The sequence below is a fragment of the Heterodontus francisci genome, chromosome 1, assembly GCF_036365525.1.
Source record: "Heterodontus francisci isolate sHetFra1 chromosome 1, sHetFra1.hap1, whole genome shotgun sequence".
NCBI lineage: Eukaryota > Metazoa > Chordata > Chondrichthyes > Heterodontiformes > Heterodontidae > Heterodontus > Heterodontus francisci.
Genome location: NC_090371.1, coordinates 19333404 through 19405492, shown reverse-complemented (window position 1 = coordinate 19405492; position 72089 = coordinate 19333404).

Here is a 72089-nt window from a genome sequence, read left to right as displayed (position 1 = left end):
ATGTGGGCGTCGCTGGCTAGGCCAGCATTTATTGCCCATCCCTAATTGCCCTGGAGAAGGTGGTGGTGAGCTGCCTTCTTGAACCACTGCAGTCCATGTGAGGTAGCTATACCCACAGTGCTGTTAGGAAGGGAGTTCCAGGATTTTGACCCAGCAACAGTGAAGGAATGGCAATTTGCTGTTGTTGTTTCCAGTGCCTAGCTCAGTGCTGGGTAGTCTGTTTGGTTTCATCCCTTATTGACTTGGTAGTGGTTAGATACAACTGAGTGACTTGCTAGGCGATATAGTTCCAAGTCAGGATGGTGTGTGATTTGGAGGGGAACTTGCACATGATGGTGTTCCCATTCAGCTGCTGCCCTTGAAATTCTAGGTGGTAGAGGTCACAGGTTTGGAAGGTGCTGTCTAAAGAGCCCTGGTGTGTTGCTGCAGTGCATCTTGTAGATGGTACACACTGCTGCCACTGTGCATCAGTGATGGAGGGAGTGAATGTTTGTGGATGGGGTGCCAATCAAGCAGGCTGCTTTGTCCTGGATGGTGTCGAGTTTCTTGAGTGTTGTTGGAGCTGCACCCATCCAGGCAAGTGGAGAGTATTCCATCACGCTCCTGACTTGTGCCTTGTAGATGGTGGACAGGCTTTGGGGAGTCAGGAGGTGGGTTACTCGTCGCAGGATTCCCAGCCTCTGACCTGCTCTTGTAGCCACTGTATTTATATGGCTACTCCAGTTCAGTTTCTAGTCAATGGTAACCTCTAGGATGTTGATAGTGGGGGATTCAGTGATGGTAATGCCATTGAATGACAAGGGGCGATGGTTAGATTCTCTCTTGTTGGAGATGATCATTGCCTGGCACTTGTGTGGCGTGAATGTTACTTGCCACGTATTAGCCCAGGCCTGGATATTGTCCAGGTCTTGCTGCATTTCTACACGGACTTCTTCAGTATCTGAAGAGTTGCGAATGTTGCTGAACATTGCGCAATCATCAGCAAATATCCCCATTTCTGACCTTATGATTGAAGCAAGGTCATTGACGAAGCAGCTGAAGATGGTTGAGCCTGGGACACTGGCATGAGGAACTCCTGCAGTGATGTCCTGGAGTAGAGATGATTGACCTCCAACAACCACAACCATCTTCCTTTGCGCTAAGTATGACTCCAACCAGCGGAGGGTTTTCCCCCTGATTCCCATTGACTTCAGTTCTGCTCGGGCTCCTTGATGCCATACTCGGTCAAATGCTGCCTTGATGTGAGGGGTTTTGATAGAGTAAATAAGGAGCAACTGTTTCCAGTAGCCGAAGGATCGGTAACCAGAAGACACGGATTCAAGATAATTGGCAAAAGAACCAGAGGGGAGATGAGTAGAATTTTTTTTTAATGTAGAATTGTTACGATCGGGAATGCACTGCCTGAAAGCAGATTCAATTGTGACTTTCAAAAAGGGATTGGATAAATACTTGAAAAGGACAGATTCCCAGGGCTATGGCGAAAGAGTGGGGGGAGGGAAACTAATTGGATAGCTCTTTCAAAGAGCCAGCATAGGTTCAATGGGCTGAGTGGCCTCCTTGTGTGCTTTATGATTCTATGGTTACTATTAATGCTCTGAAGTGGCCCAGCAAGGCAATCTGTCATCAGGACAACTGGGGATAGGCAATAAATGTGGCATTCGCAGTGTTGCACATCCTGAGCTATCAATCATCAGCACAGATATTGGTAGGCTAACAACAGCCATGGAAGCAGCATTAATCAACACACTTAGGAAAGGAAAATATTAAAAAGATGAGAGAAAGGGATTCCAGAGCATAGTATTCAAAAGTTGTTATCCAAGTGATTAAACCTTAGAGTCTTGGTACTAAATATTTTAAAACATTTTTGTTTGCTATTTTTAATAATTCTATCAAAAGAAATATTGAAGGGGGAGGCTGAAATAACTGCGTGAGCAGGCTTGGTAACCGATTGCAGGCCTCCAGACGAGGCCTGTGAGAGCGGTGTGTGCACCTGCCCTTCTTTGTGTTTCTCAGCTGCCTCCTCCCAAGGGAGTACCTGGATTGCCTGCAAACAAAGAGAACAGGCTGCTCCCTGCAGAGGGTTATCAGAAGCTTCAGATGTTAATTAGTGGGCTGGTGTTGGAAAATAATTGAACAAATTATCAAGGAACTGTGCCAGGGAGTCCTTGGAGTATTCTTGTAGGGCTCTGAGGATCAAGCGTCCCCGACCTGCTGTGGAGACAGAGAGGCCTCGGTCTCCGAACACAGACAATCTCTGTCAGGTTAATGTGTTTTTGATAGTGAGCCAGCCACCTGTGATCTTGCAGAAACAAAAACAGAGGGATTTTTCTTGTTGTGTTTGTTGCTTTCTGGCCTTGTTAAAGGAATCGTTCCCTTGCCAAGGTCTGCTTGTATTTACATCCACCCCAAAATGTGTTGTCTCTTATTTCAACTCTGGCCCATTAATGGCTACAGGTCAGGTTCTTTTTTCTCTGCAGTCACCCGATGCTTGTTTTAAATTTCCTCACCCATATTATGAAGTTCTCTCTGACCCGCTGGGTTTTTTTCCCAGTGCCGACTGTCATAGGAGCCTTAGTAACAGGAAGAGGCCATTCTGTCCCTCAAGCCTGCTCCGCCATTCATTTCGATCATGGCTGATCTGCCCTAGCTCTGCATCCATTGATAGCCTGACATAACTGAAATCAGTCGAGCTCAGACCTAAAAGCTCCAATTGACCCCCTGCCAACCATTCAAAGCCTTTTGGCAGAGAGAGTTCCAGACTTCTATCATCCTCTGTGTGATGAAATGCTTCCTGATTTCACTCTCAAATGGTCGAGCTCTAATTTTAAGATTGTGGAGATTAGTTTGGTCAAAGGGTGAAAAGAGAGGTTAAATGGATGTGTTACTGATAAGACTAGCCTGTCTAGCTTTAAATGCTTTGTGCACAAGGACAGACCCAAATCCCTTTGTTTCTCCGCAGTCTTTAGTTTCTCAATATTTGGAAAATGCTTCGATATGTCTTTCTTGAATCCAAAATGGATGACCTCACACTTGTGGCCAGCTTTTCTGATATACAGCCTTCCCTCCACCCCTCTTCATCCCATTTGTGAGCAACAGGCACACTGGCTGCAAAAGCAGTATAACCATGCAAAGTACAACAACTTGCATTTACAAAGCACCTTTAACATAGTAAAACGTCCGGAAAGCACTTCACAGGAGTGTTATCAAACAAAATTTGACACCGAGCCACATTCTGGAGCTATTAGAACAGGTAACCAAAAGCTTAGTCAAAGAGGTAGGTTTTAAGGAGCATCGTGAGGACAAGAGAAAGGTAGCGAGACAGAGAGGATTAAGGAGGGAATTCCAGAGCCTAGAGCCAAGGCAGCTAAAGGCACGATGCCAATGATGGAACAATTAAAATCCGGGAGTTATAAGAGGCCTGAGTTGGTGAAAAAGAAGTCAGTTAGTAGATGTGCTCACCCGAAGTGGCTGTTTTTCATGTGTGATCTTTGATGGGGAGAGGGGATCATTAAAAGCAAGCCTAACAGTATACTCCCTCAAGGTCTGCATCTATGCCCTTCTTGTAGGGGGTCATTGAATAGTTGGCAGTGGAGCCGCTGGCACAGATATGCCAAGGCCAATTGCTGCCCCGACCCAACCACCAGCCTGGCCAGGTTCAGTTAACTCAACACACCAGGGTTTTTACCAGTACTCTCTTGACCTGATCTGGCACAGTTGAAGAATCTTGTCTGTAAGACTTTGGGGAGGTGGGAGGGTCAGGTTTTGGGGATCACATGTGTTGTGTGATTGCCAGCTTCTCATTACAACATGGCCCTATGTCCAGGTGGGTTAGGCTCCTAATAAGGGTGCATATCTATAAATGGGAACATCTGTAAATGTCTGATGCCTATGTGGCTCACAGAAGCAAAAGAAATTGCGTGCTACTTGATCACAAGAACACAAGAACACTAGAAATAGGAGCAGAAGTAAACCATACGGCTCCTCGAACCTGCTCCACCATCAAATGCAATCATGGCTGATCTTGGGCTTCAATTCCACTTTCCTGCTTATTCCCCATATCCCTTAATTTCCTGGGAGACCAAAAATCTATCTATCTCAGTCTTAAATATATTCAAAGATGATGCATTTAGAACCCTCTGGGGTACAGAATTCCAAAGATTCACAACCCACTGACTGAAGAAATTTCTTTCCACCTCTATCCTAAATGATGAGACTGACCCTTATCATGAGACTATGCCCCAGTGTTTTAGATTCCCCGACCAGTTGAAACAATCTCTCAGCATCTACCCTATCAATCCCCTTCAGAATCTTGTATGTTTCAAAGAGATCACCTCTCATTCTTCTAAACTCCAGAGAATATAGAACCAATTTACTCAGCCTCTCATCATAGGACAACCCCCTCATCCCAGGGACCAATCTAGTGAACCTTCACTGCGCTGCCTCCCATGCAAGTATATCCTTTCTTAAATATAGAGACCAAAACTGCACACTGTATTCCAGTTGCAGAAAGCCCTGCAGGATTGTAGCAAGACTTCCTTATTCTTGTACTCCAATCCCCATGCAATAAAGGCCAACATGCCATTTGCCTTCCTATTTGCCTGCTATACCTGCATGTTAACTTACTGTGTTCCTTGTACGAGCACACCCAAGTTCCTCTGAACATCAATATTTACAAGTTTCACACCTTTCAAAAATATTCTGCTTTGCTATTCTTATGACCAAAGTGAATAACTTCACACTTCTCCACATTATTTCCATCTGCCATCTTGTTGCCCACTCACTTAACCTGGCTATATCTCTTTGTAGCCTCTCTGTATCCTCCCCACAGCTTACCTTTTCACCTACCTTTGTATCATCAGCAAAATTAGATACAAACTTAGATTACAAATTGGACGGTCTACACCTGGGCCGGACTGGAACCAATGTCCTCGGGGGTGCGTTTGCTAACGCTGTTGGGGAGGGTTTAAAATAATGTGGCAGGGGGATGGGAACCAAATGAGGAGGTCAGTGGACAGTAAGGAAGTAGTAACTAAAGCATGTAAGGAACTAGATAATGAAGTCAGCGTGACTAAGGGAAAGAGTAGACAGGGAGCAGATGATGAACGCAAAGGGACTGGTCGTCTGAGGTGCATTTGTTTTAATGCAAGAAGTGTAGTAGGTAAGGCAGATGAACTTAGGGCTTGGATTACTACCTGGGAGTATGATGTTATTGCTATTACTGAGACTTGGTTGAGGGAAGGGCATGATTGGCAACTAAATATCCCAGGATATCGATGCTTCAGGCGGGATAGAGAGGGAGGTAAAAGGGGTGGAGGAGTTGCATTACTGGTCAAAGAGGATATCACAGCCGTGCTGAAGGAGGGCACTATGGAGGACTCGAGCAGTGAGGCAATATGGGCAGAACTCAGAAATAGGAAGGGTGCGGTAACAATGTTGGGGCTGTACTACAGGCCTCCCAACAGTGAGCGTGAGATAGAGGTACAAATATGTAAACAGATTATGGAAAGATGTAGGAGCAACAGGGTGGTGGTGATAGGAGATTTTAATTTTCCCAACATTGACTGGGATTCGCTTAGTGTTAGAGGTCCAGATGGAGCAGAATTTGTAAGGAGCATCCAGGAGGGTTTTCTAGAGCAGTATGTAAATAGTCCAACTCGGGAAGGGGCCATACTGGACCTGGTGTTGGGGAATGAGCCCGGCCAGGTGGTTGAAGTTACAGTAGTGGACTACTTTGGGAATAGTGATCACAATTCCGTAAGTTTTAGAATACTCATGGACAAAGACGAGAGTGGTCCTAAAGGAAGAGTGCTAAATTGGGGGAAGGCCAACTATACCAAAATTCGGCAGGAGCTGGGGAATGTAGACTGGGAGCAGCTGTTTGAAGGTGAATCCACATTTGATATGTGGGAGGCTTTTAAAGAGAGGTTGATTAGCTTGCAGGAGAGACATGTTCCTGTAAAAATGAGGGATAGAAATGGCAAGATTAGGGAACCATGGATGACAGGTGAAATTGTGAGACTAGCTAAGAGGAAAAAGGAAGCATACATAAGGTCTAGGAGGCTGAAGAAAGACAAAGCTTTGAAAGAATATCGGGAATGTAGGACCAATCTGAAACGAGGAATTAAGAGGGCTAAAAGGGGTCATGAAATATCGTTAGCAAACAGGGTTAAGGAAAATCCCAAAGTCTTTTATTCATATATAAGGAGCAAGAGGGTAACTAGAGAAAGGATTGGCCCACTCAAGGACAAAGGAGGAAAGTTATGCGTGGACTCAGAGAAAATGGGTGAGATTCTAAACGAGTACTTTGCATCGGTATTCACCAAGGAGAGGGACATGACGGATGTTGAGGTTAGGGACAGATGTTTGATTACTCTAGGTCAAGTCGGCATAAGGAGGGAGGAAGTGTTGGGTATTCTAAAAGGCATTAAGGTGGACAAGTCCCCAGGTCCAGATGGGATCTATCCCAGGTAACTGAGGGAAGCGAGAGAGGAAATAGCTGGGGCCTTAACAGATATCTTTGCAGCATCCTTAAACACGGGTGAGGTCCCGGAGGACTGGAGAATTGCTAATGTTGTCCCCTTGTTTAAGAAGGGTAGCAGGGATGATCCAGGTAATTATAGACTGGTGAGCCTGACGTCAGTGGTAGGGAAGCTGCTGGAAAAGATACTGAGGGATAGGATCTATTCCCATTTGGAAGAAAATGGGCTTATCAGTGATAGGCAACATGGTTTTGTGCAGGGAAGGTCATGTCTTACCAACTTAATAGAATTCTTTGAGGAAGTGACAAAGTTGATTGACGAGGGAAGGGCTGTAGATGTCATATACATGGACTTCAGTAAGGCGTTTGATAAGGTTCCCCATGGTAGGCTGATGGAGAAAGTGAAGTCGCATGGGGTCCAGGGTGTACTAGCTAGATGGATAAAGAACTGGCTGGGCAACAGGAGACAGAGAGTAGCAGTGGAAGGGAGTTTCTCAAAATGGAGACGTGTGACCAGTGGTGTTCCACAGGGATCCGTGCTGGGACCACTGTTGTTTGTGATATACATAAATGATTTGGAGGAAAGTATAGGTGGTCTGATTAGCAAGTTTGCAGACAACACTAAGATTGGTGGAGTAGCAGATAGTGAAGGGGACTGTCAGAGAATACAGCAGAATATAGATAGATTGGAGAGTTGGGCAGAGAAATGGCAGATGGAGTTCAATCACGGCAAATGCGAGGTGATGCATTTTGGAAGATCCAATTCAAGAGTGAACTATACAGTAAATGGAAAAGTCCTGGGGAAAATTGATGTACAGAGAGATTTGGGTGTTCAGGTCCACTGTTCCCTGAAGGTGGCAACGCAGGTAAATAGAGTGGTCAAGAAGGCATACGGCATGCTTTCCTTCATCGGACGGGGTATTGAGTACAAGAGTTGGCAGGTCATGTTACAGTTGTATAGGACTTTGGTTCGGCCACATTTGGAATACTGCGTGCAGTTCTGGTCGCCACATTACCAAAAGGATGTAGATGCTTTGGAGAGGGTGCAGAGGAGGTTCACCAGGATGTTGCCTGGTATGGAGGGCGCTAGCTATGAAGAGAAGTTGAGTAGATTAGGATTATTTTCATTAGAAAGACGGAGGTTGAGGGGGGACCTGATTGAGGTGTACAAAATCATGAGAGGTATAGACAGGGTGGATAGCAAGAAGCTTTTTCCCAGAGTGGGGTTTCAATTACTAGGGGTCATGAGTTCAAAGTGAGAGGGGAAAAGTTTAGGGGGGATATGCGTGGAAAGTTCTTTACGCAGAGGGTGGTGGGTGCCTGGAACACGTTGCCAGCGGAGGTGGTAGACGCGGGCACGATAGCGTCTTTTAAGATGTATCTAGACAGATACATGAATGGGTAGGAAGCAAAGAGATACAGACCCTTAGAAAATAGGCGACATGTTTAGATAGAGGATCTGGATCGGCGCAGGCTTGGAGGGCCGAAGGGTCTGTTCCTGTGCTGTAATTTTCTTTGTTCTTTGTTCTTTGTTACTCTCTGTCTCTTCATCTAAGTCATTAATATAGGTTGTAAATAGCTGAGGTCCCAGCACTGAACCTTGCGGCACTCCACTCGTCATAGCCTGCCAACTTGAAAATGCCTTGTTTATTCCCTACTCTTTGCTTCCTTTCCGTTAACCAATCCTCTATTCCTTTTAATATTTTAGCCCAAACTCCATGATCTCCCTTGGCTTTGCTCTCTGGGAAGGCATGCATGGACTCAGGGGTCAAAGATTGAATTAGCAGAGGGAGAAGAGAGTGCATGGTAAAGTGACCATTATCTAAATGCTGATGTTGACCAAAAATATCTGCAAGCACAGGCTTATTGAGGTCCAAGAAAGAAAGATTGATTTGCATTTATATAGCACCTTTCAAGACCTCAGGATGTCCCAAGGTGCTTTACAGCCATTGAAGTATATTTGAAGTATAGTCACTGTTGTAATGCAGGAAAATGCGATAGCCACCAAAGCAGTGAAATAAAATGTTGATTGAGGGACAAATATTGGCCATGCCACCTTCATAAAAAGCTTGAAGTCAACTTCTTCTCAACTCAGCACTGTGTGTTGGTGAAGGGGTTAACAACAGTAGTGGAGGATTGTTTCCACTTTCAAGACTGTTATTCACACATCTGGCAAAGTAATTTTTCATAGATTTGTCGTAATTTTTTTACTACAAAACAAAATTGAAGACATGCAGAGAATAAGCACACCCGGGGTTGCCCAGGTCCATTCACTGGCCTGCAATTATTAGAGTATATAGAATGGTGTACTATTGGGGTCAACTCTCTGAATCACCCTCCCAGCACAGGGACCTGCAATTTCCTGATATGCATTCCCAACGGTGAGGCTTTGCACCAGGAGCAGATATTCAGAGCATTGCCACTCACTGCCAACTCAATACAGCTCCAAAGTAACGCCATCATGTCCTCGCCAAGACATCACTTTGATTAAAGCATTTTGCTTCAGTGACTAAGCATCAGAAACGATGCAGGAAAGGGCCTTGGAAGAAAGAACTTGTATTTAAATAACACCTTTTATGGCCTCAGGACATCCCATAGCAATTTACAGCCATTGAAGCACCTTTGAAATGTAGTTCATGTTGTACTGTAGGAAATGCAGTAGCCAATTTTCACACAGCAAGCTCCCACAAACAGCAATGACATAATGACCGGATAATCTCCTTTCATGATTGGTTGAAGGATATCTGTTGGTCAAGACAATCCTCTGCCCTTCTTTGAAATAGTGCGGTAGGAGTTTTTACATCCAGCTAATAAGGCAAATGTGTTCTCGGTTTAACATCTTAACTGAAAGGTGGCACCACCGACAGTGTAGCACTCCCACAGGACTGCACTGATATGCTAGTCATTTTGTACTCAAGTCTCTAGAATGGTGCTTAAGCCCACAACCTTTCGACTCATTGGCATTGGGCGGCACAGTGGCACAATGATTAGCACCACAGCCTCACAGCTCCAGTGACCCGGGTTCAATTCTGGGTACTGCCTGTGTGGAGTTTGCAAGCTCTCCCTGTGACTGTGTGGGTTTTCACCGGGTGCTCTGGTTTCCTCCCACAGCCAAAGACTTACAGGTTGATAGGTAAATTGGCCATTGTAAATTGCCCCTGTATAGGTAGGGGAATATAGGGAAGGTGGGGATGTGGTAGGAATATGGGATTAGTGTAGGATTAGTATAAATGGTCGGCACAGATTCGGTGGGCCGAAGGGCATGTTTCAGTGCTGTATCTCTATAAAAAAGAAGGGTGCTATTTACTTTAATCTGCACACTATGCCCCATATGCAAAATGCTGTTGGCCTTTCGTCATGGCTTTATCTACCTGCACTCACACTTTTCAGTGAATGATATATCTGAACCTCCCCAGAAATCCACACCCTTCAGTATCCTTCCACAGATTATATACTTCTATTCTAGTTTTCCCAAAAACAAGGATTATTTAAGTTCATTCTAGGGGATGTGGGTAGCACTGGCAAGGCCAGAATGTATTGCCCATCCCTAGTTTCCTTAATAAAGTAGTAGTGAGCTTGAGTTTGAAGATCTTGAACCACTGCAGTCTGTGTGGTGAAGATGTTCCCACAGCGCTGTTAGGAAGGGAGTTCCAGGATTTTGACCCAGCGACAGTGGAGGAACAGCGATATAGATCCAAGTCAGGATGGTGTGTGGCTTGGAGGGGAACCTGCAGGCGATGGTGTTCCTTGTCCTTCTAGGTGGTCGAGCTCACGGGTTTGGAGGGTGCTGTCGAAGGAGGCTTGGTGAGCTGTTGCAGTGCATCTTGTAGATGGTACATACCGCTGTCACTGTGCATCAGTGGTGGAGGGAGTTAATGTTTGAGGTGGTGGATGGGATGCCGACCAAGCAGGCTGTATACAGGAATGGGAAGCCAGTGAAGATTCACAGTGCATTCAGCAGCTGAGCCATTTGCTTTGTCCATTATTCCTTTCTACCCTTCCTCTTCCCCCCACCCCCATCTCTCTGCCAGCAACATCCTGATCCTTCCCTCTTCCCTCTTGTTTTCTTTCCTTCTAATCAATCAGCAAGTGCTAATGTAATTCAGCAGCTGGTCGGAGCTGCTAACGAGGTAACACGCTTCCATTTTCTCGACTCTAAATGGAGCATCTGATGCCTGAAGAGCTAAGCTCTGATGATCAAACACTCAATTTCATCAGTAACAGTTACAGCTCCAAACCTAACGTGTCATGTGAGGCGTTTGTAAATTCTAATTAAACTTTTAAAGTAGTAACAGATTACAGTTTGAAAAGAAAAACACACAGTCCAAAACACGGAAGCCAAAATTGAATCGTTGGCCTATAACTAAGGGAGTTTGTCAGGACCTATTTGAGGACAACTGGCTCCCCTGTGATGCTTCATGGGTACAAAAAGAATAAACTTGCATTTATATAGCACCTTTCATGACCTCAGGACATCCCAAAGTGCTCAACAGCCAATGAAGGACTATTAAAGCATAGTCACTGTTATAATGTAGAAAATGCAACAGCCACCAGCTTGCATTTATATAGAACCTTTAAAATGATAAAACATCCCAAAGCAGGAGTATAATTAGCCAAAACTGATGTTGAGCCAAAGAAGGAGACATTAGGACAGGTTGCCAAAATCTTGGTCAAAGAGTTTTTAAGCAGAATCTTGAAGGAAGAGAGAAGTAGAAGGGTAGAAAAATTTAGGGAGGGCATTCCGGACCCTAGGGCTTTGACAGCCGAAGGCACGGCCACTAATGGTGGGAGTGATGAAAATCTTTCTATCTTAAATGTCTTATATCTTTCTTGATCTCTTCTTCTCATGTTATGTCCACCATGTTAGTTTCCCTGGTAAATATCAAAGCAACGTAACTAATTAAAATTTCTGCCTTCATATATTTAGATACTTAGCTTGTATCTCTATAGCGCCTTTCATGATTCAGGATATCCCAAAGCACTTTCCACCCAATGAAGCACTTTTGAAGTGTCACTGTTGTAATGTAGAAAACACGGCAGCCAATTTGCACACAGCAAGCTCCCACAAACCACAATGTGTTAATAACCAGACAATCTGTTTTAGTGGTGTTAGTTGAGGGAGAATCATTGGCCAGTACACCCTTACCTTACAATGAATTTTGATCTCAGTGTTGAAAGCTCCAGTTGACCTCTGGCATCTAGAGCCTTTTGGGGTGTGAGCTCCAGATTTCCATTCCTTTGTGTGAAATGTGCTTCCTGATTTCACTCCTGAATATCCTAGCACTAATTTTTGCTCTAGATTCCCCAGCAGAGGAAATAATATCTCTCTATATCTATCCTATCGGATCTCTTAATCATTTATAACCCATTTTTAATTAGATCACCACACAGCCCTTTAAACTCAAGGAAATACAAGCCATGTTTATGCAATCTTGAGTGTAGGAGTTTAAGAGAAACGAGGAAGAGGGTACAGGTGTATCAGGTGAAATAGAGATGATTCAGAGGAGCATTGACTAGCTTAGTATAGAAGAAACAGAGAGAAACAAGAGCAATTGCAGAGAAGGCTGCAAAACAGAAGACCTAACAATGTAGATAATATGTACAGATCTGTTCCAACACTTAACCGAACAACTCGAAGAGGGGCTGAGTCAATGCAGCACCAAATAACTGCAAGAAACACTCACATTGCACTGTGGGTATAACAGTAAATCTATTGCCTATTTCCACAAGTTGCAGCTGTCTGTACTCAGCATAGTTCTAGTACAACAAAGCGAATAGAATATTAAATCACACTGCCAAAACAAGTAAAGAAAGAAAGACTTGCATTGATATAGCAGCTTTAACAACTTCAGGACTTTACAGTCAAATACATTTGAAGTGTAGTCACTGATATAAGGTGGAAAACGATGCAACAAAAATGCACACTGCAAATTCCCACGAACAGAATTGTGACAATAAACAGATTTTTTTAAAGCAATGTTCGTTGAGGGATATTGGCCAGGACGCAAGGGAAAACCCCCTTGCTTTTCTTTGAAATAGTGCCATGGAATCTCTTACACCCAAACTGAGAGGGCAGGTGGAGCCATGGTTTAATATGGGCATAAATGGGCAGGAAGCAAAGAGATACAGACCCTTAGAAAATAGGCGGCATGTTTAGATAGAGGATCTGGATCGGCGCAGGCTTGGAGGGTCGAAGGGCCTGTTCCTGTGCGGTAATTTTCTTTGTTCTTTGTTCTTTGTATGTTATCCTTTGATAGTGCAGCATTCCTCCAGTACAGCCTAGATTATGTGCTTGAGTCTCTGAAGTGGGATATGAACCCATGACCTTCAGATTCAGAGGTGAGAATGAGCCACAGTTGGTGCTCAGTGATTGAAATATATAGTGAACAGATCACATTGCATTGTGAATGCTGTGTCCAGTTCTAGTTGTCAAGGAACGGGAGAAACATTCAGGAACTGGAGGCAGTGAAGAGTGATGAAGCTGATCCTTAGTTTCAGGGGTCCAAGTTTCTAAGAAGGTCTGGAGAAACTTGTGCTTTTCAGCCTAGAAAGGACCAGCTATGATCATATTGAATAGCGGAGCATGCTTGAGGGGCCAAATGGTCTAACTCCAACTCCTATTTCTTTTGTTCTTCAGTCCCATGCTTTATTCTCCCTACCAGAAACGAACGCACATGTGGTCACCAAACAAAATACTAGAGATAAATAAATTGCAAAATCCTGCGCATGCTGGAAATCTGAAATAAAAACAGAAAGTGTTGAAAATACACAGCGGGTCTGGCAGCATCTGTGGAGAGAGAAACAGAGTTCATGTTTCAAGTTTGTGACCTTTCATCAGAAAATACTAGAGATGTCTGATGAAGGCGAGGTAGAGAGAATACACATGAGCTGCAGACAGGGGTGCAGTCGGGTGTTTAACCATTCACCAAAATGCTGAGACAGAGTACAGCCCCTGGCACAGTGATGCTTATCCCATGCCTACCTTTAACTAAAGGTTCAGCTCCCTCTTGTGGGCATGGGTATTATAGTCATCAAAGGACCAGATAATTTAGCCCACTGTTGAAGCAAGGGAAAAAGTTCCTCAGTGGCTAGCACCCTTGCCTCTTAGTTGATTGATTGTAGGTTTAAATCCTACTGCAGAGACTTGAAGATAAAATCCACGATGCCACTTCCAGTGCAGTACTGAGAGGGTGCTACACTTTTGGAGGTGCCATCTTTTGGATGAGACGTTGAACTGATGTCCCATCTGCCCTCACAATGAGCTGTATGATTCTCAAGCATGTAATAGATTCTTTGGCATTATTTCGAAGAAGAGCAGTGGCGTTGTCCCTTAAAGGCCTGCTCGTGTCTGCAAAAAAAATACCCGAACCGAGCCCAACAGAACCACGCCCGACCCCGCCCAAGTCGTCGGGTCCTGTCGGGTTTGGGTCGTGTAGCGGGTCTTTATTGTCCCTGGTGTCCTGGTCAATATTTATCCTTCAGTTAACATTCACTAAACTACATTATCTGGTTATTATCCCATTACTGTTTGTGGGACATTATTGTGCGCAAATTGGCTACCGTGTTTCCTACAACAGTGAATATATTTCAAAGAATATTTAATTGGCCAACGTCAAGTCCGAAAGTTCTTTGGGATGTCCTGAGGTTGTGAAGGATGCTATATAAATGCAAGTTTTTCTTTAAAACTTGCCAAATGAATAGTCTAAATCATACTGAAGTATATAGCGCTCCCATTAGGGTGCACCTTGATTAGAAATGCTGTTCCCATCACCTATCCGCCAGTAGGAGGGTCAGTAACCAGCATACACAGATTTAAGGTAATTGACAAAAGAACCAGAGAGAGGTAGATGAGGAGAATTGTGACAAGTTGTTATGATCTGGAAAGGGTGGCGGAAGCAGATTCAATAATAACTTTCAAAAGGGAATTGGAGAAATACTTAGAATTTGCTGAGCTATGGGGAAAGAGCAGTAATGGGACTAATTGGTTAGCTTTTCCAAAGAAATGGCCCAAGCTGATAGGTCAAATGGTCTCTGTGTTGTATGATTTCTTTGATTCTAAGTGGTGTAGAGACCTTGGAAGTGGTGCAGAGATGGGCTTTACAATTGACCCTTACTGCCAAATGAGGAAAGATTGGAAAAATGTGGACTCTTTAACTTTGAAAGGAGATGAATGGGAGGGCAATTTATAGAGATATGTTAATTAACAAGTGGAATGGCATAGGTTAATCCTGAACACTGTTAAACGAAGTCATGATGTAGAGAAATGGGACACAGGTGCAATGAGGTAATTGGTAAGTGTTACGACCAGGTGAGAAAGGTGTCTAGGGTTCCCTCTCAGCCTTCACCTGATCTTACCGTAACAGGGTTTTATTTTTAAACACACTGTGTTTTTAGCTCCCCCTTGGTGAATCCTTGTTCACTGCTTTCCAATTATAAGGCAAAGAAACCGGCACAAACAGGTTTTCTTAGGTTTAAAGAAGAAAAGTTTAAATTTATTAAACTTGAACTTAAACTCTAATTGGGTTGACACCTACGGATACATGACGCGCCCACGCTAACATGCATACGCGATACACACATGCAAATAGAGACAGAACAGAGCAGAAGAAAAATAAAGTGGAAATGTTTGAGGTACTATCTGAAGAGTTGTCGTTACAGTTCTTTGGCTTCCATGGATTCAGAGGCTTGTGAGAAAGAGATGGGAGCAGACAGAGAGAGATCTTCTCAGTCCAGGAGCAAAGAGTCTTTCTGAGTTCAAACTCTCTAGGGCTAGTTCAAAAGACTCTGGAGCAGCCAGTTAGTCATGTGACCAGCTGGTCTAACCAGTCCTGGATTGTATCATCTTAGCAGTCTCTGGAATGCTCCTCTTACACACAATACCTGGTGATCAAGGTCCATTGTGGGTTGAATTTGTCAGGGAATGGTGCTTTGTCCTTCCAAGCACTGTCTGTTAATATGACAAAATCTTTTTCCAGCCAAGGCTGATCTGTTTAACAAGTCATTTTCTCGCTCCAGCAACAGTTTAAAATCAATGTTCATGACAAAATTAATGTGCCTCATTCTTGGCGGGTACAGTAAGTTTTAAACTGAAGTAATGAAGCATGCCTTTACACAGGGGGTTTAGTACCTGAGTGGGGTAGTGGAGGCAGAAAGACTGGAGTCATTTAAATTGTCCTGTTCAAAATACCACCCAGGTGAGATTAGTTGGATCAGCGCAGGAAAGCTGGGATCTTCCTTAAGGCTCAGAAAGTCACTTTGAAATATGAATAGATGCAACGCACTGTAGGTTACGGTCAGCAATGGAAGGCGGAGAGAAAGACACAAAGAGAGACAGAGTTAATGAAAGAAAAAGGGAGAATAAAACAGAAAGAAAAGGAAAAAAAGGGCAGTGTGAGAAAGAAAGGGGGGAGAGAGGGAAAGAGTTAATGAAAGAGAAACAAAGGACAGCAGCAGAAAGAAACCAGCAAAGAATGAAAAGAGAGAAAATAAATGATAAAGAAAAAGAAGGGGAAATGGCAAAATAAGAGAGACAGAAAGAAGAAAAGATTGAAAAGTAAAAGCAATCGAATGAATAAAAGAGAGGGGGGGGGGGGGAGGAGAGAGAAAGGGAAAGGTGAGAATAGAAAAATATCCTGAAAGATCGAAAGAGCAAGAATAGAATGCCACAAGAAAGAAAGTAAAAAAGAGAGAGAAAATGAGAGCACAAGAGAAAAATGATAGAAAAAGAGGAAGCCTGCTCGGTTGGACTTCAAAGTACGATACAAGGAAAGGCTTAATCTCTTGTGTAGCTCTCTGAACATGTCATCTGTGAAAAAAAAAGCCCCATGAAGTTAAAATATATAAATTAATATGTGTTCAAGCACAGGCCCATCAAACATTACATCGTCTGTCAATTAATACCATTACAGGCTGCAGAAGTGACAACAGAAGTCAATTAAAACCAACAGAGTGACATGTTTCATTGGCGTAATATGCCAGATGTTAGTCAGGAAAATTACGAGGTTGGTGGGGGTGAGAGGGGCGGAGCAGAGAGCGTATCAGGAGGGTCGGCTAATGGACAACAAGCTGACAGTCTTTAATTCAAGCCCCCTCTTTTTTAAAAAAAACTCCTGCTCCAGCTTATTAATGAACTACCTGCTTTCCATATTCATTAAACAGCTGGCCTGGCAGATGTGACAAATACTCTCAAAACCCAGAGAGAGAAGCGAAAAAAAATTACTTCCCATCTGGCTCCCCTGCGCTGTAAAAGTTAAGCCCCCCCCCCCCCCCCCCCCCGCCGTCACAGTTAAGGAACGAGAGAGACCGAGTGAAGAGGAAAAAAAACTCAATGCAATGTCAACATCTGCTCGCTTTTTAAACACTGTGTAAAAGACAGTGACATTTTAAGCAAATGAGCCTTGTAACTTTTTTTTTTATCTTGCTATCTATTCCTCATTAAAGGGGACACTGCAGCCGCCTCAATGCTCATTTTAATTTATTTGTTTATGACTTAAGTCGATGTTAGATCTGCACGCCGTTTTGCATTTTTTATTAGTGACATACGGAGCGCATTTATCAACATTTTGTGACGATCGCCTTAAATGATTTTGTTAACTCGTTTTTTTTAAAATTTGAAACTTTATTTTCTTTCTCGTTGGAACATGCAGAGATGTTTTGCTCACTCTTAAAGTGGCAGGCCTCTTCTCAACTGATGATGAAAAACGATTTGCTGGGAAATGTTCTCTCTCCCAGTCATTTCCCTAACATTGCCAAGATGGATCATAGAATGGTGCACCACAGAAGGAGGCCAGTCGGCCCATCATGCCTGTGCTAGCTCTTTTGAAAGTGCTAGCCAATTAGGCCCATGCCTCCCTGCCTTTTGCCTATGGCCCTGAATGCAAGTTTTTTTTTATCTCCAATGCAGGACTGCATTAAGACGAAAAGCGTTAGACAGAAAGGCAAAGCCACAGCACAACAAGAGGTGACACCAAGTTTTGGCTTTCACGGCCTGCAGTGTAGTGAGGAAGGGAAGACCGAGTGAGGGAAGGAGTGTGCGAAATCCTGGGAAGGAATAACCTGCGGTGCCAGTTGTGGCTTTGTTCGTCGCACTCTCACCTATGAATTGGGCATCCCATTGCAGTGGCTTGAGCACCTAAGCCAGGCTGACACTCCAGTGTGCTGTCTTTTGTATGGGACATTAAACCCAAGGCCCCATCTGCCTTTGAAATGTTAGGTGGAGGTGAAAGGTACCACAGTACTATTTTGATGGTTCTCCCCAGTGTCCTGGCCTGTATTTGTCCTTTAACCAATACCTAAAAACAGATTATCCGGTCACTATCATATTGCTGTTTGTGCAAGCTTGCTGTGTGCAAATTGCAACAGTAACTACACGTCAAAAGTATTTTTATTAATTGTAAATCTTTTGACATTTTGACTTATAAATGAGCACAACACTCAGAATTCCATGAGCTTCCTTTCTGGCCTTATCCACTGGAGCTGCTCCTTTAATATCTCAGGAACCGTAAGCCCCAAATAACTGCTTTTCCACATCACCCATCTTTCCCCATTCAAAGTATAATGATTGATTGTATTTTCATAACCAGAACTGACAGCTCACACTTACTGATGTTGAGCTCCATCTGCCACTTCTGCCCATTCCACTATCATATCAATATCATAAGGTCAGAAGTGGGGATGTTCGCTGATGATTGCACAATGTTCAGCACCATTCATGACTCCTCAGATACTGAAGCAGTCCGTGTAGAAATGCAGCAAGACCTGGACAATATCCAGGCTTGGGCTGATAAGCGGCAAGTAACATTCGCGCCACACAAGTGCCAGGCAATGACCATCTCCAACAAGAGAGAATCTAACCATCTCCCCTTGACATTCAACAGCATTACCATCGCTGAATCCCCCACTATCAACATCCGAGGGGTTACCATTGACCAGAAACTGAACTGCAGTAGCCATATAAATACCATGGCTACAAGAGCAGGTCAGAGGCTAGGAATCCTGAGGTGAGTAACTCACCTCCTGACTCCCCAAAGCCTGTCCACCATCTACAAGGCACAAGTCAGGAATGTGATGGAATACTCTCCACTTGCCTGGATGGGTGCAGCTCCAACAACACTCAAGAAGCTCGACACCATCCAGGACAAAGCAGCCCGCTTGATTGGCACCCCATCTACAAACATTCACTCCCTGCACCACCGACGCACTGTGGCAGCAGTGTGTACCATCTACAAGATGCACTGCAGCAATGCACCAAGGCTCCTTAGACAGTACCTTCCAAACTCGCGACCTCTCCAAACTAGAAGGACAAGGGCAGCAGATACATGGGAACACCACCACCTACAAGTTCCCCTCTAAGTCACACACCATCCTGACTTGGAACTATATCGCCGTTCTTTCACTGTCACTGGGTCAAAATCCTGGAACTCCCTTCCTAACAGCACTGTGGGTCTACCTACCCCAAATGGACTGCAGCGGTTCAAGAAGACAGGTCACCACCACCTTCTCAAGGGCAATTAGGGATGGGCAATAAATGCTGGCCTGGCCAGTGACGCCCACATCCATGAACGAATAAAAAAAAAAAATTTTTAACTAAAAAAAATCCCCTTGCAGTTTCCTTTGATTCTCAGAATGATTCACTGTACTTCCTATTTTAGGATCAACAATGCTCTCTCCAGCCCTATATCCAAATGATGTGGGCAGCCCATCCTCAGTTGCCCTGTGAAGCTTCCTCAAAAGGTTAGCTTTACAATTGATGCTTCAGAGGACATGAGTGAACCACATAGTATAGGACTGGAGTCACATGTAGGCTACAGCAGACAGGAGTATCAGGTTTCCTTCTCTGTAGGACATAGAATCTTGGAATAATACAGCACAGAAGAAGACCAATTGAGTCTGTTCCAGCTCTTTCAAAGAGCAATCCAGTTAGTCTTGGTCTCCGTCTCTTGTCTCATATCAAGTTTTTCTCTTTCAAGAATTTATCCAATTCCCTTTTGCAGGCTACTATTGAATCTGTATCTATCACCCTATGAATCAGTTCATCCCAAATCCTAACCACTAATTGTAATAAGATTTTCCTCACATCACCTCTGGTTCTTTTGCCAATTACCTTAAATCTGTGCCATCTGGCTATCGACTCTTCAGTCATTAGAAACAGTTTCTCTTTATTTACTCTAACTTAACCCTTCATGATTGGGGCATTGTTGGCAAGGGGAGCAATTTATTGTCCATCTCTAGTTGACCTTGAGAAGGAGTTGGTGGGACGCCTTCTTGAACTGCTGTAGTCCGTGTCATGAAGGTGCTCTGACAGTGCAGTTAGATATGGATTTTCAGGAGTTTGGCCCAACGTTGATGAAGGAATGGGCGATAGATTTCCACATCAGATTGGTGTACCACTTGGAGGAAAAATTGGACCCTGCTTCCCTTTTTCCTCTAGTTGGTGGAGGAGGTTGTGGATTTGGGAGGTGCACACATTGGCTGGGTTTTGTAAGCTCGCAGCCAATCTCAAGCACGTCGGCTCATTTAAATAGTCGGGGCGGGCTGCACCCCCTTTCCCCCAGTCATGTGGAGGGGCCGGGCTGTCCATCCCTGGCAATGGCGTCAGTTGCCTGTGTGCAGGCGCTGGCGCCATTTTTAAAGGGCTGTCAGCCCTACAAGGAAATTCAAATATTTAAAGGGAAATGAAATTAATATAAATTAATGCATCTCTTTTGCCACTCCCCACCCCTCAATAACAATTAAATTATTTACCCTTACCTCCCCCCCAAAAACACTTACCTTTACCATCTGACCTTCCCCCCCCTCCCCAGAATCTGCATAAACTTTCAACTACAGCACTTCCCACCATCCCCTATACCCATGACATTAATTTGACCCCGTCCCCACGCCACACTGATAAACTGACCTCCTCCTCCCCCTTCCCCACCAGTACTGCCCCTCATTTCCCCGGACAGGGATCCAAAGGCACAGGAGTGCTGGCTGCCAGGCTGAAGATTGCAGTGGGACATCAAGAGGAGGTGTAAGTGTAATTAAATTAATTAATTTAATTGATTTAAATATTCAAATTGTGGTCCCGTCGCCCAGCTGCAGGGAAGCCGCCACGGCGCCTGGCCGCCTCCGGGAGGATTGGGCCGGGCCCTGCCAGCATTGAGGTCCGTGGCGGGCAACATATTCAGGCCTCCCCTCCGCCGCCATGGATCCCAAAGTCAAAGGCTCCTTCAAATCCACCCCATTAGTGAAGCAGTTGTAATGACCTGGAACTCACTGCCTGCGAGGGTGTTGAAGGCAGAGGCAATCAATGATTTCAAAAGTAAATTGCAGCAATAAAATATAATAGGAATGTTGTATTTTCTAATTAAGGTTTGTGTCATCAAAATTCGTATAAAAGTTGAGGCTACAATTTTTGCCATTTCACTTGCGCAAGTTAGAGAAGAAATCTCACAACCAGGTGACATTGAAGAGATCCAACGGTTCACTGTTGTTTTTCCCCTTCCTTCATTCCCTGAAGGTGTTGACTCAATCCACAACAATTGGGCAGCTTTCATGATCATTTTACATTCTCTTGCGATTAGGTATTGATTCGTATTGATGCTGCCTCATCTCCGTTGTTGAAACTTCTGCCACTCCTCCACTCCGACTAGGCTTGAGGTTCACCACCTGTAGAACGGTAATCCCAGATTACCTTCAGGGAATGAAGGAAGGGGAAATACATAAGCGAACCTGAAGAACTCTTCCATGTCACCTGGTTGTGAGATTTATCCTTTAACTTGCACATGCGAAATGGCAAAAATTGTAGCTTCAACTTTTATACGAATTTTGATGATTCAAACCTTAATTATATTTTATTACTGCAATTTACTTTTGAAATCATTAATTGCATCTGCCTTCGCCACCCTCATAGGCAGCGAGTTCCAGGTCATTACCACTCGCTACATAAAAAAGTTCGTCCTCATATTCCCTTTGCATCGCTTGCCCAAAACATTAAATCTGCGTCACCCAGTCCTTGTGCCATCAGTTAATGGAAACAGTTTTTCTTTGTCTACCTGTCATATGTCTATCAAATATCCCCGCAATCTCCTTTGCTCCAAGAACAATCCGAGCTTCTCCAACCTAACCTTGTACCGAAAATCCCTCAACCCTGGAATCCTTTTGGCAAACTTCTCTGCACCCTCTCAACGACCCTCACCTCCTTCCTAAAGTGTGGTGACTATAACTGGATGCAATACAACATCCATTGCTTTTCTTTCATCAACCATCCCTGTTACTTCATCAAAAAATTCAATTAGATTAGTCAAGCATGAACTGCCTTTTACAAATCTGTGCTGGTGATCCTTAATTAACTCAAACCTCTCCAAGCATCTGTTGATTTTTTTCCTGATTATTGTTTTGTTGTGACCAGGTGAGAAAGCTGTCTTAGGGTCTTTTACTGTCTTCACCTGGTCTTATTGTAACAAGGTTTAATTTTAAACACACTGTGTTTTGAGCTCCCCCCTTGGTGAATCCTTGATCACCACTTTCCAATTATAAGGCAAAGAAATGAGCACACCAGGTTTTCTTAGGTTTAAAGAAGAACAGTGAAATTTATTGAAACTTAAACATAAACTCTAATTCGGTTAACGCCTACGGCTATACGACGCCCCCACACTAGCATGCACTCAATACACACATGCAAAAGGAACAGAAAAGAGCAGAAGAGAAATAGAGAGGTTTGAGGCAGTCTCTGAAGGGGTTTTTTTTGTTACTGTTTCTGTGTTTCCAGCTCGTCCTAGAGTCTTTGATTGTAGACAGCTCTTACTTTTCTTGGGGCCCAGTATTCATCTTAAACCTTGTTCATGTAGGAGACTTTTCTCTCTTTGAGTTTACGTGTCTTCAATGGTTTCTGAAGCTGGTGAGAATGAGATGAGAGCAGACAGGAGAGAGGTCTTTTCCAGTCCAGGAGCAAACAGCTTTCTGACTTTTAACCCGGTGGCCAGTTCAAATTCAAAAAACTTCAACAGTCAGCCAGTCATGTGACTAAACTGGTCTGACCCCGTCTGTTTGTGTATTCGGCCATCTTATTAGTTAACCTGAAATGCTTCAACGTCTGGTAATCAAAAGTTCATTGTGGATTAAATTGGAGCAGGGAATAGCTCCTTTGTCCTTTGAAGTACAGTCTGTTGATATGCTAATGTCTCTCTCCAGCCAAAGTCTCCAATTGTTTTTTAAAGCAAGTTCTTTCTTCACCAACAACAGTGGCGAAAATAATTTTCCTCATCCTTGGCAGGTGGGGGTGGCTTTACTGACAGTTTCTAAAACCTTACTCACCACTGATGTTAAACTAACTGGTCAGTAGTTACCAGGACTGTCTTTACACCCTTTCTTGAATAACGGTATCACATTTGCCATTCTCTAATGCTCTAGCACCTCTCCCGTATCCATGGAAGACTGGAAGATTATGGTAAGCTCTTCTGCTATCTCTGGCCACCGGACCAAGTGACATCCACTTTCAGCATAGACAGCCTTTCCAGGACCTCATGCTTCTCAATTTTCATCCCATCTATTACATCTACCATTTCCACTTCTACCAATATTTTATCTGCATCCTCTTCCTTAAGAAACACCGATACAAAGTACTCATTAAGTATTCTAGCCTTGCCCTGGGCCTTTAAGCATATATCACCTTCTTTGTCCCTAATGGGCTCCACCCTGCCTCTTGCTATCTGCTTACTATTTACATGCCAGTAGAAGATTTATGGGTTCCCTTTTGTTACATGCCATTCTAGTCTCATATTCTCTCTTTGCCAGTCTTATTTTCCTCTTCACTTCCCTTCTCAACTTATTGTATTTGACCTGGTTCTCATTTGAAGAATTCACCTGATATGCATCAAATTCCTTTTTTTGTTTCATCATAATCTCTATCTCCCTCGTCAACCAATGAGTCCTGTTTTGGTTGCCCTACCTTTCACCCTTGTTGGAATGTTCCTAGCCTGTACTTGAAGCATCTCTTCCTTAAAGATAACCCATTCTTCCAATACAGTTCTTACTGTTAGTCTTTTCTCATCCCATTGCAGTTAGCTGTCTTCCAATTTAGACTTGCTATTCTCCATTACTAGTGTAAAACTTATGATATGATGATCATGCTTCCCCAAATGCTTATTTTGTTTTTTTTTAATTCGTTCATGCGATGTGGGTGCCACTGGCTAGGTCAGCATTTAGTGCCCATCCCTAATTGCCTTGAGAAGGTGGTGGTGAGCCGCCTTCTTGAACCGCTGCAGTCCATATGAGGTAGGTACATCCACAGTGCTGTTAGTAAGGGAGTTCCAGGATTTTGAATCAGTGACGGTGAAGGAACGGCAATATCGTTCCAAGTCAGAATCGAGTTTGGCTTGGAGGGGAACTTGCAGGTGGTGATGTTCCCATGCATCTGCTGCCCTGGTCCTTCTAGTTGGTAGAGGTTGCAGGTTTGGAAGGTGCTGTCTACGGAGCATTGGTGCTTTGCAACAGTGCATCTTGTAGATGGTACACACTGCTGCTACTGTGCGTTGGTGGAGGAGGGGGTGAATGTTTGTGAATGGGGTGCCAATCAAGCAGGCTGCTTTGTCCTGGATGGCTTCAAGCTTCTGGAGTTTTGTTGGAGCCGCACACTCTCCAGGCAAGTGGAGAGTATTCCATCACACTCCTGACCTGTGCCTTGTAGATGGTGGACAGGCTTTGGGGAATCAGGATGTGAGTTCCTAGCCTCTGACCTGCTCTTGTAGCCACGTTATTTATATGGCTACTCCAGTTTAGTTTCTGGTCAATGGTGATCCCCCAGGTTGTTGATAATGGGGGATTCAGCGATCGTAATTCCATTGAATGCCAAGGGGAGATGGTTAGATTCTCTTATTGGAGATGGTCATTGCCTGGCACTTGTGTGGTGCAAATGTTACTTGCCACTTATCAGCCCAAGCCTGGATATTGTCCAGGTCTTGTTGCATTTCTACACGGACTGCATCCCAACAGATACTTGGTCCACTTGGTCCACTTGGTCCACCTCATTTCTCAGCACCAGATCCAGCAATGCTGCTTTCCCACTTAGGCTGAGAATATATTCGTTAAGGAAGTTCTCCTGAACACATTTCAGAAATTCCGCCCCCTCCTTTCCCTTTGCTCTAAAAATATCCCAATCAATCTTAGTATAATTAAACTTTATAGTTTTTGCACATCTCTGTGACTTCTCTGCAGATTTGCGTGTCTATTTCTCTCTCTCTCACTATTTGGAGGCCTATAGAATACCCCCAGTAGTGTAATCATATCCTTTTTGCTTCTCAACTCTAACCAAATGGATTCTCTCCTTGCCCCCTCAACGACATCCTCCCTTTCCAACGCCACAATGTCTTCCCTATCAGTACTGACACCCCACCTCCCTTTTTTCCTTCACTTTCTTTTCTGAGCTCTATTTATCCATGAAGATTAAGTGCCCAGATTTCACCATTTCAGGCCATGTTTCTGTTATTGCCACTACATCATATTCCCATACCGCTATTTGTGTTTGTAGCTCACCAACCTTATTCACCACACTTCATGCATTTACATACATGCATTGTAGTCCTGTCTTTGTATTCCTGGAAGTCCTTCTTTGTCTGTTCCTACTGAAATATGATAACTACTCACTTCTCTAGTACTGTCCAACACTCTCACATTATGTACCTCAGTCCTATTTTCTACTATATGCTGGTGCCCATCCCGCTGCCAATTTAGTTTAATCCCTCCCCAACCACACTAGTGAATCTCCTGTTGAGGTGCAACCCGTCCCTTGTGAATAAGTGCCTTCTATCCCAGAACTAGTTCCAATGTCCCAAGAATCTGAAGCCCTTCTTCCTGCACCTTACCTCAAACCAAGCATTGATCCTCCCTATCTTTCTATTTCTACTCTCTTTTGCATGTTGCACTGGAAGTAATCCACAGATTGCAACCCTCGAGATCCTGCTCTTTAACTTCCACCTTAGCTTCTGAAAGTATGACCGCAGGATCTAAATACCTACTCTCTCTATGTCATTGGTACAGACATGTACCACAACTTCTGACTCACTCCCTTCCCCCTGCAGAATATTCTGTACCATCTCCGTAATGTCCTTTAACCTAGCACCAGGGAGGCAATACACCATGTGGGACCCACGTTGATAGTTACAGAAATGCCTGTCTGTCTCTAACTATGGAATCTCCTATAATGACTGCATTTCTACTCTTTGCTGATCCCTCCTGTCTAGTCCCTTGCCCATTGGTGCCATGGTCTGGATTGCACTCCTTCAAGGTGTAATCACTCTCAGCTGTCTCCAGAGCTGTGACTAGTTTGAGAGTGACACACACCCCGAAGACTCCTGCACTTACTGCCTCTTCCTACTCTTCCAGATGGCCATCCACCTACTATCCTGAACCCTCACTGCCTGTGGGGTGACCACCTCCTAGAATGCATGATCCAGGAAGCTCTCATGTTTCGCAGCCACAGCAGCTGTCCCTCATGCTCAGAAATCCTAAGCTCAAAGTCAAGCAGCTGGAGACACTTCCTACACACATGGTTTCCCAAGACGCATGAAGTGTCCTGAAGTTCCCTCAGGTGCAGGAATTGCAAGCAACAGGTCTCAGCTTCCCATCTATGATCTAAAAAAACTCTATTCCCTCTTTTAGAATCTGTTAGTACCTTATTTAAACTATTAATTTTAATTAATGCCTTGAGACCTGCTCTGTGCTACAACTCTTATTAATTCACTCACTGTTATACTCACCCTGAGAATGCTACCAACTGAGCCAAGCTGACACTTCCAATATTTCCCTTGCTCTCATAGACAGGAAAGCTTGCTGTTAGATGATTATTCCCTCATATCTACAATATAACCTCACAGGAATGTGCAAAACTGGACAAGTTCTTCCCATTCCATCTGGCAAATGTCAATTTGTCTCTATGTGCAATATCTCTCTATTTCAAATCTTTTTTCAATTTTTTTTCATTATTCAATATGGGATATGGGCGTCGCTGGCTAAGACGGCATTTATTGCCCATCCCTAATTGCCCTTGAGAAAGTGGTGGTGAGCTGCCTTCTTGAACTGCTGCAGTCCATGTGGGGTAAGTACATCAACAATGCTTTTAGGAAGAGAGTTCCAGGAATTTGACCCAGTGACCGTGAAGGAACGGCGATATAGTTCCAAGTCAAGATGATGTGTGCCTTGGAGGCGAACTTGCTTGTGGTGGTGTTCCCGTGCATCTGCTGCCCTTGTCCTTCTAGGCGGTAGAGATCGCAGGTTTGGAAGGTGCTGTTGAAGGAGCCTTTGTGCATTATTGCAGTACATCTTGTAGATGGTACAGACTGCTGCCACTGTGCATTGGTGGTGGAGGGAGTGAATGTATGTGGATGGGGCGCCAATCAAGCGGGCTGCTTTGTCCTTGATGGTGTTGAGCTTCATGAGTGTTGTTGGAGCTGCACCCATCCAGGCAAATGGAGAGTATTCCATCACACTCCTGACTTGTGCCTTGTAGATGGTGGACAGGCTTTGGGGAGTCAGGAGGTGAGTTACTCGTCACAGGATTCCTAGCCGCTGACCTGCTCTTGTAGCCATGGTATTTATATGGCCACTCCAGTTCAGTTTCTGGTCAATGATGACCCCTAGGATGTTAATAGTGGGGGATTCAGTGATCGTAATGCCATTGAATGTCAAGGGGAGATGGTTAAATTTTCTATGGTTGATGATGGTCATTGTCTGGCACTTGTGTGGCGCGAACGATACTTGCCACGTATCAGCCCAAGCCTGGATATTGTCCAGGTCTTGCTGCATTTCTACACGGACTGCTTCAGTATCTGAGGAGTCGCGATTGTTGCTGAACATTGTGCAATCATCAATGAACATCCCCACTTCTGACCATATTATTGAAGGCAGATCATTAATGAAGTAGCTGAAGATGGTTGGGCCTAGGACACTACCCTGAGGAACACCTGCAGTGATGTCCTGGAGCTCAGATGATTGACCTCCAACAGTCACAACCATCTTCGTATGCGCTAGGTTACAGAGAGTTTATCCCTTGATTCCCATTGACTCCAGTTTTGCTCGGGCTCCTTGATACCATACTTGGTCAAATGCTGCCTTGATGTTAAGGGCAGTCACTTTCACCTCACCTCTTGAAGTCAATTCTTTTGTCCATGTTTGAACTAAGGCTGCAATGAGGTCAGGAGCTGAGTGGCCCAAGTGGAACCCAAACTGAGCGTCACTGAGCAGGTTATTGCGAAGTAAGTGCCACTTGATAGCATTGTCGACAAACATCATTTTACTGATGATCGAGAGTAGAGTGATGGGGCGGTAATTGGCCGAGTTGAATTTGTCCTACTTTTTGTGTACAGGGCATACCTGGGCAATTTTCCACATTGCCGGATAGTTGTAGCTTTACTGGAACAGCTTAACTTGGGGCGAGGCAAATTCTGGAGCACAGGTCTTCAGTACTATTGCCGGAATGTTATCAGGGTCCATAGCCTTTGCAGTATCCAGTGCCTTCAGTTGTTTCTTGCTGTCACAAGGAGTGAATCAGATTGGCTGAAGACTGGCAATGCTGGGGATTTCAGGAGGAGGCCGAGATGGATCATCCACTCAACACTTCTGGCTGAAAATTGTTGCAAATGCTTCAGCCTTGTCCTTTGCAGTGATGTGCTGGGCTCCACCATCATTGAGGATGGGGATATTTGTTGAGCCACCACCCCTTTTCAGTTGTTTAATTGTCCACCACCATTCACGACTGGATGTAGCAAGACTGCAGAGCTTAAATCTGATCTGATGGTTGTGGGATCAATCAGCTCTGTCTATCGCATGCTGCTTATGCTGTTTGGCACACATTCTCCAACCCTGACAATACTGCATTCCTCCAACTCTGGCCTCTTGTGCATCCCTTGCCATTGGTGGCTGTGGCTTCAGCCTTCCAGGCCCTCAGCTCTGAAATCCCCTCGCTAAACTTCCACCTCTCCAGCTCTCTCTTCTCCTTTAAAATCTTCCTTAAACCTACCTCTTTGACCAAGCATTTGGTCACCCCTCTTAGTAACTTCTCCTTTGGTTCATCATCATTTATCATTTGTCAGATTACGTTTCTGCAAACCGCCTGGGGATATTTTTCTACCTTACAGGTGTCAGATAAATGCAAGTTGCTGTTGCTTATATTGATGCTGAAGGGTGACCTGACAGAGGGCTTTAAGAGTATAAATGGGTTTGATTAGATTAGATTAGATTAGAGATACAGCACTGAAACAGGCCCTTCGGCCCACTGAGTCTGTGCCGACCATCAACCACCCATTTATACTAATCCTACACTAATCCCATATTCCTACCAAACATCCCCACCTGTCCCTGTATTTCCCTACCACCTACCTATACTAGTGACAATTTATAATGGCCAATTTACCTACCAACCTGCAAGTCTTTTGGCTTGTGGGAGGAAACCGGAGCACCCGGAGAAAACCCACGCAGACACAGGGAGAACTTGCAAACTCCACACAGGCAGTACCCAGAATTGAACCCGGGTCGCTGGAGCTGTGAGGCTGCGGTGCTAACCACTGCGCCACTGTGATATTTCTACTTGTGGGGGACTCCAAAACTAGGGCCTAAAATAGTCACTAATAAATCCAATAGGGAATTCAGGAGAAACGTCTCTATCCAGAAAGCGGGAGCAGTTGAGGTAAGTAATGTAGATGCATTTAAGGGGCAGCTCGATAAACACAAGAGGGAGAAAAGAAGGACGTGCTGATAGGGTTAGATGATGGGTGGAAGGAGGCTCTTGAGAAGCACAAACGCTGTCCTAGGCCAGAGGGCCAAATGCCCTGGTTCTGCACTGTACATTCCTCCTCCTTCTTAAATCTTCTCTGTGCCAAATCTGGGTTCAGTGCACAACCTCCTACTCTAACTCATTCTTTGTTTACCTCATCATCATATTGTCCTGCAGCGTGAGATTTGGTCTTTCACCTTCTCCAGGTAAATGAAGATAGGAAAATTAAAGGCAAAGGAAGACTTGCATTTATATAGCACCTTTCACAGCCTCAGTTCATGTCAAAAGGCTCCACAGCCAATAAAGTACATTTTTAAAGTGCCGTCACTGTTGCAGTGTCAGGAACAGGCCCATTCGCGCACAGCAAGCTCTCACAAACAGAAATGCAAATATGACCAGGCAATCAGTTGTTATATAGTTATTGGCCAGGACACCATGGGAGAACTCCCATTGGTCTTCTTCGAAATAGTGGCCATGTGATATTTTATGCCCACCTGAGAGGGGCATGCAGATAGGCCTCATCCGAAAATGAACAATTAAAGGCGTTGCCACAATCAATGCTGAAATAATCAAAGGAAAAACATGAGAAGTTAGTCACTACCCCAAGAACTGACACTGCCAGCTCTTAGTAGTAACTCTCATGTCCAGATCCACTTTAAACGTCTTAAGGCAGTTGCAAGCAGCTATGGGAACAAGAGACGTCAATATCCGAGATTTGGCAGAAACTCCTTTTATTAATGAATTATTAAAGAGGGAGTCATAACAATTTGACTACATTTTAAAGCAATCATTGCTGCATTACTGTATAATATTGCCATACTCCTCAGTGAAACTAATTACTTGTCAAGGGCAGCCTATTACTCTGGATAGTCCCCAGACCATTGCCCGCTCCCCAACTGCATCATCTAATATTGAGATACCACTCAAACCCACATGTACCACTGTGCCTGTAATGAGATTTTCATGTTCACATAAGCTTATGTGCATCTCACATAAAACCAGTGTTTCATTTAGAATACTTTGTTCTTTTGCATATTCTAACGGGTGTGGCAAGAAATCTCTCTCAGTAAGAAGTTTCGTAGTGAAGCTGTGGATGTTTAATCTTGTTAGGGTAGAGTTTCCGCTTTGGGCACAATCAAAAAACTGGGCACAAATTGCACTTGAAATTGCCCTAGTTCTCCAACGTGACACAACTGTTCAAGTTTCCATCCGAACTCATTTTCATTATCACAAATCGAAAATCGCTCATGAACCAACGCAATTGAGCAACGCAGCACAATTAAAAAACGCATTAAAAAATATTCATTGACGTATTTAAGAGTAAGAACCTGGTGCAGTTTTAATACAGCTGAAAATAGACTCATCACACAAATAAGTGTTTTTAATAAGAGTGTACAGTCCTCCACCTGTGAGTAACTAGATTTTAAATCACTGAAAATGGCCTAAAAAATGCTACTGAACCAATTTACTAGGTTCATTGGTCTAAACTAGTCAATTGTTATTGGAAATTAAATATTTTTAACGAGTAAAAACTCTTTAAAAATGCCTCCAATGCCTGTGTGCATTATAAATGAGCTCAGTTTGAAGAGCCACCTTGAAAGACTGCAAATGGCTGCAATCGATGGAACACATCATTGTTACGATCAGGTGAGGAGGGGTCAAAAGGCTCTCCTCTTGTCTTTCTCCTTGTTTGACCGCAACAGAGTTTATTTCTTTTAAACAGTCGATGTGCTTACCAACTCAGTGAGCGTTTAACCCTTTTAAGTGCTTTGATCATAAAAGAACCAATCAGGTAGGTTTTCTTAAGTTTAAACAAGAAAGAGGTTAGTCTATTGCAATTGACTAAAACCCAACCTAAGTAAAAATAATAAACTATGCTCCAACATTCATACATTTACACACACACGTGCATACACGAGTATCACACACACACAAATAGGTTACAGAGTGAAGAAGAATAGTTTGGTTGGATTAGAGTCCAGAACAAATAAAACAATATACAGTCTGTGGAATCTGGTAATTCAGTTGTCTTACGGATGAATTCATGGTCCTAAAGCCTCGGTGGTAGAGGTGTCCATCTGGTTCAGTGTTTTCTTGTAGGCAGTGATATAGATGGCTTTCTCCGCAGAGTCTCTGCCTGCAGCAAAGATAGACTTGGATGTTTTGCAGTCCGCAGACAGGGATAAAAACTTGCAGTATTATCTGGAGGGAGAGAGAGAGGGAGACCAACCACTGGGGTTCTGCAGTGGTTAGAAATCAGATGCTTGACTGATGTCTCCAAAAGAAACTGCAAGTTTTCACACAGATGGAGAGACTGTCAGATGTTTAACACAGTGTATTCTCTTTTTCACTTTAATGAGATCCAAGTCTAGAAATTCCAATGTTTCTCAGGTCTTATTGTTTCAATGTTTACCCCCTGGGGGTTCATCTCCACTAGTGTTAATGTTCGAAGACAGCTTTGAATGCTTCGCTAATGAAAACGAAACCAGGTAGCTATGAGGGCTATTCAGATATGTGTCTTGTTATGAGTGTTTCCATTTTTTGTTAAATTTTGAAGATTTGTGTTTTAAAACTGAAAAGGAGTCCATGGATTTTTTTCCATAGTTCACTGGATTGTAAACAGTTACTGGAAGCACCTGTCTTCAAATAATTACCCAGCAGGGGTTGTTTTGATTTGGAGAAAGATGTTTACAAAGAGATGACAGGTCAAGATTTATATGGGTCAGGAGGCTTGATTCTTGTGACATTGTGTTTGGTTTCACTTTGAATAGTGAATTGGGATATGGACATTGGTTTGAAAAGACAGTTAGTGAAAACTTGCCAAGGGAGCAAAACCCTAGCTCAGTCTGTTCCAACTCTTTGAACGAGGCTTCCAGTTTTCCATCCCTTGAGAAGCTGAGAAGCAAATGTAAGAAACTACCTGAAACCCTTGTTACTGCATTTTCCCTGGAAAGCCTGCCCAAACTGATCTTCAACATCGCCTGACAAGAACCGTTCTAAAAAAAATCCCAGTGACAGCCATCTAAACATAATTGGGATGTCAAACCAAAAAGGACTTCTGACATATTTTCATATCTTCTCTTTTGTTCTTCAAGAATTAGCAAGTACTTTTGGCCAATATATGCTTTTTTGTTTTCTTTGTACAAGAACTCTAAAGAGTAAATCTCTCTTTTTTTGGTTAACTGGTGTGTTTGTGTGTGTGTGTGTGTGTGTGAGAGGCTAAGGTAAAAAGGGAACTTTTATGATTGAATGTATCGGTAAGTGGGGAAAACATTAAGTATATGTTGTGACCAGTGGTGAAGTGGAACGAGAATAAACAGTCCACTCCTCCTGCCTTGGCTGTAACAGGCTCCAGCTCGACACCTTGGAATGTGAGGTATTTCAGTGCAAATTGCGGTGGTCATCTTAACTGTTATCTGTTTAAAAGTTGAATCTAGGATTCCAGCTTCCCTTTCTAAGTTTAATTTAGGTTTCCAATCAATGAATTAAGAATCATCATTCAGAACAGCATGTTTTCATGACACCATGCTCGATGGTTCGCTCTGGGGGTGTGGCCAGTTTTGTGGGCGGAGCCAGCTTCCAGTGTGTTTTTTTTAAACCAGCTTTAAAGATTGCAGAGATGCAATTTCTGCTGGCCGTAACTTGTATTTAAAATACCCCAAGCGTTTTGCGCTGGTTTGGCTGATTGCAGCTGGATTGCATTGATAAAACCAACATCAACTAGCAAAGAACAAAGAACAAAGAAAATTACAGCACAGGAACAGGCCCTTCGGCCCTCCAAGCCTACACCGATCCAGATCCTCTATCTAAACCTGTCGCCTATTTTCAAGGGTCTGTATCTCTTTACTTCCTGCCCATTCATGTATCTGTCTAGATACATCTTAAAAGACGCTATCGTGCCCGCGTCTACCACCTCCGCTGGTAACGCGTTCCAGGCACCCACCACCCTCTGCGTAAAGAACTTTCCACGCATATCCCCCCTACATTTTTCCCCTTTCACTTTGAACTCATGTCCCCTAGTAATTGAATCCCCCACTCTGGGAAAAAGCTTCTTGCTATCCAACCTGTCTATGCCTCTCATGATTTTGTACACCTCAATCAGGTCCCCCCTCAACCTCCGTCTTTCTAATGAAAATAATCCTAATCTACTCAACTTCTCTTCATAGCTAGCGCCCTCCATACCAGGCAACATCCTGGTGAACCTCCTCTGCACCCTCTCCAAAGCATCCACATCCTTTTGGTAATGTGGCGACCAGAACTGCACGCAGTATTCCAAATGTGGCCGAACCAAAGTCCTATACAACTGTAACATGACCTGCCAACTCTTGTACTCAATACCCCGTCCGATGAAGGAAAGCATGCCGTATGCCTTCTTGACCACTCTATTGACCTGCGTTGCCACCTTCAGGGAACAATGGACCTGAACGGAGACTATAAGCCATTACCTCGCCATCTATGCAATGTTTCAAGACTTTCTCGTGGGTGAGGATATTTTGACAGGCAAATAGGAAGCTAACAAAATGTTTTTGTCGATATCAGTGTTTATAAATTATAAGCCCGATGAAAGATATCAAACCAGCTATTCCCTGTGTAGTGTTTGATTGTATTAGTCTGTCCAGTTATCTGTGTTCACTGTTTGATTGCTTAAGCCTATGGGTGGAACTTAAGAGTTAAAAGTGAAACTAAATGACACAACTAGGATTTTCGACAGAAAACACACTGGTATGAGAAGACATTGAACTGAGATCGTGTAAAAACTATTATATTACAGAGTGCTGTATGTAATGCCGTTATTCAAGAAAGATGGAGTTTGTATTTTAAGAAAGTGATAAAAATGGGCGGCACAGTGGCGCAGTGGTTAGCACCGCAGCCTCACAGCTCCAGCAACCCGGTTTCCTCCGGGTGCTCCGGTTTCCTCCCACATGCCAAAGACTTGCAGGTTGATAGGTAAATTGGCCATTAGAAATTGCTCCTAGTATAGGTAAGTGGTAGGGAAAATATAGGGACAGGTGGGGATGTGTTAGGAATATGGGATTAGTGTAGGATTAGTATAAGTGGGTGGTTGATGGTCGGCACAGACTCGGTGGGCCGAAGGGCCTGTTTCAGTGCTGTAACTCTAAAATAAAAAAATAAATAAAAGGTTGTTAAAAAAATTGAAGCTCATGGAATAGGAGGGTCAGTATTCAATTGAATAAAAAATTGACTTAAGGACAGAAAACAGCAGTCTTGGAAAATTGTTTTTCAGACTGGAGGATGACAGACAGTGGTGTTCCCCAAAGGTCAGTGCTGGGACCATTGCTTTTTTTGCTATATATAAATGACTTGAATCTTGGAATACAGAGTAGAATTTCAAAATTTAGCAATGATACCAAACTTGGAGGTGTGGCAAACAGTGAGGATGATACAAATTGAATGCAACAGGACATGGATAGGCAAGCAGAATGGGGAGACAAATGGCAGATGGAATTTAATACAGACAAGTGTGAGGTGATGCATTCTAGCAGAAGAAATAGGGAAAGGCAATATACTTAGTGGCACAGTTCTAAAGAGTGTGCAGGAACGGAGGGACCTGGGGGCGCATTGTGCATCAATCTTTGAAGGTGGCAGGACGTATTGAGAGAGTGATTAGCAAAGCATATGGGATCTTGGGCTTCATAAGTAGAAGCATAGCATACAAAAGCAGGGAAGTTATGCTGAACCTCTATAAAGCTCTGGTTAGGCTTCAACTAGAGTACTGAATCCAGTTCTGATCACCACAATTTAGCAAGTATGTGAGGGTCCTTGAGAGGATGCAGAGGAGATTTACCAGAAGGGTTCCAAGGTTGGGGGATTTTAGTTGGTCAGGGTCAGGTTGGAAAAGCTGTGATTATTCTTCCTGGAGCAAAAAAGATTGAAGGGAGATTTAATAGAGATGTACAAGATTATGACAGGCTTAGATAAGTTAAACGAGGAAAAACTGTTTCCCTAAACTGATGATACAAGGACTAGGGGAAACAGATTGAAGAGATGCAAGGGGAATGTGAGGAAAAACTTTTTTACGCAGCGAGTGGTAATGACCTGGAACTCGCTGCCCATGAGGGTGGTGGAAGTGGAGACAATCAATGATTTCAAAAGGAAATTGGATGGGCACTTGAAGGAAATAAACTTGCAGGGCTACAGGGATCAAGCAGGGGAGTGGGACTGACTCGATTTCTCTGCGGAGAGCCAGCATGGACTCGATAGGCCATATGGCCTCCTTCTATGCCATAAATGACTCTATGACTCTAATTTTATCAGCCTGATAAACACATGCAGAAATAGCATTGACAGACTGATAAAGCAGAAGGTTATGTTTATGCCGGGTTACTGGGTATATTATATCTCTGATTTATGTCAGAGCAATGCAGATATCAGACTTGCATTAAATCACCAACTGGTTTATTTACAGCACTCTGAAATATAATAGTTCTTACACAATCTCAGTGCAATTTCTTTGCATAGCAGTATGTTTTCTATAGCAGATCCTAGCTGTGTCTTTGAGTTTCACGTTTAACTCTTAAGCTCCACCCATGGGCTTAAGCAATCAAACAGTGAACACAGATAACTGGACAGACTAACACAATCAAACCTAAATCAATCAAACCCTACACAGTAATCTAACCCTTAAGCTCTTAAATTATTCTAAGCATGAGATACTCATGCTCAGTTCTAAGAATCCCGTCCAATTGAGATAATACAAAGTGAGAAAGGAGTTACAATGTTTTATCATATTTCGCTGATTCAAGACGTCTTAAAGTGCTTTACAACCAGTGAAATATTTTTGAAGTGTAGCCACTGATGTAATATAGGGTAAGGCAGGAGCCAATTTGCAAATAGCAAGCTCCCACAAACAGCAATGAAATAAATGAGCATCTGATCTGTTTTTAGTGATGTTGATTGAGGGATAAATACTGGCCAGGACACCACAAAGAACTCCCCTGCTCTTCTTCCAAATGATGCCAGATGACCTTTTGCATCCACTGGCAAGGGTATATAAAGCCTCAGTGGAAAGACAGCACCTACTAACAGTGCAGCACTCCCTCAGTATTGCACTGAAAGTGTCTGCTTAGATTTTGTGTTCAAGTGTTTGGAGCAGGACTCAGACCCTGATCCCTTAGGGTAAGTAGTGATGAACTGGTCATCCAGTGTACAGCTTTGATAGTTAGCTTTAGGTTTAGGATAGCATCAGGAGTCAGGCTAAGTTCCTTTACTCCAGAATATCTAATTTTAATAAACTTGGTTACAAATTCCAAATAGGCCAATTTAAATAGCTATGGCTCACTCATTTATGTGCCAGCTTGATCGTATTCATGTCACTGTATGTTCACCCCCACTGCATAATCTAGCCTGATACTCATGCTCAGTTCTATTAATCCCGCTCGTGACAAATCAGCTTTTTAGAGGTGCTAACTTGATCTAAAATTAATCACGATAGGGGTCTGTTGGGAAAATAAAAGTTCTAAAAGAAAGGACTTGCATTTATATTGCACCTTTCATGGATCATCCCAAAGAGCGTTACAGCAAATGAAATACAGTTGTAATATAGGAAATGAGGCCGCTAATTTGTACACAGCAGTAACGAGATAATGGCCAGATCATCTGTTGCAGTGATGTTGGCTGATAGATAAATATTGGTCAAGACACCAGGGAGAACTGTCCTGTTCTTCTTCAAAATAGCACAGTGAACTCTTTTACACCGGGCGGCACAGTGGCACAGTGGTTAGCACCGCAGCCTCACAGCTCCAGCGACCCGGGTTCAATTCTGGGTACTGCCTGTGTGGAGTTTGCAAGTTCTCCCTGTGTCTGCGTGGGTTTCCTCCGGGTGCTCCGGTTTCCTCCCACATGCCAAAGACTTGCAAGTTGATAAGTAAATTGGCCATTATAAATTGCCCCTAGTATAGGTAGGTGGCAGGGAAATATAGGGACAGGTGGGGATGTGGTAGGAATATGGAATTAGTATAGGATTAGTATAAATGGGTGGTTGATGGTTGGCACAGACTCGGTGTGCCGAAGGGCCTGTTTCAGTGCTGTATCTCTAAACTAAACTAAAACTAAACTAAACACCCACCTGAGAGGGCAGATGGGGTCCTTGATTTAACATCTCATCCAGAAGACACTGCAGCGCTCCCTGAGTGTGCATTGTAGTAGCAGCTTAGATTTTGTGCTCAAAGTGTCCAAAGGGAGGTTTGAACCCACAACTACACAGAGGTGAGAGTGCTACCCACTGAGCCAAGGTTGACCTAAACCTGGCTGAGTGTGCGAATTTAGCACTTTTGCCCTTCACTCCATTGATCACCTATTTTATGTCATCAGTACCTTTTCAGCTGTAATGGGTACTTGCTGAAAAGGAATCATGAGATGTGGGGTTCAGTGTGAGTCTGAGATGTGGGGTTCATTGTGAGTCTGAGATGTGGGGTTCAGTGTGAGTCTGTGATGTGGGGTTCAGTGTGAGTCTGAGATGTGGGGTTCATTGTGAGTCTGTGATGTGGGGTTCATTGTGAGTCTGAGATGTGGGGTTCAGTGTGAGTCTGTGATGTGGGGTTCAGTGTGAGTCTGAGATGTGGGGTTCATTGTGAGTCTGAGATGTGGGGTTCAGTGTGAGTCTGAGATGTGGGGTTCATTGTGAGTCTGAGATGTGGGGTTCAGTGTGAGTCTGAGATGTGGGGTTCATTGTGAGTCTGAGATGTGGGGTTCAGTGTGAGTCTGAGATGTGGGGTTCAGTGTGAGTCTGAGATGTGGGGCCCCGTTTGGGTCAGATGGTTTCACAGGTCGGCGCAACATTGAGGGCCGAAGGGCCTGTACTGCGCTGTAATGTTCTAATTCTAATTCTAATTCTAATTCTAATTACTCTGCATTTGCCAGCATTCAACTAAGGATGGTGGGTGCTTCTTGCTCCATTTCAATGTTTTTTATCTGGCTTATATTCCAAATGGAAGCACCAGCCAAGCAGCACAGAGGGGGCAATTTTGACGTTGTGTGCATGTTACAAATCTCTCCTGATTTTCCATTGAAGTCAGTACAAATGAAGAGGCAGTTGAGATTCCAGTTTATCGTGTGACAGAAACCACACCTGCCAAATGGAAACATATTAATTTCGTCAGATGGAACACTACTTGAATCGTTTTAAGGAACATTGCACAGAACTTGTATAAAAAAGACCACAGAGTTGGACAGCTGAAACATGGCTACACATTTGCATTCTGAGAGACAGTTGAATGGAGAGAGAGTGGGAGTACTCACTGATTCAGTTAACAAGACTGGTCTGGGCAAACATAATAATCAACCTTCTTTGTCTGTGTAAGAGCCAGAGCTCCACATTCCACCGAGAGTGACTGGAGAACTTTGAGAATGAACAACCCTCGTGGAAGATGTGGTTTCAAACAAAGATCTGGACACATGACTTACCTGCTGGCCAGACTGGCAACTGTTTGAATTGTACCTCACAGAAAGATTTTTGGAACAGACTGCAATTTTAAGACCAAAGAGAGGGAAGCTCTCTCTCTCTCTCTATCTCTCTCTCTCTCAAGCAAAGTCCCAGGGACCCACGGAAGCAGCTTAAGCCTCAAGACAGAGGACCTCTTCAGCCTTCTGGTACCAGGTAAACAAGTTTGAAAGTGTGCACTGGGTCCCAGCGAGAACTGCAAGACCTCAACTCCAATCAAGGACTTTACATCCAAACCAAAGGACAGTAACTGAATTCTATTTATTGCCAACCCTACTTAAACCTCCCCCTTTAATTCTTTCTCTCCCTCTGTATCTATGTGTGTGTGTGTTTATCGCGTATGAATACTAGTGTGGTTGCATCGCATCTTTTACTAATTTTAACCGGGTTAGAGTGATAAGGCTAATAAACTTACATATTTCTTGTTTAAACCTGAGAAAACCTGTCTGGTTGGTTCATTTACAATTACGATTAGAGAGCAGTGAGCAAGGACTCACTGAGGTGTTAAGCTAAAAACACTGTGTTTTAAAAGTTAAACCTTGTTACGGCCAAACCAGGAAAGGGGCAGGAGGGGAGCCTGAGACCCCTTCCTCACCCGGTCGTAAAAATGGCCTCACCCAAAAGATAGCACTTTCAATGATACAGCGCTCCCCCGGACATAATTGCCCTGAAGTCATGAAAGCTGCTACATAAATGCAAGTTGATTCCAAACCAAGTTAGCTGCTTTAAGCAGAAATTAACTTGTTGCGAGTGGGATTCACAGAGCTGAGTGCAAGCGTGGATATAAATGTTCGTGCTCACAACACCACCGGATGGTTCTCATATTAATAGAATGGCTGCTGCAAGCTGCAAACAGCTGGGATTAAATTATGTAAATAGCAAACACTTAGCTAGTATCCTGGGAGTTTTTTGCTTGATTCCTTTAACTGGTCAAGCAGCAAGCCTTGGAATATCTCAGCGCTGTCCACAGAATGAGCTGATGTGATAGAATGAGCGATGGTTGAGGATAGGGCTATCTCTATTATAGCCCTGATCCCCTGAACACGCCCATATCCCATGAAGCTCTGTTTCTGCAATAGAATTGCTTCAGTACCTGTTTAGCAATTTTGCCCATAGGTTAATCAACTTCCAATGGAGAGTAAAACTGCCAATTGCGGTGAAAACTGTGCACAGCCTGCTGCTAGGAGCAGATTTAATGCTGAGACCTGTCTTTGTTCTTCTTCATAATTTAACACTTCAAAAACTCCAGTTTTCCCTACCCGTCTGCCTACTGCACTGACACATGCTGGATTGCTTGTGTGCGATGGAGATCCATGGTCTCTTGATTCTTCATGTGTGAGCCTAGAAAGTGTGGTGCTGGGCTATTCGACTGTAGAAGCAACGAAAAAAGTATAGCACGGAAGGAGGCCATTCAACCCATGGGGCTGAACGGCAGCGAGCTTGAAAGAAGGCGAGGCGCACACGCGACTTCTGCGCCGCTGGTTACCCGCGATATTTTGCATGGGGGTTTATTTAAATGGAGAGGGCGGAACGGCCGTCCCCGGCAATGGCGTCCGGTGCCACCGCACAGGCGCCAGCACCATTTTTAAAGGGCCTCAAGTCCTCCAGGTAAATTTAAATGTTTAAAGGGACAGGTGTATGAAAGTTGCAAATAAAGTTTTATTTAAACTTTGAATCCCTTCTCTCACCCCCCACTGAGTTCCCAATAAATAAAATGACCTGTTGCCACCCTCCCCCCACCAGAAAACCACTTTTTAATATGCCTAACATTCACCCCCCAACCTCAGCACCTTTGACCCTCAACCACTTCCCACAATCCTCACAACCAATCGGAGCGGTTTTCCCCACTGCCCCACCCGCCCCCCCCCATGCAAATTTCACTCTTCCCCCCTCCCCACCGGTGCCACAGCTTGGATCTCTGAATGGCCAGCAGCCGGAATATCGGCGTGGGACGGCAGTCGCTACCAGGTAAGTGTTTATTCATTAATTGCATTCTGATTAGCATATTTAGGTGAAAGCTCCACCGCCGAGCGACAGTGGGGTGGGGGGGAGTCACACCAAGGCCTTGCCGCTGCCAGTAAAATGCGGCGAGGCCTTCCCGGTGCCGGGGGTCATGGAAAATTTTCCGGGCCCCCCTGCCACAACTCCTGACATCATAGAGCTGGTAAAATTCAGCCCAATTGTGTCCGTGTCTGTTGAAAAAGAGCTATCCAGTCTAATCCTACCTTCTATCTTTGGGTCCGTAGCCCTGTAGGTTTCAGCATATCAAGCGCGCAGGCAAGGGTTTTTTAAATACAGTGAGGATTTCTGCCTCCACCACTTTTTCAGGCAGTGAGTTCCAGACCCCACCATCCTCTGGGTGAAAAAAAGTACTCCTCAACTACCTCCGAATTCCACTAACAATTACTTTAACTCTATGCCCCCACTATTGACTTCTCTGCAACAGAAATAGGTCCTTCCTATCGACTCTATCTAGGCGCTTCATAATTATTATACCTCATTTAAATCTCCCCTCAGCCTCCTCTGTTCCAAAGAAAACAACCCCAATCTATGTCATCTTTCCTCATAGCTAAAATTCTCCATTCCTGGTAAATCTCTTCTGTACCCTCTCTTGTGCAGTCTCATTCTTCCTGTAATGCAGTGACCAGAACTGTACACAGTACTCTGTACTAAAAAGGGCATCATGCAGCTAAGCTTAATCCTGCCCTCAGCTTTCATTCGTACTTCCCAACAGGTGTTTCTGGATAGGAAACAACAGCTGGAACTCTGACTGGTTCTGTAAGCCAGCATCACTGAAGGCATTTATACCCACCCCCCAGTACCCGCTATCACCAGACCAGCAGAGATCAGCTAAACTGGAATCGGTATGGCAGAGGCCCACACTTACTTGTCAATTCACTAAGGTAGCCATTTTGCATTCTTCCAAATCTGGTCTCTTGTGCATCCCCAACTCCCTTCTCCCCACATAAAATTGGTTGTGTAACCGTTTGAAAGACTCCATCCCTCTGACCCTGACCTTTTATGCATCCTGTCTCCATTCATCCCCTATTAACAGCTGATGCTGCATCTTTCACAGTCCTATGGTGTGATGAGTATTGATTTTAATAGAGCGAAGATGGAGGGCAAAGTCTTGTGAACGCTGAGCTTCGTAACATGATTATGTTTTAAAAGAAACTGCGCAGGCTCAGTTTCCCTGCTTGACGTCCCGGACTCGGCCCGACTCTGACCCGAGCCCGAAGGCCAGACATAGAAACATAGAAAATAGGAGCAGGAGTAGGCCATTCGGCCCTTCAAGCCTGCTCCGCCATTCATTATGATCATGGCTGATCATCCAACTCAGTAGCCTGTTCCCGCTTTCGCCCCATACCCTTTGATCCCTTTAGACCCAAGAGCTATATCTAACTCCTTCTTGAAAACATACAATGTTTTGGCCTCAACTGCTTTCTGTGGCAGCGAATTCCACAGGTTCACCACTCTCTGGGTGAAGAAATTTCTCCTCATCTCAGAACTGAAAGGATTACCCCATATCCTTAGACTATGACCCCTGGTTCTGGACTCCCCCACCATCGGGAACGTCCTTCCTGCATCTACCCTGTCAAGTCCTGTTAGAATTTTACAGGTTTCTATGAGATCCCCTTCACTCTTCTGAACTCCAACGAGTATAATCCTAACTGACTCAATCTCTCCTCATACGTCAGTCCCACCATCCCAGGAATCAGTCTGGTAAACCTTTTCCGCACTCCCTCGATAGCAAGAACATCCTTCCTCAGATAAGGAGACCAAAACTGCACACAATATTCCGGGTGTGGCCTCACCAAGGCCCTGTATAATTGCAACAAGACATCCCTGCTCCTGTACTCGAACCTTCTCGCTATGAAGGTCAACATACCATTTGCCTTTTTTACCGCCAGTTGCATCTGCATGCTTACCTTCAGAGATTGGTGTACGAGAACACTCAGGTCTCGCTGCATATTCCCCTCTCTCAGTTGAGAGCCATTCAGATAATAATCTGCCTTCCTGTTTTTGCTACCAAAGTGGATAACATCACAGTTATCCACATTATATTGCATCGGCCATGCATTAGCCCACTCACTCGACTTGTCCAAATCACCCTGAAGCCTCTCTGCATCCTCCTCACAACTTACCCTCCCACCCACTTTTATGTCATCTGCAAATTTGGAGATATTACATTTAGTTGCCTCATCTAAATCATTAATGTATATTGTGAATAGCTGGGCTCCTAGCACCGATCCCTGCGGTACCCCACTAGTCACTGCCTGCCATTCGGAAAAAGACCCATTTATTACCTACTCTTTGTTTCCTGTTCGCCAACCAATTTTCTATCCATCACAATACACTACCCCCAATCCCATCTGCTTTAATTTTACACGTTAATCTCTTATGTGGGACTTTGTCGAAAGTCTTCTGAAAGTCCAAATAATCCACACCCCACTGGCTCCCCCTCATCAACTCTACTAGTTACATCCTAGGCCCAACCATCTTCAGCTGCTTCATCAATGACCTTCCTTCAATTATAAGGTCAGAAGTGGGGATGTTCGCTGATGATTGCACAATGTTCAGCACCATTCGTGACTCCTCAGATACTGAAGCAGTCCGTGTAGAAATGCAGCAAGACCTGGACAATATCCAGGCTTGGGCTGATAAGTGGCAAGTAACATTCGTGCCACACAAGTGCCAGGCAATGACCATCTCCAACAAGAGAGAATCTAACCATCTCCCCTTGACATTCAATGGCATTACCATCGCTTTCAACTATCAACATCCTAGGGGCTACCATTGACCAGAAACTGAACTGGAGTAGCCATATAAATACCGTGGCTACAAGAGCAGGTCAGAGGCTAGGAATGCTGAGGTGATTAACTCACCTCCTGACTCCCCAAAGCCTGTCCACCATCTACAAGGCACAAGTCAGGAGTGTGATGGAATACTCTCCACTTGCCTGGATGGCTGCAGCTCCAACAACACTCAAGAAACTCGACACCATCCAGGACAAAGCAGCCTGTTTGATTGGCACCCCATCTACAAACATTCACTCACTCCACCACCGACGCACAGTGGCAGCAGTGTGTACCATTTACAAGATGCACTGCAGCAATGCACCAAGGCTCCTTAGACAGCACCTTCCAAACCCGTGAACTCTACCAACTAGAAGGACAAGGGCAGCACATACATGGGAACACCACCACCTGCAAGTTCCCCTCCAAGTCACACACCATCCTGACTTGGAACTATATCGCCGTTCCTTCACTGTCGCTGGGTCAAAATCCTGGAACTCCCTTCCTAACTGCACTGTGGGTATACCTACCCCAAATGGACTGCAGCGGTTCAAGAAGGCAGCTCACCACCACCTTCTCAAGGGCAATTAGGGATGGGCAATAAATGCTGGCCTGGCCAGCGTCGCCCACATCCCATGAATGAATAAAAAAATAAATCCTCGAAGAATTCGAGTAGATTTGTAAAGCATGATTTCCCTTTCGTAAATCCATGCTGACTCTGCCCGATTCTACCACTGTTCTCTAAGTGCTCTGCTATTAAATCTTTGATAATGGACTTCAGAATTTTCCCCACTACCGTCGTCAGGCTGACTGGTCTATAATTCCCTGCTTTCTCTCTGCCTCCCTTTTTAAATAGTGGAGTTACATTCGCTCCCCTCCAAACTGTAGGAACTGTTCCAGAGTCCATAGAATCTTGGAAGATGGCCACCAATGCAGCCACTATTTCTAGGGCCACTTCTTTAAGTACTCTGGGATGCATACCAACAGGCCCTGGGGATTTATCGGCCTTCAATCCCACCAATTTCCCCAACAGCATTTCTCTCCTTATACTGATTTCTTTCAGTTCCTCCCTCTCACTAAGCCCTGTGTTCCCCAACATTTCTGGTATGATATTTGTGTCCTCCTTTGTGAAGACAAAACCAAAGTATGCATTTAGTTGGTCAGCCATTTCTTTATTCCCCCTAATAAATTCCCTGTTTCTGACTGTAAGGGACCTACATTTGTCTTCACCAATCTTTTTCTCTTCACGTACCTATAGAAACTTTTACAGTCAGTTTTTATGTTCTCCGCAAGCTTGCTCTCGTACTCTATTTTCCCCTTCTTAATCAGTCCCTTGGTCCTCCTTTGCTGAATTCTAAACTGCTCCTAATCCTCAGGTCTGTTGTTTGTCCTGGCAAATTTATATGCCTCTTCCTTGGATCTAATGCTATCTCTAATTTCCCTTATAAGCCATGGTTTGGCTACCTTTCCCATTTGACTTTTGTGGCAGACAGGGATAAACAATTGTTGTTGTTCATCCATGCACTCTTTCAATGCCTATCCATCCCTTTAAGTAACATTTCCCAATCCGTCATGGCCAACTCACGCCTCATACCTTCGTAGTTTCGTTTACTAAGATTCAGGACCCTTTTCTCCGAATCAACTACGTCACTCTCCATCTTGATGGAGAATTCTATCATATTATGGTCGCTCATCCCCAAGGGGTCTCACACCACTAGATTGTTAATTATTCCTCTCTCATTACACAATACCCAGTCTAGGATGGCCTGTTCTCTAGTTGGTTCCTCAACATATTGGTCCAGAAAACGTATTGGTCCCGTATACACTCCATGACTTCCTCCTCTACGGTATTGTGACTAATTTGATTTGCCCAATCTACATGCAGATTAAAGTCACCCATAATTACAGATGTTCCTTTATTGCATGCATCTCTAATTTCCTGTTTAATGCCATTCCCAACATCACCACTACAGTTTGGGGGTCTAGATACAACCCTACAACCCCCACTAACGTTTTTTGCCCCTTAGTGTTTCTCAGCTCTACCCATACAGATTCCACATCATCAGATATCTTTCCTCACTATTGCGTTAATTTCCTCTTTAACCAGCAATGCAACTCCAACACCTTTTGCTTTTTGTCTGTCCTTCCTAAATACTGAATATCCCTGGATGTTCATTTCCCATCCTGGTCACCTTGCAGCCATGTCTCCATAATCCTGACTATATCATACCCGTTTACATCGGACCCAGAAGAGCAGCCCAACCCGACCCGAATCCGACACACGTCGTTGGGTCCCATCGGGTTCTGGTTGGGTAGCAGGCCTTTACTTCAAACTACTATTTAGTTAATGGCGATTTCTTTTAGTTTAGTTGTTATAATAAATTCTTAAAACATGAAATCTTGTTGTTTTATTCTTTAAATTGGTCTGTGGGTTCATATCTCATATTTTTAACATTAATGGTCTCACTGAGGTTGTAACAGAAGGCCGAGCAGGTGTCTGATTGTGTTTTTGGAGAGTATGAGAAATGAAGAAGGAAATTTCAGAGGAGTAATGACCTTAGCAGCATTGATAGCGAGAGAGAGAGAGAGAGAGAGACAGGACTGAGAGAGAGACAAGAGAGAAGAGAGAGTGACAGAGAGACAGTTGGGCCTAGAAATTGGATCACAAAGTGCCCATTTTAACAGGCAAAAAATTGTCACCTAAGTATCCAAAAAGAATACTCTCGCACCCTTTCCACCAATTGTGGGCGGGAATTCAATTTCTCAGAGACGTGCAGTACCAAGTTTCAAAAGAAAAATTTGTTCATAACAAGTGGGTTGTTGCATTAAAAGCAGGGGTTTTGAGGCCTGCACCACATGCTTGAAACTCAATATGACTCTTGCAGAGTTGGTGCCTTTAGACTTACTTTGTCACTCTCGGAGGAGTTAATCACTATTTAAACCATCAATTATAAACAACATGCCTTCAAAGTGCACAACAATGTTTTCAGCAAAGTGTCACTTAAGTGCATGAGTGATAAATATATAATTGTGCCTCTCACCCATTGTTTGTTCCCAGAATATGCATATGGATCAAATTAATGTATAGAAATAGCATACTGCGTGACCCTAAAATCTGGATATCAGTGGGATATTTAAATGTGTAACAACATCATAGCCAGACCACATTTTATACTGATTCGCCATGTATACATGCACCTTCAATCATTGGGTAGCAGGAAAGGACTTCCTGGCTGGTACCACAGAGTCTCCAGGATAGAAGAAGACCATTTAATAAAGACAACAACTTGCATTTATATAATGCCTATAAAATTGTAGTGCATTTATCATTCAGCCCATCACATCTGTACCGGCTTTATGATTCATGTTTCCAACCCTCTAGGATTGCCCTGGAGTCTCCAGGAATTGAAGGCTAACCCTCAAGGCACTGCTGCACGCAATTTAGAAAAAAAGTCTGAGGTGGCATTAAAAATATATATTTTCTCGCAACACTTTTTTTATTAGTAATAAGATAATAGAGTTGGAAAGAAGAGGCTGACAGCCAATCAGGTGTCTGCTGAATCACCAATTGCCGAGGGAAGGCAGTAACCCATGAAGATGGACATGTTGGATGACTAATGGAGGAATTGTGGAGGCGGGGCAGTTTTTGGGAGGGGGTCACGTGATGAAAGCTCCAGGGTTACATCGAGCCAGAGTTGGCAATGCTCTCCTGACTGGCCTCCTGCCTTCCACCCGCCATAAACTTGAACTCATTCAAAACTCTGCTGCCTGTATCCTAACTCGCACCAAGTCTTGTTCACCCTGTGCTTGCTGACCTACATTAGTCCTGGTCCAGCAATGCCTCGATTTTAAAATTCTCATCCTTGTGTTCAAATCTCTGTCAGGCCTTTCCCCTCCCTATCTCTGTGATCTCCTCGAGCCCTACAACTATCTGAAATCCCTACAATCCTCCTGTTCTGGTTTTTTGCACAGCCCTGATTTTATTTGTATCACCATTGGCAGCCGTGCCTTCAGCTGCCAAGGCCCAAAGCTCTGGAATTCTCTTCCTAAAACTTTCCACCTCTCTCCCTCTCTCTCCCCTCCATTACGACACTCCCTCTTTGACCAAGTTTTCCACCACCTGTCCTAATTTCTACGTGGCTCAGTGTCAAGTTTTCTTTGATAATACACCTGTGAAGCACCCTGGGACATTTTACTATGATTTAGGGAGAGAATTCCAGAGCTTAGGGCCTAGATGCGGAAGGCACGGCCACTAATAGTGGAGCGATGAAAGTCGGGCACACACAAGAGGCCAGGATTGACAGTGGATGAAAGTTTTCTCTGATCACCAAGAAAGTTCTTTTCCAAGCTGGGTCCAGTCAATTAAGCAGACATAATGTAATAATGCCTACGTAGCCCAGTGGAATAAAAAGCTATTCTTTTGCCTGGGTTATTTATAATGATGAGTGCCTTCAAATTACAGATTCATTAGATAACCTTATCTTCAGGGAGAAATGCTGCTTTATGTGATGTACTTCTAGTCCATTGCTAGCCAGATTGAAGAGTATGTGGAGCTTATGAAAGGTTGATGAAACACATCAGATTGGATGACGATGCCTCTTCAACTTAGGAAGAGAAGTCTCAGGGAGAACTTTATGTGAGGTGACATAAGAGATTTACAGGACAGAGGAAGTAAATCCTGAACAATGATTTCAGATATGACAAGGCGACAAGCAAGAAATCCATACACGTTATACAGAAACAGGCTGTCCGTGTTTGTAATTGCCTTTCATGTGAATCCTGGTCACACTTAGCCACCTCATTCTCAAATTCCTTTACCCCCTTCCACTTCTCCACTCTAATCTTTGATATTGATATAGTTTCTACATTAAACGGTAAATCTGGAGGTGAATTTCATATCCTCACAACTGTCTGTGTGAAGAGCTTTCCCTTCCTCCTCCTTCTAAATCTCTTACTTTTAATGTTGTATCTATTGCCCCTCGTCGTCAGTGTAGTGCAATTGACACTGTACTCTCACAGTCCATTGACAGATGCGAATGACCAATAGCTTATGAGCTACGCCAGTTGTTGGAAATTGAACGTATATATTCTACGGGAGAGTGGGAAGCACTAGACTGCAGCTATGCATGCAAACATTGTATCTTTTTGGTAGAAAGTTTACTCTTCGCCCCGATCACCAAGTGTTGATTACACTATTAGCTACGTCAGAATCAGGTCATCGACCTCTACGCATCTACAGATGGTCAGATCGCCTACATCAGTATAACTTCGAGGTTGAGTACCTTGCAGGTTCGTGCAACCGAGTACCGGATATGCTTAGCTGTAATACTGCCGCAGATAGTGTTAGCAGCAGCAAAGCAACTTGTGACGATGAAGACTTCGTGATCGCAGTGATTTCGCGTGTGACCGCGAATCTTGTTACGCGAGAGGAGTTGGAGCAGAGTCAGCAGCAGACAACGCACAGCAGCAAGTCAGTCAGTACCTTTAATCTGAGTGGCCTCGTGATATAGGGGGAAGAACTGATCGCATTTTACAGAGTACGCAATGAACTCGCTTTGTTTGGCGATAACTGTATTGCACGTGGAACTCGAGCAGTTATCACAAAGGCACTACAGCAACATGCATCTTGCCCAGGGAGGACATCCGAGTGTTGTTAAGATGAAACAGCGTTCCCGTGAAGCAGTCTGGTGGCCAGGAATAGATTGCTTTACAGATGAGTTCATTAGGAACTGTGTAGCTTTTACACTCGGTGAAAAATCTGTTAAACCATGTTAAACCATGTCGTGCACCTCTACAACCAGCCCCAAGATGATATTTTTGGAGAAGTGCAAGCAGCCCCGAGGAATCAACATTTTTTGCTTGTTATTCATAATCTACATAGCAACTGGCCAGAAATCACTACAACAAATCCCATTACAACCACTTCAGTCACTGGCATTCTGCACCAGAAATGGGATTTGCCAGAGACCATCACTACACACAGTGGGCCGCAGTTTGTTTCAAGTCAGTTCACGGAATTCCCAGCAAGTTAAGGAATTCATCACCATCTGACGTCACGCGACAACTCACAATCAAACGGTGGCATTGAACGATTCAACATGGTGATAAAGGAAAGTCTGAAAGCTAGTATGTCAGAGGGGAAACCATTCGAACCGTCTGTTCACATCCTACTCTGCACGTACCGATCCATTCCACACTCTCTGACCAGAAAGACACCAGCCGAACTTATGATAGGTCGTAACTTCCGAAAGCCATCACTACCAGTTAACGAGGATGTCAGAGAGGAAGCAGATAAAATTGCAAAACAACCAGGTAAAGCAAAAGCATATAAGGAGAAAGAGGGTAACTAGAGAAAGGATTGGCCCACTAAAGGACAAAGGAGGAATGTTATGCTTGGACTCAGAGAAAATGGGTGAGATTCTAAACGAGTACTTTGCATCGGTATTCACCGAGGAGAGGGACATGACGGATGTTGAGGTTAGGAACAGATGTTTGATTACTCTAGGTCAAGTTGGCATAAGGAGGGAGGAAGTGTTGGGTATTCTAAAGGGCATTAAGGTGGACAAGTCCCCAGGTCCGGATGGGATCTATCCCAGGTTACTGAGGGAAGCGAGAGAGGAAATAGCTGGGGCCTTAACAGATATCTTTGCAGCATCCTTAAACACGGGTGAGGTCCCGGAGGACTGGAGAATTGCTAATGTTGTCCCCTTGTTTAAGAAGGGTAGCAGGGATAATCCAGGTAATTATAGACCGGTGAGCCTGACGTCAGTGGTAGGGAAGCTGCTGGAGAAGATACTGAGGGATAGGATCTATTCCCATTTGGAAGAAAATGGGCTCATCAGTGATAGGCAACATGGTTTTGTGCAGGGAAGGTCATGTCTTACCAACTTAATAGAATTCTTTGAGGAAGTGACAAAGTTGATTGATGAGGGAAGGGCTGTCGATGTCATATACATGGACTTCAGTAAGGCGTTTGATAAGGTTCCCCATGGCAGGCTGATGGAGAAAGTGAAGGCGCTTGGGGTCCAAGATGTACTAGCTAGATGGATAAAGAACTGGCTGGGCAACAGGAGACAGAGAGTAGCAGTAGAGGGGAGTTTCTCAAAATGGAGACGTGTGACCAGTGGTGTTCCACAGGGATCCGTGCTGGGACCACTGTTGTTTGTGATATACATTAATGATTTGGAGGAAAGTATAGGTGGACTGATTAGCAAGTTTGCAGACGACACTAAGATTGGTGGAGTAGCAGATAGTGAAGGGGACTGTCAGAGAATACAGCAGAATATAGATAGATTGGAGAGTTGGGCAAAGAAATGGCAGATGGAGTTCAATCAGGGCAAATGCGAGGTGATGCATTTTGGAAGATCCAATTCAAGAGTGAACTATACAGTAAATGGAAAAGTCCTGGGGAAAATTGATGTCCAGAGAGATTTGGGTGTTCAGGTCCACTGTTCCCTGAAGGTGGCAACGCAGGTAAATAGAGTGGTCAAGAAGGCATACGGCATGCTTTCCTTCATCGGACGGGGCATTGAGTACAAGAGTTGGCAGGTCATGTTACAGTTGTATAGGACTTTGGTTCGGCCACATTTGGAATACTGCGTACAGTTCTGGTCGCCACATTATCAAAAGGATGTGGATGCTTTGGAGAGGGTGCAGAGGAGGTTCACCAGGATGTTGCCTGGTATGGAGGGCGCTAGCTATGAAGAGAGGTTGAGTAGATTAGGATTATTTTCATTAGAAAGACGGAGGTTGAGGGGGGACCTGATTGAGGTGTACAAAATCATGAGAGGTATAGACAGGGTGGACAGCAAGAGGCTTTTTCCCAGAGTGGGGGTTTCAATTACTAGAGGACACGAGTTCAAAGTGAAAGGGGAAATGTTTAGGGGGGATATGCGTGGAAAGTTCTTTACGCAGAGGGTGGTGGGCACCTGGAACGCGTTGCCAGCGGAGGTGGTAGACGCGGGCACGATGGAGTCTTTTAAGATGTATCTAGACAGATACATGAATGGGCAGGAAGAAAAGAGATGCAGAACCTTAGAAAATAGGCGACATGTTTAGAGAGAGGATCTGGATCGGCGCAGGCTTGGAGGGCCGAAGGGCCTGTTCCTGTGCTGTAATTATCTTTGTTCTTTGTTCTTTGTTCATACGTTGACAAATGTACAGCTGCAAGGGAACCACAATTGAATGTTGGAGATTGGGTTCAAATCAAACGGCCAAATCATGACCACACACTTGCTTCATCAATATCAGGCCCAAAGCAGATTAACCATTTACTCGATACAAATGCTTATCTGTTGGATGACAACACAAAGTGGAATTTTTTTTTTTATTCATTCATGGGATGTAGGCGTCACTGGCTAGGCCAGCATTTATTGTCCATCCCTAATTGCCCTGGAGAAGGTGGTGGTGAGCTGCCTTCTTGAACCGCGGCAGTCCATTTGGGATGGTGATGGCAGTGTCTGGGACATTGTCTGTAAGGTATGATTCCGTGAGTATGACTATGTCAGGCTGTTGCTTGACTAGTCTGTGGGACAGCTCTCCCAACTTTGTCACAAGCCCCCAGATGTTAGTAAGGAGGACTTTGCAGGGTCGACAGGGCTGGGTTTGCCGTTCTCGTTGCCGGTGCCGAGGTCGATGCCGGGTGGTCCGTCCCAAATTGCCCTTGAGAAGGTAGTGGTGAGCTGCCTTCTTGAACCACTGCAGTCCATGTAGTGTAGATACACCCACAGTGCTGCTAGGGAGGAAGATCCAGGATTTTGACGCAGCGACAGTGAAGGAATAATGATATAGTTCCAAGTCAGCATGATGGGGAACTAGTAGGTGGTGGTGTTCCCAATGCAGCTGCTGCCCTTGTTCTTCTATGTGTTGAGGTCACGGGTTTGGAAAGTGCAGTCTAAGGAGATTTGGTGCGTTGCTGCAGTACATCTTGTGGTACACACTGCTGCCACTGTGTGGGGGTGGTGGAGGGAGTGACATGTGCCATGTAGATGGCAGACAGGCTTTGCAGAGTCAGGAAGCGTGTTATTCACTGCAGAGTAGACTAATGGGGCAGTAATTGGCTAGATTGGACTTGTCCTGCTTTTTGTGGACATGACGTACCTGGGCAATTTTCCATCATCAGGTATATGCCTGTGTTGTAGCTGTACTGGAACAGCTTGGCTGGGGGCACAACTAGTTATAGAGTCATAGCGAGGTACAGCACTGAAACAGGCCCTTCGGCCCACCGAGTCTGTGCTGACCATCAACCACCCATTTATACTGATCCTACATTAATCCCATATTCCCTACCACATCCCCACAATTCTCCTACCACCTACCTGAACTAGGGGCAATTTACAATGGCCAATTTACCTAACAACCTGCAAGTCTCTGGCCGTGGGAGGAAACTGGAGGACCCGGCAGAAACCCACACGCTCACAGGGAGAACTTGCAAACTCAGCACAGGCAGTACCCAGAACCGAACTCGCTGGAGCTGTGAGGCTGTAATGCTAACCACTGCGCCACTGTGCCACCCCTGGAGATCTGGAGCGCATGCTTACCTTCAGCGACTGGTGTACAAGAACACCCAGGTCTCGCTGCATATTCCCCTCTCTCAGTTTATAGCCGTTCAGATAATCTGCCTTCCTGTTTTTGCTACCAAAGTGGATAACCTCACATTTATACACATTATATTGCATCTGCCATGTATTAGCCCATTCACTCAACTTGTCCAAATCACCCTGAAGCCTCTCTGCATCCTCCTCACAACTCACCCTCCCATCCATTTTTGTGTCATCTGCAAATTTGGAGATATTACATTTAGTTCCCTCATCTAAATCATTAATGCATATTGTGAATAGCTGGGGTCCTAGCACCGATCCCTGCAGTACCCCACTAGTCACTGCCTGCCATTCGGAAAAAGACCCATTTATCCCTACTCTTTGTTTCCTGTCCGCCAACCAATTTTCTATCCATCACAATACACTACCCCCAATCCCATTCGCTTTAATTTTATATGATAATCTCCTATGTGGGACTTTGTCGAAAGCCTTCTGAAAGTCCAAATAAACCACATCCACTGGCTCCCCCTCATCACCTCTACTAGTTACATCCTCAAAGAATTCTAGTAGATTTGTCAAGCATGATTTCCCTTTCGTAAATCCATGCTGACTCTGTCCGATTCTACCACTGTTCCCCAAGTGCTGTGCTATAAAATCTTTGATAATGGACTCTAGAATTTTCCCACTACCGACTGGTCTATAATTCCCTGCTTTCTCTCTACCTCCCCTTTTAAATAGTGGGGTTACATTAGCTATCCTCCAATCTGTAGGAACTGTTCCAGAGTCTATAGAATCTTGGAAGATGACCACCAATGCATCCACTATTTCTAGGGCCATTTCCTTAAATACTCTGGGATGCAGACCATCAGGCCCTGGGGATTTATCTGCCTTCAATCCCATCAATTTCCCCAACACCATTTCTTTACTAATACTGATTTCTTTCAGTTCCTCCCTCTCACTAAGCCCTGTGTTCCCCAACATTTCTGGTATGATATTTGTGTCCTCCTTTGTGAAGACAAAACCAAAGTGTGCATTTAGTTGGTCAGCCATTTCTTTATTCCTCATAATAAATTTCCCTGTTTCTGACTGTAATGGACCTACATTTATCTTCACCAATCTTTTTCTCTTCACGTACCTATAGAAACTTTTACAGTCAGTTTTTATGTTCCCTGCTAGCTTGCTCTCATACTCTATTTTCCCCTTCTTAATCAATGCCTTGGTCCTCCTTTGCTGAATTCTAAACTGCTCCCAATCCTCAGGTCTGTTGTTTTTCCTGGCAAATTTATATCCCTCTTCCTTGGATCTAATGCTATCTCTAATTTCCCTTATAAGCCATGGTTTGGCTACCTTTCCCGTTTTACTTTTGCTCCAGACAAGGATAAATAATTGTTTGCAGTTCATCCATGCGCTCTTTAAATGTTTGCCATTGCCTATCCACCGTCATCCCTTTAAGTAACGTTTCCCAATCCGTCATGGCCAACTCGTACCTCATACCTTCATAGTTTCCTTTACTAAGATTCAGGACCTTTGTCTCAGAATCAAACTGTGGGGCCACAGCACCTCATGGATGCCCAGTTTTGAGTTACTAGATCTATTCTGAATCAATTCCATTTAGCACGGTGCTAGTGCCACACAACACAATAGAAACATAGAAAAATAGGAGCAGGAGTAGGCCATTTGGCCCTTCAAGCCTGCACTGCCATTCAATATGATCATGGCTGATCATCCAAACTGAGTAGCCTGTTCCAGCTGTGCCCCCCTATCCCTTGATCCCTTGATCCCTTGATCCCTTTAGCCCTAAGAACTATATCTAACTCTTTCTTGAATATATTTAATGATTTGGCCTCAACTGCTTTCTGTGGTAGAGAATTCCACAGGTTCACCACTGTCTGGCTGAAGAAATCTCTCCTCATCTCAGTCCTAAATGGCTTACCCCTTATCCTTAGACTGTGATCCCTGGTCCTGGACTCCCCCGCCATCGGGAACATCCTTCCTGCATCTAGTCTGTCCAGTCCTGTTAGAATTTTTTAGGTTTCGATGAGATCCCCTCTCATTCTTCTAAACTCTACCGAATACAAGCCTAATCAACTCAATCTCTCTTCATACGTCAGTTCTGCCATCCCAGGAATCAGTCTGATGAACCTTCGCTGCACTCCCTCCATAGCAAGAACATCCTATGGAGGGTATCCTCAGTGTGAATAGGACTTTGTCTCCACACGGACTATGCTGTGGTCACTCCTACCAATACTTTCATGGACAGATGCCTCTGTGACACGTGGATCGGTGAAGGTGAGGTCAAGTAGGTTTTTCCATCTTGTTGGTTCTTTCATGATCTGTCATAGGCCCAGTGTAGCAGCTATGTCCTTCATGACATGGCCAGCTCGGTCAATAGTGGTGCTACTGAGCCATTCTTGGTGATGGGCATTGAAGTCCCCACCCAGAGTACATTCTGTGGCCTTGTTATCCTCAGTGCTTCTTCCAAGTGGTGTTCAACATGGAGGAGTACTGATTCATCAGCTGAAGGAGGGGGGTAGTTGGTAATCCGAAGGAGATTTCCTTGCTCATGTTTGGCCTGATGCTATGAGACTTCACGGAGTCTGAAGCCAGTGTTAAGGAATCCCAGTGACATTCCTCCCAACTATATACCACAGTGCCACCACCTATGGTGGGACAGGACATACCCAGGGATGGTGATGGAGGAGTCTGGGACATTGGCTAAAAGGTATAATTCGGTGAGTATGACTGTCAGGCTGTTGCTTGATTAGTCTGTGGGACAGCTCTCCCAATTTTGACAGAAGTCCCCAGATATTAGTGAGGAGGACTTTCCAGGATCCACTGGGCAGGTTGTGCCTTTGTCGTCTGTCCAGATATCTTCTTTCATGACCTGATTGTAGGAGTTTGGTACAACTGAGTGGTTTGCTAAGCCATTTCAGAGGGTAGTTAAGAGTCAACCTCATTTTTGTGATTCTTTAGTCACATGTAGGCCAGACCGGGTGAGAACGGCAGATAACCTCCCCTAAAGTTGATGGTGTTTTACAATAATGTGGTAGTTTCATGGTCACAATTACTGAGACCAGATTTTTAATTTAATTGAATTTAAATTCCACCAACTGCCAAGGTGGAATTTGAACTCATGTCTCTGGAGCATTAGTCAAACAATATCAGGACTACTAATGAAACAAACCCCAAATAGGAGAGAAGGGCAGAGGAGAGATGGAAAAGACAGATGAGGCAGAGAGTGTGGGCGGCACAGTGGCGCAGTGGTTTGCACCACAGCCTCACAGCTCCAGCGACCCGGGTTCAATTCTGGGTACTGCCTGTGTGGAGTTTGCAAGTTCTCCCTGTGTCCGCGTGGGTTTCCGCCGGGTGCTCCGGTTTCCTCCCACAGCCAAAGACTTGCAGGTTGATAGGTAAATTGACCATTGTAAATTGCCCCTAGTGTAGGTATGTGGTGAGGATGTGATAGATAATATGGGGTTAATGTAGGATTAGTATAAATGGGTGGTTGTTGGTTGGCACAGACTCGGTGGGCCGAAGGGCCTGTTTCAGTATCTCTAAATTAAAATTAAATTAAATTAAAGAAAGGCAAAGACAGCCAACATGACTAGAATGACATGAAAGAGTGAGTGGGACATTGAGTACAGTGATTCAGTGGGTAGAGGTCTTGCCTTTTGTGTCAGAAGGTTGTGGGTTCTAATCCAGATGTGGGGACTGAAGCACAAAATCTAACGCTGACACCTCAATATCTAGAGGTACTGTCTTTCCAACGAGATGTTAAACTATCTGCCCAGTGAATGTAAAAGACCCCATAGCTTTATTTTGAAGACGATCAGAGGAGTTCTCCCCTTTGTCTTGGCCAATATTTGTCCCCCAAACAACATCACCAATGACTAGTCATTATTATTGTGGGAGCTTGCTGTGCGCAAATTGGCAGACGCATTTCCTACATTACAACCGTGACTACACTCAGAAGTACTTCATTGGCTGTAAAACTCTTTGGGACATCCTGAGGTTGTAAAAGGCGCTACATAAATGCCATATCTTTTTTCTTGTACATGCACTACCTGCTGTGGTACTGAATGATTTTGAAATCAGATGCTGGGCAGATACGGGGAAGAATCGGGTTAAGTTGAGAATGCAGCAGAGTCCTGGGCAAGTCAGTTTGCATTTTTATGACTCACCAAAGGCCAGACTGAAAGAAAGGAGAGTATTTTGTCATGCAGGCCCCCACCTGCCAAGAATGAGGCATATTAATTTTGCCACACGGACGTTAAATTCCAAATTGTTGCTGGGAAGAAGAGAAGGCCTGACATAAGGGAGTGCCAGGCTCCTGGCTGGTAAGACATTTTTGCATATTAACCGACAGTGCTTGTAGACAAAGGAGCTAATCCTTGCTCCAATTCAATCCGCAAACAGGCGTGGTCAGACCAGTTAGTCACATGGCTAACTGGCTATTGCAGAGTTTGAACTGCGAGTTTTAAATTGGAGAAACAGTGTTTGAACTGGCTGAAAGCAAAATGCTCCTGGACTGAAGCAGACCTCCTCTCCTGTTCTGTCTGCTCCCATCTCTTTCTCACAAACTCCAAAAACCGACTGAAGACACATGAACCCCAAGAGAGAAAAGTCTCCTACAGTGAACAAGGTTTAAGAAGAAAACTGGGCCCCAATGAAAAGCAAAGTCCACCTACAAACAAGGAATCTACAGTGATCTTGAAGACCCGTAACAAAAGCTCTTCAGATAATGCCTCAAACCTTTCCACTTTATTTTTCTTCTGTTCTTTTCTGTCTCTATTTGAATGTGCTTGTCGCGTATGCATGCTAGCATGGGGCACGGCGTGTATCCATAGGCATTAACCAAATTAGAGTTTTAAGTTTAAGTTTAATAAAATTTCACCTTTCTTTTTTAAACCTAAGAAAGCCTGTTTGTGCTTGTTGCTTTATCTTATAATTGGAAAGCAGTGAATAAGGATTCACCAAGGGGGAGCGAAAGACAGTGTTTAAAAAAAACCCTGTTACAGTAAGACCAGGTGAAGGCTGAAAGGGAACTGTAGACCTTTTTCTCACTTGGTCATAGCAATTTAAATAAAGGGTACTTTCTAGTGTACGACTTCAATTTCCTTGATAAACACACTTAACTCAGACAATGATTCATGATGGCAGATTTTGCTAATTGGTTTAAATTAATTTACTTCTGGCAAAGTGTAGGACAAAGTGCTGCCTTCCTTTAAATAAGTGATGAACAAAAGTACCTGTATTAACTCTGACTTTTTAATCATTTAACAACGCAATCTGTTAATTAGCTGAGAATAGTACCCGAGCTGTAATTACAACTGGACTGATGGAATTTTTCTGCCACCATATTCACTTATTCATCTCTTCAATCTGCTGCGGGGAAAAGAGCTCTTCACAAGTCTAACCTCTGAGGGTAGACGCAGGGTGCTGTTGCTTTTACAGGGTCTGGCTTCTTCAATATTTAGCCTTTTATTTACAGTCCATGCGCCTACGCATTGGGTAATAGCAACTCTCCTGAGTATGTGGAATGCACTATGTAAACTATGTTTACTTAGAAAGAGGTTTAAAAGGAAAAGCTACATTTCCCATACTTGCAATGATAGGAATTTTAAAGGGCTTGGATGTCAGGAGAACTACTCGCAGTGTCCCATGCGACATAGACTTCCCTTTGAGTAATGGAAGGACATGTCACTTTGACACATTGCTCAGAAACAATTCAAAATGCTCCACGCACAACAAATTAAAGTGCTGTGATTATTGTTACATTGGAAAACATAACAGCTATTCTGATTCAGTAACATCCCATAAACAATGACGAAACAAATGACCAGTTAATCTGATGGCATTGGTTGAGGGAGGATTGTTCACCAGGACACTAGGAGAACTCAAGGAACACTAGGGGAACCCATCAAAAGACAATCAGTGAACTCAGGGAAGGACACTAGAAGAACTCAGGGTAGGACTCTAGTACTCATAGAATGGCACTACGAGATGGGAGGTCACGAGAAAAACCTAGGGAAAGACATTAGGATAATCTATTTGACTGTTTTCTCCACCAAATGTTCACTCCTCTCCCGATTCGGGTTCTGAGCTACAATTCCATGGACAATGGATTTCTATTAGGATCTCACTTAAATGACCGTCTCCATTAGTCTTTTAATTATTCATTGTATCTGTTCACTAGCTTTTAGTGATTTCTGTACATGGACCCACTAAATCCCTCTCTGCTCCTGCACAGTCCTTAGTTCCTCACTATTTTAGAAAATACTCTGATCTGCCTTTTTTAGGTCCAAAGTGAATGACCTCACACTTCCCATGTTGAATTCCAACTGCCAAGGATTTTTTTTTATTCGATTGTGGGATATAGGAATTGCTGGTAAGGCTAGCATTTCTTTTCCTCATCCCTAATTACCCTTGAAAAGATGGTGGTGAGCCATCTTCTTGAAGCATTGCAGTCCGTGTGGTGTAGGTACACCTACAGTGCTGTTAGGAAGGGAGTACCAGGACTTTGACCCAGTGACAGTGAAGGAATGGTGATATATTTCTAAGTCAGGATGATATGTAACTTGGAGGGGAACTTGCAGGCGATGGTGTTCCCATGCATCTGCTCCCCTTGTCCTTCTAGATGGTAGAGGTCACATGTTTGGAAGGTGCTGTCAACGGAGGGGCGAGTTGCTGCAGTGCATCTGGTAGATAGCACTCACTGCTGCCGCTCTGCACCACTGGTGGAGAGAGTGAATGTTTAAGGTGATGGGTGCAGTGCCAATCAAGCGGTCTGCTTTGTCTTGGATGGCGTCAAGCTTCTTGAGTGCTGTTAGAGCTGTACTCATCCAAGCAAGTGGAGAGTATTCCATTACAATCCTGACTTGTGCCTTGTGGACAGACTTTAGGTAGTCAGGAGATGAGTTGCTCATCGCAGAATCCGCAGCCTCTGACCTGCTTTTGTAGCCACAGTATTTATATGGCTGGTCCAGTCAGGTTTCTGGTCAATGGTAACCCCAGGATGTTGATGGTGAGGGATACAGTGATGGTAACGCCATTGAATGTCAAAAGAAAATGGTTAGATTCTGTCTTGTTGGAGATGTAGAATCTTAGAGTTATACAGCACAGAAACAGGCCCTTCGGCCCATCATGTCTGTGCTGGCCATCCAGCACCCTATTCTAACCCCATATTCCTGCACTTGGCCCTTAGCCTTGTATGCTATGGTGTTTCAAGCGCTCATCTAAATACTTCCTAAATGCAGTGAGGGTTCCTGCCTCCATCACCTCTTCAGGCAATGCGTTCCATATTCCAACCACTCTCTGGGTGGAAAAAATCTTTCCTCAAATCCCCCCAAACTTCCTGCCCCTTACCCTAAATCTATGCCCCCTGGTTCTTGACCCATCTGCTAAGGGAAAAAGTTTCTTCCTATCTAATCTATCAATGCTCCTCATAACCTTGTACACCTCAATCATGTCCCCCCTCAATCTTCTCTGCTCCAAGGAAAACAACCCTAGCCTATCCAGTCTCTCTTCATAGCTGAAAAGCTCCAGCCCAGGCAACATCCTGGTGAATCTCCTCTGCACTCTCTCCAGTGTAATTACATCCTTCCTATAGTGTGGTGACCAGAACTGTACGCAGTACTCCAGCTGTGGCCTAACTAGCGTTTTATACAGCTCCATCATAACCTCCCTGCTCTTATAGTCTATGCCTTCGCTAATAAAGGCAAGTATCCCCAATGCCTTCCTAACCACCTTATCTACCTGTGCTGCTGCCTTCAGTGATCTATGGACAAATACATCAAGGCCCTTCTGACCTACTGTACTTCCTAGGGTCCTACCATACATTGTATATTCCCTTGCCTTGTTAATCATCCCAAAATGCATCAACCCACACTTTTCAGGATTAAATTCCACTTGTCACTGCTTCACCCACCTTACCAGCCCATCTATATCATCCTGTAATCTAAGCATTTGCTCCTCACTATTTACACCTATTTTCGTGTCATCTGCGAACTTACTGATCATACCTCCTATATTCACGTCTAAATCATTAATCTACATTACAAACAGCAAGGGTCCCAGCACCGATCCCTGCAGTACACCCCTGGTCACAGGCTTCCAATCACAAAAACAGCCCTCGACCATTACCCTCTGCCTCCTGCCACTAAGCCAATTTTGGATCCAATTTGCCAATTGCCCTGGATCCCATGGTCTCTTACCTTCTTAACCAATCTCCCATGTGGGACCTTATCAAAAGCCTTACTGAAATACATGTATACTACATCTACTGCTTTACCCTCATCGACACATCTAGTCACCTCCTCGAAAAATTCAATCAAGTTTGTTAGACATGATCTCCCCCTGACAAAGCCATGCTGACTATCCCTGATTAATCCCTGCCTCTCCAAGTGGAGATTAATCCTGTCCCTCAGAATTTCTTCCAGTATTTTCCCAACCACTGATGTTAGACTCACCGGCCTGTCATTATCTGGTTTATCCTTACTACCCTTCCTGAATAATGGTACCACATTCGCTGCCCTCTGGTACCTCTCCTGTGGCCAGAGAGGATTTGAAAATTTGTGTCAAAGCCCCTGCTATCTCCTCCCTTGCCTCACATAACAGCCTGGGATACATCTCATCTGGGCCTGGGGGTTTATCCACTTTTAAGCCCAGTAAAACAGCTAATATTTCCTACCTTTCAATCCCCCTCCCTGATCTCTACACCTACATCATCCTTCTCCATAGCGAACACCGATGAAAAGTAATCATTTAAAACCTCAACTATGTCCTCCGGCTCCACACAAAGATTGCCATGTTGGTCCCTAATGGGCCCTACTCTTTCCCTGGTTATCCTCTTACCCTTAACATACTTATAAAACGCCTTGGGATTTTCCTTTATCTTGCCCGATAGTGTTTTTTCATGTCTCCTCTTTGCTCTCCTAATTACTTTTTTAAGTGCCACCCTACACTTTCTATACTCCTCTTGTGCCTCCGCTGTTTTCAGCGCTTGGGATCTGCCTAAGCCTTCTTTTTTTCCTGATCCAATCCTCTATATCCCTTGACAACCAGGGTGCCCTGGGCTTGTTAGTCCTACCCTTCACCTTAACGGGTACATGTTGGCTCTGAACTCTCACAATTTCCTCTTTGAATGACTCCCACTGATGTGATGTAGGTTTTCATACAAGTAGTTGCTCCCAGTCCACTTTGGCCAGATTCTGTTTTATCATACTGAAATCGGTCTTCCCCCAATTCAGTACCTTTATTTCTAGTCCAACTTTGTCCTTTTCCATAACTACCTTAAATCTTACAGAGTTATGGTCACTAGCCCCAAAATGCTCCCCCACTGACAATTCTACCACCTGACCGGCTTCATTCCCTAGGATTAGGTCCAGTACTGCCCCTTCTCTTGTAGGACTTTCTACATACTGGCTCAAAAAGCTCTCCTGTATGCATTTTAAGAATTCCGCCCCCTTTAAGCCTTTTGCACTAAGACTATCCCAGTTAATATTGGGGAAGTTGAAATCCCCTACTATTATTATCTGATTATTTTTACATCTTAGATTAGATTATACAGCACTGAAACAGGCCCTTCGGCCCACCGAGTCTGTGCCGAACATTAACCACCCATTTATACTAATCCTACACTAATCCCATATTCCTACCAAACATCCCCACCTGTCCCTATATTTCCCTACCACCTACCTATACTAGTGACAATTTATAATGGCCAATTTACCTATCAACCTGCAAGTCTTTTGGCTTGTGGGAGGAAACCGGAGCACCCGGAGAAAACCCACGCAGACACAGGGAGAACTTGCAAACTCCACACAGGCAGTACCCGGAATTGAACCCGGGTCCCTGGACCTGTGAGGCTGCGGTGCTAACCACTGCGCCACTGTGCCGCCCGAATCTCTCAAAGATTTGCCTACATATCTGCTCCTCTATCTCTTCCTGACTGTTTGAAGGCCTGTAGTACACACCCAGACAAGTGATTGGGCAATCACTTTTTGTTTTAAAGTTCCAGCACGAATGAAACTTGCCACTTATCAGCCTAAGCCTGAATGTTGTCCAGATCTTGCTGCATGTGGACACGACTGCTTGAGGCATCACGAATGGTACTGAACACTGTGCAATCATCAACGAACATCTGTACTTCTGACCTTATGATGGAGGAAAAGTCCTTGACGAAGCAGCTGAAGATGGTTGGGCCTAGGACACTACCTTCAAGAACACCTGCTGCGATGTCCTGAGCTGAGATGTTTGGCCTCCAACAACCACAACTACAACCATCTTCCTTTGTACTAGGTATGACTCCAAACCCAGTGGAGCGTTTTCCCCCTGATTCCCACTGACTTCAATTTTGCTTGGGCTCCTTGATGCCACACTCGGTCAAATATTGCATTGATGTCAAGAGAAGTGACTGTCACCTCACTTCAGCTCTTTTGTGCATGCTTGGACTAAGGCTGTATTGAGATCTGGAGCCAAGTGCCCCTGGCGGAACCCAAACTGAGCATCAGTGAGCAGGTTATTGCTGTGTAATTGCCACTTGATAGCATTGTTGATGACACCTTCCCTCATTTTGCTGATGATCGAGAGTAGAAATGGGGTGGTAATTGGCCGGATTGGATTTGTCCTGGTTTTTGTGTACAGGACATATCTGGGCAATTTTCCACATTGTTGGGTAGATACCAGTGTTGTAGTTGTACTGGAACCGCTTAGCTAGGGGTGTGGAGGTTCTGGAGCACAGGCCTTCATTACTATTGCTGGAATGTTGTCAGGGCCTATAGCCTTTGCAGTATCCAATGCCTTCAGCCGTTTCTTGATATCACATGTCACATGGAGTCAATCAAATTGGCTGAAGACTGGCATCTGTGATGCTGGGGACCTCAGGAAGAAGCCGAGATTGATCATCCCACATGGCACTTCTGGCTGATGATGGTTGCAAATGTTTCAGCCTTGCCTTTTGCACTGATGTGCTGGACTCCCCCATCATTGAGGATGAGGATATTTGTGGAGCCTCCTCTTCTGGTTAGTTGTTTAATAGCCCACCATCATTCATGACTGGATGTGGCAGGAATGCACAGATTGATCTGATCCGTTGCTTGTGGGATCGCTGAGCTCTGTCTATTGCATGCTGCTTCCACTGTTTGGCATGCAAGTAGTCCTGTGTTGTAGCTTCACCAGGTTGACACCTCATTTTTAGGTATGCCTGGTGCTGCTCCTGGCCTGCTCTCCTACACTCTTCATTGAACCGATGGCTTGATGGTAAATGATAGAGTGGGGGAAATATCAGGCCATGAGGTTACAGATTGTTGCTGAATACAATTTTTCTGCTGCTGATGGCCCACAGCACCTCATGGATGCCCAGTCATCAGCTGCTAGATCTGTTCTGAATCTATTCATTTAGCTTGGTGGTCGTGCCACACAGCATGATGAACGCTATGCTCAGTGTGAAGTCGGGGTCTTCGTCTTTGCAAGACGGTAGGTGATAATCAGCACGAGATTTCCTTGCCCATGTTTGACCTTATGCCGTGAGACTTCATGGGATCCAGAGGTAATGTTAAAGATTCCCAGGGCAGCTCCCACCCAAATGTATACCACTGTGCTGCCACCTCTGCTGGGTCAGTCCTGTTGGTGGGACAGGACATACTCAGGGATGGTAAAGAACATGTCTGGGACATTGGCTGTAAGGTACGATTCGGTGAGGATTACTATGTCAGGCTGTTGCTTGACTAGTCTGCGCTACAGCTCTCCCAATTTTGGCACCAGTCCCCAGATGCTCGTGAGAAGGACTTTGCAGGGTCGACAGGGCAGGCTGTGTCATTGTCATTTGTGTTGCCTAATTTGATTGCCCACTCACTGAATCTATCAATGCCCCATTGCAACTTTCTGCTCCCAGATACACTGCTTACTGTGCCATCTAACCTAGTGTTGTCAAAAAATTTGCTTGTACCATTGGAACCATTGGCCCATCATGAATCAGCACCTTCATGAGCGGAGTGGAGAAATGGAAGAGAACTGACTAAACTAACATCAAATAGGTATCTTTAACAGAAAGTAAAATGACAAGCGCAAACAGAACTCCACAGGAGATTAAACTTTTCTGGCAAATTCTCTCCCCTTTGGCTGCTATCTAAATACACCATTCACTTTTTGCCTTCTAACCGTGTCTAATGCTAGGTCATTTGGCTCTCCTGTTTCATTTGCTTCGCCTCGTCTTTAATAGACTGGTTAATGTTGCGAGGAAGTGGTTCTTTCCCCTTGATCGGTGGCACTTGTGAAGCAACGTAAAAAAGATTTCACATGGGAGATATTAGTCAAAGCACACAGTTAGCAGGGAAAACCATGCTCTATTATCTGATGGGGAAACAAACGGACCAAGCATTTGGTGACTAAAGACTCTGGTTGATTGTCTTTGCACCTGGAATCTATTTGTTGGCATGCAACTGTAAAGAGTGAGTGACAGAGAGGGAGAGAGAGAGAGAGAGAGATTGCTTTCCTCCCTGCACTATTAAGCACTGACGAAGCAGGGGAATCAGAGCAAAGAGCCAAATGAACTGGAATTGATAATATTTGAAAGGCAAAGAAAGGCAAACTAAAACCAATAGCCATTTACTGGGTAGAAAGTCATTTTGGCCATTGGTACAATGTGGGCACTAATGAATCGACAGCCCCTCTTAAAGTCTTCCAATGTCAAAGAAAGCCGGGCGGAGTGTCAAACATGCTGCCGAGTTGCTAATGCCTGCAGTGTTCTGGTGCTCCAGACAAATTCCTACCCCTTTAAAAATCTTGGCTTCATTTCCTCAGGTTAAGGAACAACTTTATTGCGGTGCTAGAATTATGTCAGCAGTGGCTCAGCAGCACTCGCATTTCTGAGTCACAAATTTGTGAGTTTAAGTCCCAATCCAAAGATTTAAGCACAAAACCTAGGCTGCCACTTCTAGCTCAGTACAAAGGGAGCACTGCACTTTTTTTCTTAACCAGGGGCCTGTCTGCCCTTGAAACATTAGCCTAGCTTTTCTTTTCAGGTGACGATGGACCTGTTACGTATTCATGCTGTTTACTATTTTGTCACTGGCGGGTAAGTGGAGTTGGGATACAAATCAACCATGATCTAATTGAATGGTGGAATATGTTAATTCTGTAAATAAATATAAAATTGTGCAAAGATTGGCTCCAGTTCTATCCTTCACCAACTGGTTTTCTGGAATAGAACAGAACAAGCTTAAGGGGCCACTCCTGTTCTGATGTTAAGATAGATTCAGATGAAGAAAGCCATTTGGCTCATTTGTTTCGCATCCTTTCAGAATATCAACACTATTGCTTTCCCATTATTGCATTGAACTTTTTCTTAAGAGTCCGCTGCTCCCATTTCATAGGAACATAGGGACAGGAGGAAGCCATTCATCCCCTCGAACCTGTTCCACTATTCAATCAGAACATGGCTGAGCTGCATCTACCCTTGATTCCATAACTCTCAATATCCTTACCAAATAAAATCTATCAATTCCAGTTTCGAAATTTTCAATTGATACCCACTTCCCCCCAGCCTCAACAGCTTTTTGAGGGAGAGAGTTTCAGATTTCCACTACTCTTTATGCGAAGATATGTTTCCTAACATCAAAGCTGAACAGCCAAGATCTAATTTTAAGGTTATTGCCCCTTGTTCTAGGTTTTCCTCTGACCAGAGGAAGCAGTTTCTTCTTTATCTACCCTATCAACTCCTTTAATCATCTTAAAACCTAACTGGGCCGGCCATATAAATGCGACAAGAGCAGGTCAGAGGCTGAGAATTCTGCAGTAATTCACCTCCTGACTCCCAAAAACCTGTCCACCATCTACAAGGCACAAGTCAAGAGTGTGAAGGAATAATCCCCACTTGCCTGGATGGGTGCAGCTCCAACAACACTCAAGAAGCTCGACACCATCCATTAGAGATGGGCAACAAATGTTGGCCTCGCTAGTGATACTCATATCCCATGAAAGAATTTTTTAAAATGACATCTTCTTAAAGAATTAGCCCAAAACAGTTTTCCACTGTTAATTTAAAAGACAAATAATATTTTCTACTTGATTCTTTTTTCAGAGATTGTATGCTTTGCCTGTTGCAATTGCAATAAATCCCTTTGTCCACCATTTTAATGGGAACCATTGAGTTTTGAATTTAGTGGGTTGTGTGCTAACATTGCACAGTGCAGTTTCCAGCCCTTTGAGTTACTTTCAGTGAGTCTGACAGAATCTTGAATTAAACATTTTGTGGTGCAGGGGCAAGTGTCACCTTTGGCAACATGAGAAGGAACTTGACACACCACAGATGCAATTAATATAAAATCAAATAGAGCATTAAAATTTAATGCATCCAGCTGTTGAATTGCTTTTCTGTAAATTCACTCACACGCCATTGATATTACCTACAAAGGCCTGCAAAATGTATGTGACTTGGAGGGGAACATGGAGGATGGTGGTGTTCCCATGCATCTGCTGCCCTTGGCCTTCTAGGTGGTGGAGGTAATGGGTTTGGAAGGTGCTGTCGAAGGAGCCTTGGTGTGTTGCTGCAGTGCATCTTGTAGATGGTACACACAGCAGTCACGGTGTGCCGGTGCTGGAGGCAATGAATGGTTAAGGTTCTGCGCTGCTCCTTTTATTGTGCTTGATTGCAAAGGAATATCTGGGTGTAGCACGGAGAGGAAAATCAGGCAGGAAGGATCCCAACCCTGACTCTAATGGAGACCATCCAAATTTCTATCCAATAAGTAGGAAAATATTTCCTCCTTGACTTCTAGTGAACAGAGGTTGGTCACCTTCATTGGTGTTTTGGATAACACCCACTATAATGCATAGTTGGTTCCAGTAAGTTCACAGAATTATAAAATGATACTGCATAGAAGGAAACCATTTAGCCCATCGTCCCTGTGCTGGCTCTTTGAAAGAGCTATCCAATTAGTCCCACTCCCCCTGTCCTTTTCCCATGGCCCTGTAAATCTCTTCCACTTCAAATGTATAAACAATTCTCTTTTGAAAGTTATTATTGAATCTGCTTCCACCACCCTTTCAGGCAGTGCCTTCCAGATCACAACAACTGGAAGCATAGAATGTTTCTACTCATCGTCTGCTCAAAGTTCACTTATAATAACCTGAAATCATTTGCTCCATCTAGGTCAGGCAATCTAAGTTAAAACTTGAAAAATGTTTAAAGATTTAAAACAAAGCTATTAGGTCTAACAAGCTAGTCTGTTCTTCATAGATCAATTCTCTCTTTCTATCTTCTCACCATAGTCCCGCAGCCCCTTCTCCATCTCTAGAAATACGTCTAATTGTCTCTTGATGCATTTACGCTGTGCGCATCCAGCTTTATCTACATTTCTAGAGACTTCTTTTTCTGTGTCAGCTGTGGCTCACAGTATGCATCTTTGTTTCTGAGGCCCAAAGGTTGTGGTTTTGAATCCCACTCCAGAGGCTAATCACAAAATCTAGGCTGGAGCTCCCAGTGCATTGCTGAGGGAGTGCTGCACTGTCAGAAGGTGCTATCTTTCAGATGACATGGTAAACCAAGGCTGCTTCTCAGGTAAATGTAAAGGATCCTGCAGCACGACTGAGAAGAAGAGCAGGGGAGTTCACCCCGGTGTCCTGACCAATATTTATCCCTCAATAAATATCACTGAACAGCAGATGATCTGATCATTATCAAATTGCTGTATGTGGGAGCTTGCTGTGTGAAAATTGTCTGCTGCATTTTCCTGCTTTATAATATACTTTAAAAGTACTTCATTCTAAAGTACTTTAGAATGTCCGGAGGTTGTGAAAGGCACTCTATAAGTACAATTCTTTCTTTAAGTGAAGACATTTTGTCTGAGCCTCATGCTTACTCCTAATTTCCCAATATTTTAATTTATGGCCCCAGTGTTTGAATCCTTCATTGGTAATGGGTAAATTAATCTATCTTGGGTAATATGTCACTGTATATTGCATTATTATAAACCCTTCCAATGTTCTTTGGTCTCCATGACATAAATTTAAATATAAGTGAGTTGCAAGATAATGACTCACAGACAATCATCTTTCAAAGATCATAAATTCACTATTTCTTTGCAGATGATTCATCCGGACACACTGATGGCTCTTCTGGGGATCCTGAAGGTATTGTGTTTTCTAAAGAGACAGAGGAGGAGGAGGCAGGAATGGATTCCAAATGTTCTTTGTGAGACAACAACAAAGAGTGCAGGGAGAGAAGGAGATGTCTGGGTGTTCCTCAGCACACCAAGGGAAAAAAGGGGCATATCTGCCTCATGGAGACAAGTGGATTGACCCTCGCCATTCCCATCCCATCGAAATGTAGGCTTGGGTGGCCACAGAGCATGTTCTAATGATTCAAACCACTGGACCATATTGTGTTTACTGTGTTGTTTACTAGCTGTGGAATTATTTGCCTATGCTGTAGTTGTGTGAAATATTTTGCCTATCTCTAACGTCATCCAGCCCTGTAACCCTCCAAGATCTCTATGCTCCTCAAATTCTGGCCTCTTGAGCATTACCTGATTTTGATTGTTCCACCTTTGGCGGTCATGCCTTCAACCAGGCTATAGGCTCTGCAATTCACTCTGCAGCAGGTGCTGTCGCCATATTTAAAGACCTGCTGCCCCACTTTCATTGCTGCCTTTGTGTCATTCATTGATTGCTGCTGGGACTGGTGCTGCAGTGAGTCCTGGAACCTCCCGTCCCCACCCACCCCATCCCCCCACCCCACCTCTCTGTCAAGAAAACTGCAGGGTGGCTAAGGCACAGTTTACTGATGCCTTCCTGGAGATTCTCCTCCAGGCTGCAAGGGAAAGGCAGGAAGTCCTCTTTCCAAGGGATGGCAAAAAGAGATCCTCCCACCTGATGAAGCAAGCCTGGATAGAGATCACAGAGGAGATCAGTTGTGGGGTCACCTGCCTGAACATAGGTCCAGTGCAGGAAGAGAGTCAACGACATTGTTTCGGTCTGCCAAGGTGAGTGCTACATAACGCTGTCCTTTCTGAGGATTGCATGTGACTATGCGGGAGGGTGCGCAACATGGGGAGGGAGGCACCCCAAAGGCACTGCTTAAGGGGGCTAGGCATCAACGCATCCTGCCAGATACATGGTGGCATGTCTGCCTCAGGCCACCTTCTTTCACAGCTCACCACCATTAGCTCCCCTAGCTGACGTGGGGATAGCTATATAGGAAAGCCCCACAGGGGATGAGCGGCTGCACACCTGTAGCCCTTCCTGTGAAGTATGACTATCCCCGATGTTCCACTTACAGTAAAAGAGGGCCCATAGTAACAGTGAGAACGTGCAGACTGGCGAAGGAATTTCTGACATACGGCCTCTCTCAGCAGCTCAAAGGAAAGCATTGGAGTTGGCGGCGACCATGGGCTCAATGGTGGATGGTGAGACTGGAGTCTCCACACAAGGCAGTGAGGATTGTCTTTCATCGACATCCAGGACACTTGTGCAGCTTGTGACCTTGGTAGCATGGCTATCCTAAGATCTGCGATGCCTAACCCACACTGGTTTTTGTTCTCTCATGCAGGTCGCCAGCCGCAGAAGACTCAATCCAAAGGGAGACAGCAGTCAACCTCTGAGGATCAGCAGTCAGAGGAAGCACCGTCCCATGACTCTCCTGAACCTTCCACCAGCGCAGATACTTTCACCTCGGTGGGTTTCCACTCGGTTGTAGAATCAGGGTCACAAGCTGGTGAGAGCATCGCACACGTGCCCGAGCAGCTGGCTGAGGCTGTGACAGCCCGAGGCCTCTGAGAGTGGAGGACTGTGGGTAGTCAGCCGCATGCTGATGATGAGCCTCTGGTGTTGACAGCACAGGGCATGTTGGAGTTACAGAGAGAGGGAAGGCAACATCTGGCAGAGATGCCAGAGGCCATGCACAGCCATGAGCAGAGGATGGAGGAGTCCATCCATGCCATGGCCGCTGCCATGTCTCAGGCACGTGGGCGCATGGCTTCCTCCATTGAGAGGTTGGCGACCCCCATGGAGAGTCGGTTCCCACAAATGCCGCAGACCTGCACACCATCAACTTGGCCATGAGCTTGACGCAGCAGTGGCAAGGCGAGAGAAGGACAAGGTGCCTGGAGTCTTCTCCAGCCCATCATCCTTCTCTGATCAGCAGGGAGGTTCAAGTGAACCTCGAAAGGGAGGAGGAGAAGCCGACCTCCACAGCTGGGGGCTCCCCTCAGGCTGCTGTGAGTGTGGACACTGGCTCCTCAGCCCAGCTCCAGCAGCTGTGAGGCCCAAGGAAAGTCCTGCACCTTCCAGGCCTCAGGCAGCCAGAGGACACCCAAGGGGCAGCCTGATCAGCAGCCTGCCTCCAGCTCAGCTGCAAGCGCAGGGGTCACGCCACGTAAAAGCACTCAAAAGCGTAAAAAAAAACACACACACATTTGGATTTTCACGGGTGCTTGCAATTTGCCATTTGTTTTCTGCTATAAAGTTGATGTTGACATTCATTCCAGAAGACGCTTATTCCTACATGCTATAATTATGAGATGCTGACTTCAGTGGGCTGCCAGTCTAGTCCCAGCCCTCCTTTGGTAAGCATCTCTGATGTGCCAAAGCACGTGTGTGACCTGGTTGCCAGGCACAGAACTCTAACAGAAAGGAGGCAACAGACTGAATGCTTTTAGGTAAGTTTATATTTGAGTATTGCTGAAAATAGAGACATCTTGCGAAACTTTTGGTCTTGCGCTCATCAGGACAAGATAAGGCTGAAGCATTTGCAACAATCTTCAGCCAGAAGTGCTGAGTTGATGATCCATCTCGGCCTCCTCCTGAAGACTCCAGCATCACAGATGCCAGTCTTCAGCCAATTCGATTCACTCCTGATATCAAGAAAAGACTGAAGGCACTGGATACTGCAAAGGCTGTGGGCTCTGGCAACATTCCGTCAATAGTACTGAAGACCTGTGCTCCAGAACTTGTCGCACCCCTAGCCAAACTGTTCCAGTACAGCTACAACACTGGCATCTACCCTGCAATGTGGAAAATTGCCCAGATGTGTCCTGTACACAAAGAGCAGGACAAGTCCAACCCGGCCAAT